This window comes from Rhipicephalus microplus, chromosome 9 (assembly GCF_043290135.1).
Source record: "Rhipicephalus microplus isolate Deutch F79 chromosome 9, USDA_Rmic, whole genome shotgun sequence".
Classification (NCBI taxonomy): Eukaryota; Metazoa; Arthropoda; class Arachnida; order Ixodida; family Ixodidae; genus Rhipicephalus; species Rhipicephalus microplus.
In genome coordinates this window covers 49,242,669-49,314,757 of record NC_134708.1, presented here as the reverse complement: position 1 = coordinate 49,314,757, position 72,089 = coordinate 49,242,669, and the positions used below count along the sequence as shown (strand labels likewise).

The following is a 72,089-nucleotide window of genomic DNA, read 5'->3' as shown; positions in this document are numbered from 1 at the left end:
CTTTTTAACCTCGAACGGCGGACAAGCCACGACAGGTTTGCCTTTCATCGCTACCTGCTTCGCTGGTTAGACTGCGTTAGGCTTGGTGCTGCATCGCACTGCTCGGAGTCTTCGTCCGTTCCCACGTGTCCTATTTTATTGGTGTTGTATTTGTGAGTATGTGATTACACATCGATCAGTGCGACACGGGACGTTGTTGTGTTCCCGGGTGCCGCGGCAATTATGACAGTGGTCCCAAAGTGCGTGTTTTCGCATTCCCCAAGGATGAAGCTCAGAAGAAGTCTTGAATAAAAGCCATTCCGCGAAAGGATTTCACACCAAGCATACACTCCAAGGTGAGAAACTGCTGAAGTTTGTTGTCTTACCGGCTCTATCGCATTACTGGCGTTCTGGCTCTGTTACTGTTGAACGGAGCCAGTATCGTGAGTGGTGATGGTAGTTTTGTCGCGCTTCAGGTAGGGCAGTGTGGTAAAATAGAACAGAAATACTCAGGCTCGTGTCAAAATTCTCATTAGCCCGTTTCGTACGAAAGTAATGAAGTCACTGTTATGCTTGGCGCAGGTCTGTGAACTCCACTTCCTCGAGGCTGACTTCATCACAAAGCTGTCACATTTCGACGCAGTCGGGACGGACATTGACAGTCGACAGCGAGAGGGTGCGCCTAGTGTCAGATGCTATACCATCGGTGTTTCCGAACTGTCCGTCCTACCTGAGCACGAATCACAATCGTCGAGAATCTCCCGTCTCGAAACGAGCTCGAATGGAAGACGAGGCCTTGAGCAAAGCGATTAAGGACTCTATGCGCAAAAAAAAAAGCGAAGAAGAGAGAAATGCTGTGTCCTCTTTCGAACACTTAAGAGGCAAGCTTTCTGCTGTATGCAGTAATGATTTCTGGACCATCAAGGCCAATGATCGTTGTGTGATGTTTCTCTGCATCGAAGATAATCCTTCACTGCACGTGAGGTTTTCCATCACTGTGCTTGCTGATCTCTCACTTGCAGTCTCAGCAGGTATGATCAAGCTGGTTTCATTACCTTGCGGAGGCGCAGTTACAGACGCAGTGCGCGACATCCGGACGTTGTCCTTGTATCGTGTTTAGGCGCGCCTGAGCGAGCGCGCGTGCGCAGGCAGTCTACTGCGCACGCCATCTGTTTCCTTCTCTCCGCCTTGCACTGTATAAAACGTGCGCACAATAAACCAAGGTGATTTTCTTCGCTGGGAGACGGCTGGCATCGGTTCTTGGTAAGCACTAAACTTGGTGTCAGAAGTGGCCACGGCCGAGTCTCGGCATTGAAAGACGCTACCATGGCCACGGCGGAACTGGACGGAAGCGGTATGGAAGTTTTGCTGAAACCGCCCGAGCATCTGCGTCTGAATGGCGATATAGCAAGAATGGGCGCCTGTTCAAGCAAGAGTTTGAGCTGTTTTTGACTGCGTCAGCGCCAGCGGCATCCAAGGAAGCGCCAACGCCGGGTCCCAACAAGCTCGCACTGCTGCTCAGCATAGCCGGCGACGACGCTCTCGAAGTGTACAACTTCTCCTTCGACCAAGGTGAGGACCGGAATGATTACGCCACAGTAATCAAGAAGTTCGATGAGTATTTTGCCGAGCAGCTAAATGAAGTGCATGAGCGCTACGTATTTCGTCAACGCGTTCAAGACGAAGGCGAGCCTACGGAACACTTTCTAAGAGACCTGAGAAAGCTGGCGCAGTCCTGCAACTTTGGCACAATGACGGAATCAATGATTAGGGATCAGCTTGTGTTCAGAACAAAATGTGACAAAGTACGCGAAAAGCTTCTTCGTGACAACAAGCTGACTCTTGCGACAGCAGAACAGCTATGCAAAGCTGCCGAAGTCTCCGCCGCCCGAAATAACATGTGGACCCGAGAGCGACAAGTCGACCCAGTTAAGGCGAGGCCTAGAGGCGCTGAACAACCCGCTGAGTTTAAGTGCCAGAGGTGTGGGCGAATGCATGGTCCTCGGAAATGCCCAGCATTTGGTCGCATATGCAGAAAATGCTGGGGAAAAATCACTTTGCCATCCGTTGCCAACCCAACAAGCAGGTCGCTGAAGTTGAGGACAGCGACGAAGATTTCCAGATTCTGGAAGTATCTGTAGATGCCATTTTGCAGCAAAAAGATTGGATCATTCAAGCCCATGTCGGTCATCACGTACTACACCTAAAGGTCGACACTAACGCCCAAGCAAATCTGCTGCCGTACAGTGTGTATAAAAAATTGCAGCTCAAGTCGCGATTAAGGGACAGCAACTCTGTTCTACGTACGTATGACGGAGGAATCATCAAACACCTGGGTATTGTCACTGTAAAACTGGCGCTCTCCACCAAAGCAACTGACATCGACTTCTTTGTCGTCAAGAAAGGACGTCAAGCGCTGTTAGGACTACAAGCAAGTGAGCTGCTCGGCTTGTTCTCACGCTCGGTGAACGCAGTTTCTACGACTACAAGTGAGCAAGTCGTCAAGCAGTTCCAAGAAGTGTTCAGCGGCACGGGGTGTCTTCAACGGCAATACCGGATGGTGCTGCGGGACGACGCCGTTCCGGTCATCCAGCCAACTCGACGGGTGCCCCTGGCACTACAAGGGCCCCTCAAACAGGAACTCGACCGCATGGAAAAGGCAGGCATCGTGGCCAAGGTACAAGAGCCTATGGACTGGGTGAGTCCTTTGGTAATTACCAGGAAAAGGGATGGTAAATTGAGAGTGTGCATGGACCCCAGAAAAATTAATGAATGCCTAAAGCGAGAACATTTTGAAATGCCACGCCGAGAAGATATTGAGGCTGAGCTTGCGGGCGCAACCATTTTTTCTCGCTTGAATGCAACTACAGGGTTTCATCAAATACCGCTGCACGAAGAGACTTCAAAAATATGCACGTTTGCCACTCCATTTGGGCGTTATCGCTTTCTGCGACTTCCCTTCGGAATAGCCTCGGCGTCGAAAGTTTTTCAAAAAACGGTTAGTCAGATTTTCGAGTCCATACCAGGTGTACGCGTGTACGTCGACGACATTCTTATTTGGGGCGCGACGAGGGACGAACACGATGAAAGGCTTCGGGCTGTCTTGGAAGCAGCGCTAAAAGCGGGGCTAACACTCAATGCCGCAAAGTGCGACATAGGGGTGTCCGAAGTTTGTTTCCTCGGCGATATCATATCCGCAAAAGGAATACAGCCAAGCCCTGAATCCATAAACGTTATGCGGAATATGCCACCACTGACTGACAAGCATGGCATACAACGCATGCTAGGCGTGGTGAATTATTTTTCCAAGTTCGTCCCAGCACTAGCTGAGAAGACTCTGCAAATGCGACAGCTAGTGAAAAAAGATGCCGCGTTCGAATGGAATGCCAATCACGCCAAGGAATGGGAACAACTCTGCGCCTGTTTCGCCAAGAAGCCGGTGCTTGCAATTTTCGATCCTGAGCGAGACACAAAGATAACGTCCGATGCGTTGAAGAATGGCATAGGTTCCGCGCTAATGCAGCGTTATGATAACGCGTGGAAGCCAGTCGCTTATGCCTCGCGCGTGTTGACCGAGGCCCAAAAAAGGTATTCCCAGATCGAAAAGGAGGCGATGGCTGTTGTTTTCGGGTGCGAGAAATTCCATTACTTTGTGTACGGGCGTACCATTGCACTTGAAACGGATCACCGCCCGCTGATTGCTATCGCACAGAAAGCTATCGGCGACATGCCACCGAGATTGCAGCGTTTTTTCTTGCGTTTGTTGAAATACCGCTTCCACCTGCAGTTCGTCCCCGGTAAAGAATTGGTTTTGGCCGACCTGCATGCTGTCGAGGCCTTCCGTTGGACCACCGGACGAGGAGGCGGACGAAGACGTCGAGATTCATGCCGTCACAACTGTGCAGGCACTGATCAGCGAGGCCACGCAAGTACGACTGGCAAGGGAGACTCAAAACGACAAGTACTTGAGAACTGTCCTTGAGTGCCTGCAAAACAGGCAACCCGTGGACGGAGAACTCAAACCCTTCGCCGGAGAACTCTCGGTAGTCAACGGCGTATTGCTCAAAGGATGCAAAGCTGTTATACCGCAAAGCATGCGCCGTGAGATGTTGAACAGGACTCATGATGGGCATATGGGAATAAACAAGTGAAATCCCGAGCCCGCCGTTTAGTTTTCTGGCCAGGACTTTGCGCAGACGTCGAACAGGTTGTCAAGAATTGCGCAACTTGCAGAAAATATTCTTACAAATAAGAAAGTGAGCCTCTCATGATGAGACCCGTGCCAGAGCATGCGTGGTTTAGAGTGGGTGTCGACATTTTTCACTACGCCGGCGAAGCATTCCTTTGTGCGTATGACTCGCTATCCAATTTTCCAAAGGTAGAGCCTCTGTACGACACATTGGCTGCTACAGTTATCGAAAAGCTAAGCGCGATATTTGCACGATACGGAATACCGGCGGAAGTGTGCACCGACAACGGGCCGCAGTTTGCTAGCCGAGAATTTGCAGCATTCTAAAGAAAGTTTGACTTTAAGCATACCACATCGAGTCCCTTGTTTCCGCGATCAAACGGTCTGGCAGAGAAAGGAGTGCAAATAGTGAAGAGAATTCTGAAAAAGACGAAGAAAGGAAACAATGATTTCTGGTTGGGACTTTTGAATTACAGGGCCAGCCCATTGGACGACGGCCGGTCCCCAGGAGAGCTGCTTCAAAGTCGGCGGCTACGCACGCCCCTGCCCGATTTCAACGAGGTCCCACACATGGCCGTACAGAAACACAGCTGTGCACGCCGAACGGGTCATCCACTCAAGCCATTAGCTGAAGGGCAAGTCACCCGCATGCGTGGTAAGAATTGGGACACAAAGGCCAAGGTGGTCAGCATGACGCGACCGAGGTCGTACCACGTCGCCACGTAAGACGGCAACGTTTATCGGCGTAATCGACAGCGCCTGCTCGCAACTACTGAGCCCTACCACCCCTCCGCCGAAGACTTGCCCGATGAGAACGCCGATGCACCGATAGAGCAAGCTCCACCTCTGGTCCCGCGTTCGGAGGAGCCGCAAGTGCCCAGAAGATCGATCCGAGATAGGAGAGCACCTCGTCGACTAGGCTACGATGACAATTTTGTGCGAATTCCATAGTTACGTTCTCTTTTGATGTTTATTTTGTTTTTCCCTTAGAGAAAGGAGGACGTATCGTGTTTAGGCGCGCCTGAGCGAGCGCGCGTGCGCAGGCAGTCTACTGCGCACGCTGTTTCCTTCTCTCCGCCTTGCACTGTATAAAACGTGCGCACAATAAACCAAGGTGATTTTCTTCGCTGGGAGACGGCTGGCATCGGTTCTTGAAAAGCACGAAACAGTCCTCACTGCTTCAGCAGCTGGAAAACCACATGGCTGAGACGCCTGAAGTTGCAAGTCCGTCGAAAACAGCGTCAGTGTTGCAGCATATCGGCTCCTTATTGAATGAACTGTCCCAAGACAGTGACACGACCGAAGAACACAGTGCATTCTTTCGTTTGCTAAATGAGCAAGTAGCTCTCGCACTCGCTGCCCTCATTCGTCGCTACAGTGCTGAAACATTAGTGTTTTCTAGCATCCTGCATTCCATATCTCTGCACGCCTATAACTTTGCCAGGTCAGCGTCGACGTTGACTTTACCCCATCCTTCAACCCGGTGCCGCGTTTGTTCCAAGTATGCGGGCGATCCACTGAAGGAGCAAAACGAAGCGAACTTCCTCTCCTACATTCGAAAAAGAGTGAAGTGCATGCAGCCGCACGAAAAGACGGTGACGCTAATGGTTGATGAAATTCATATCAAGCCATACTTCGATTATAAAGGGGGCAGCATAGTTGGATCTGCAGCCAATTCTCAAGAGGCAGCCACAACCGCTCATGTTTTCATGCTTCAGTCACTCTTGTCATCAAACAAAGATGTGCTTCACATTCTTCCTGTTGCTAAAATGACCGCCGAAATTCTACATGAGTTCTGCAAGAAAGTAATTTTAGAAGTGGAATCTATGGGCCTCAGGGTCATTGCTGTAATTACCGACAACAATTCCCTCAACCGGAAAATGATGTCGTTTTTCTCAGAGAAACAGGAAGTAAGCATTGTATATCCTCATCCAGCCGACACCAATCAGCCTCTGTTTTATGTCGTAGACCCTGTGCACATACTGAAATGCATCAGGAACAACTGGATGAATAAAAAAAACCAAGGAATATGCTTTTACTTTCCTGAAGTGAGCCTGTCAGGAATATTGCCCAACGGGCCTCCCAGAATGAAAGCAGCATCATTTGAAGCCGTACGGCAGCTGTATGCACTGGAGCAGACATCGCTTCTCAAGCTTCGCTACAAGCTAAATTTCAAGGCAATCAATCCAACGCCTATGGAGAGACAAAATGTAAAGTTGGTGTTAAATGTCAATATTCTGTTTGTATCAAGCACACTTGAGACGCGTGGCGATGCCCTTGAAACCACATGTGCCAGTTCAACAGCTCTTTTCATAAACATCATATCGACGTGGTGGAAAATCGTCAACGTGAAGACCCCTTCAAAAGATCGCCGACTGAACGACACCCTTCAAAATCCAGTGAATTCTACGGTAGTCAAGAGCTGGTTTTCCTTAGTGGCATGGTAGACTGGCTGGATGCTTGGAGCAGCGTCAACATGAGCCATGGCTGCTTGACAAGGGAAACACATTCTGCGTTGAGATTCACTTGCTACTCCCTTGTTGACCTGTCGCGGTACTGTTCAGAAGAACTGAAGTTCAAGTGTGTCTTGCTGGGAAAATTTTAAACTGACACTCTTGAAGATCGCTTCGGTCGCTACCGTCAACTTGCTGGTGCACAATATCATGTTTCCGTGAGGCAGCTTCTGGAGTCCGAAAAGAAAATTTGTCTGCAAAAGCTGCTGATGCTTCCGCAGCCAGACATCAGCAGCGAAAGTGACACAGAAGTATCGCAACATAACTTCTCTGTTCACATCTCAAATGATGAAATTTCCAACCCAAAGCATGACATGGAGATCGTTGCTTATATCGCTGGATATTGTTCTCATTCAGCTCTGAAGAAGTTGTCATGTGCATTTTGCAGCAGCGTGCTCGTCCTGGAGAGCAGGAACATAGATGTGGAAGGTAACACAATGATTGACAACTTGTCAAGAGGAAGCTTAAAGTTTCCGCAGCCATGTACTGTGCACATGGTGCTGGTGACAACGCTTGTTGTCGAAAAGCTCACCAAGAGAGAAAATGCAAAGGCGTTCCTCGCGTCGAACAACCAACGTGGCATTGTAAGCTCCATTACCACATCACTGCTAGGAGATGTTGAGCTGGAGACTTGTGAAAATGGCCATACCTCTGAGACTATCGTGCGGCATGTAGTGCGTGTTGCAACAAATGTCGCTCTGAACAACTTTTGTAGACTTCGAAATGACACCATCCAAAGCACCGCACAAAAAAGGCAGCTGACAGAAAAATCAAAACCTTGAACAAGAAATGAGGTAGGATGGTTTTAGCCTGTCGTCCTAATAAAACCACTTCTACAAATGCATTTCTGACTATTATAGTTTGATCACTAAAGTGTAAAGGCAGGCGTAAACGAATGCAGACCGCGCAGGAACAAAAAACAACAACAAAAAAAGAAACATCGGCTTTCAATAAGTGCCCACAGCAGATATAACGAGAACGAGTGGCGACGACGGCCGGGGTGCAGGTGGGCAACTAGCGTGACGTCACGCTCTCCCTGGAGGCGCTTTGTCAATAGTCTAGGTGGCGACGAAAGCGACGGGTATGATGATGTGAGAGGAATATGGAAAGGGGTCATGGTTCCTGGACTGACGTTCGGCAATGCGGTCTTGTGCATGAGATCAGAAGTTCAAGCAAGATTAGAAATTAAGCAACGTGGAATAGGTAGGCTTGCTTTAGGAGCTCACGGGAATACACCAAATCAGGGAGTACAAGGTGATATGGGATGGACATCATTTGAGGGCCGGGAAGCTAGCAGCAAGATAAAATTTGAGAAACGATTGAGAGAAATGGGGGAAGAGCGCTGGGCTAGGAAGGTTTTCAGCTACTTGTACATGAAGAATGTCGATACAAAATGGAGGAAGCGAACCAGGAAGTTGACTGGTAAATACTTAGAAAACAGCAGGTGGCCAAACCAAAAAGAACTATCGGTTAAGAAGAAAGTGAAGGAAACGGAGACTGACATGTGGAGAATGGGCATGATTAAGAAGTCCGCACTAGAGATCTATCGCACTTTTAAGCAGGAAATTGCCAAGGAAAGGATCTATGATAATACTCGGGGTAGTTCTCTACTGTTTGAGGCCAGGACGGGAGTACTGCGAACCAAGACATATCGGGCCAAATACGAAGGGGTAGACACAGTATGCCGTGCGTGTGGAGAGGAAGAAGAAACTGCCGAACACTTGATAATGTTCTGTAAAGGGCTTCACCCTATAGTTCAGGATGATGGCGCAGAGTTTTTCAAAGCACTGGGGTTTAGGGACCGGGAGGGCAAAATAAATTTTAAGCGTGTAGACCTAACCAGAAGGAGGTTATCTGATTGGTGGCTAAAGTCAAGACACGAGTGAAAATTAAACTCTTCACTGCAAAGTACGAATCCTCAAACTCACTTTTAAAGGGAAAAAAATAAATATAGTTTTTGGTTCATTAGGTATTACGGCTTGGTGGTGCTAGCCACCACCCGATCTAAAGGGTACAGCCATATCCATCCATCCATCCAGGTGCCACCACCGTGTCGTCTTAGGAAAGCGTTGGCAACACTTGCCTTTTTGAGCATCGCGTTACACTGTCAGTGTAGCATGATAAACGCTACGGCCCCTGAAAGTGCTTGTGTGTGCCTTCTCTAATATGAAGGCACACATAAAAAACTTCGACGTGTTGTTATGTGCCTCAGATATGCGCAATAATTGCTTTTTAATTGACAATCTCACAAGTACGAACTCTGAAACTTGAGAAATATTGATGGGTGCTGCGAATGGGGTTGGCCGTTTAAGGTATCTTTTGGTCCCGTTAGGAAAAATTGTGACCGCGGACAAACAGACAAATGTACAGACAGACCAAAATTTTGGTGTCGAAGGTTCCCAAGAAAGGCTATCGTCTTTAAAAGCCCTTTTAAACATTTAGAGTAGACCCGCATATCCTTTTCAGAATGTCATCCCAATCAACGATGCCTAAGACGGTGGCGCTACGAGCTGCAGGAGCATCACAATTTTTTCGTTACAATTATTTGTTGTCTCCGGGCCTTTCGGTAATCTCCGGCGTTGTCCTTGACGTCAACATTGACGTCTGGTCATGTCAATGACCAAAAGTAACCCATTTGTCTGCCCGCTGCTACGCCCACTCACCGGTTTTAAAGACGATAGTCTTTTTTGGGGACTTTCAGCGCAAAAATTTTGGTCTGTTTGTCCACCCTTGACGGTACCTTAAACGGCACCAAAGCGGCCAAACAATTTTCCAAACGGTGGATTCCATCCGCAGCGCCCACCAATGTGCTCGAGGTTCAGCATTCATACTTGTGCGATTGTCAATTTAAAAGCAGTTATTGCGCATATCTGAGGCACCATAACAACACGTCAATATTCTGTGTGTGTGTGTTTCTTACTAGAAAAGGCATGCAGAAGTATTTATAAGGGCCGTAGTGTTTATTTCGTTGCGCTGACCAGGCAACGCTTGCACAAAAAGGCAAGTGTTTCCAACGCTTTGCTAAGACGACACGGTGGTGGCACCTACCCGTAGCCTTGCGTTCTACACCTTATCAGCTCCGAGACGGGTGCGCAGGCCACACGCTTCGTTTTCCAAGATAACTGCCAAATAGCGCTCATGACCCACGTGTGGCGTGACTTGATGCGCTCGTTCGCCTCCGCTACACGCTCGAGGCACTCTAACGCAGCGCCTCCACCACACCATTCACCAATTTACTTGCTCAGAACATCAAATAAACGTTTTGTTCACTCTCTCCAGACGCAACGCTACCGTCTTTCGACGAAATTTCCAGTGTAACATGTTGATACGGGGCCAACTTTTTCTCCTCGCATGGTCAGGAGGAACACTTGGCTACCGAAGAGATAAATCGGCAGACGAAGCGCAGCGAAAGAAGGAGTGAAGCGAGTGACGGCCTTTATAAAACTTTTTGTTGGGCTGGTTGGTCGGGTGTTAGGTTTAAGCGAGAAGGATGGAATTAAGGACAGCAAAGAAAGGACGCCTTTTCTGTTGTGTGCTGAATTTTCTTCCTCGATGGCACGCGTATTTTAGGAGCTTGCTCCTTTTGGTGTGGGGTTGTCTCTCGTGACCACTAGAGCACACAAACGTAAGCGGCTAGATTGACAAGTAGATAAATAGATAGATGCGCTCAAAGTCACCGAAGTTCGCTAAGAGATGCCCCGCATTTAAAACTGAGGAGAATGACGTGGTGCAGTGCGTGCGCGGCGCGTGCTCGGCACAGCGCAGCTAGAGAGAGAATTTGCGTTCGAATAATGAACAGGTACCGAGAGCACGTCCTTCTCTCTGTCCTCTACTCTACGAACACGCCCTTCCGAATTTATTGAAGAGACAGAATGCCGAAACAAGCATTTTTTCTTCTGTTCAGCTAACCTGCAATGTAGTGCCCGGACCGGTGCGACCGCATTCCATAAAGCAGCTGACCAAAAAGTAGAGCTGTTCCTCGTGGAAGCCGCGGAAGGTTGGCCGCCATCCGTTTCCAGTCGCCACCTCCCCTGCTTTCTTGAAGAACTGCCGTGCCTCGGGCAGTCTTGTGATGCCGTTGGCAACGTAAGTTGCCAAGCCAGTGCCAAGAAGTTTTCGGTAGTCATTTTCCGTGTAGTGGGCGATAGAGCTGATACTGTGGAGGAGCGAGTCGTAGTCGTGCAGGTCTCGGAGCAATGATACGAGCTGGGCGAAAACCGGATGTGACGGGACGAGCTGCGGTCGTCAGAACAAATTTAAGCACGCTTACTTTTAGGCATAAAAAAGCAAAGAGCACATCTACAGGTATAGCCGTACCGAACTATAGGAGGTAAACGTGTCTGTCTGCTAATAGATCTATCTATCTATCTATCTATCTATCTATCTATCTATCTATCTATCTATCTATCTATCTATCTATCTATCTATCTATCTATCTATCTATCTATCTATCTATCTATCTATCTATCTATCTATCTATCTATCTATCTATCTATCTATCTATCTATCTATCTATCTATCTATCTATCTATCTATTTATCTATCTATCTATCTATCTATCTATCTATCTATCTATCTATCTATCTATCTATCTATCTATCTATCTATCTATCTATCTATCTATCTATCTATCTATCTATTTATCTATCTATCTATCTATTTATCTATTTATCTATCTATTTATCTATCTATCTATCTATTTATCTATCTATTTATCTATCTATCTATCTATCTTGGTTGGAGTGAATAAAAAATACCAAGTCAGTGATTACACATCTTTACCATGGAGGACTGTGCTGCACAGTATAGAGAACTGAAGTGACCAATTTATGTCCATGTACAATGTCAAATGGTGTAATGACATGGCTCCTAAAGTCTATGATGCCTGCTAACGTAGCGCAGTAAGTGCTCGAGTGCCGGCATGGTATATAATAGCGCGATTGTGTTAAGTAGCTCGTTTCGCAGTAATTATGTCCTCGGTGTCCAAATCAACGCCGTTTGTCATCAGCAAAAAATCATCACCTTGTCCTTGCCCGCAAAAGCGAGAAAGAGAAAAACAAAATGAAAATCTCAGAGTATAGGTGAGGATCGAATCCACGCCGTCTGTAACATATCATAATTGTGACGGAAGAGTATAAAACACCTACAAGGACAAACCCTTTATACTAGTCCGCCACTTCAAGATAGGCATTATCGATGTTGGGACCAAGCTTTGTCATCAACTTTTCATGCTAGTTTATGTCACTGTCTTTTTATGTCACTCAATATACATTATATGGGGAACTCTCGGATAACATATGTGAGATAACAAAAAGGGTGTAAGAGTAGACTAATGTCAATCCTAATTGTGACAGAGCCTTAAAAACAATAACAATCAGAAACCCTCTTTACTAGTCAGTGATTTCAACGTAGCCATCATGGACTTTAAAACCTGCAGCTCTGCCCACCCATCATAATTTACTTCTTGGAGATGCGTAGACTTTTTGTGCCTTGTGTTACTACGTTGATGTTTGTTTGTATTTAAATTTATTTAATTATTTCAGTGATAACTCAATAAAATGAAGGCCTTCCATCAATAGTTTCAATAAAATATTTCACTTAAGGTAGGCGTGCTTTTGTTATGAAATTCGCACTTGTGGGTGGCAACTGCGAGCTATCGAAACCGCGGAAATAATTTCGCGACAGCTTTCATTGATGCCCAATGTCATACGCAATCGGACTCTAGGCTAGAGCCATACTAATTAATATTCATGGGCACTGGGCTATAAGAGGGGTGAGACAGAAATATCAAAACATGGCGGCATAATAACGGGAACACTCACCGTGAAGTTTCGGTCGTAGTAAAGAATGAATCGTCCCAGAACAGTCAGCTCTCTGCAGACGACGTTGGCCACCAAGGCCACGAGCACGGGCAACGGGTGCCTCACGTCAAAGAGTGGTGGCGTCCTCAGGTAGTTGGGCACGATCACTTCCCGGGCAACCAGCATTCTGTACAGCCTAAAGGTTGCGAAGCCTGGCGAATGAAGCACGGTCAGAGTGGTCCGGTGCAACGACTTCTTAAGAATGCCGATACTCGTGACGGAGATACGTATGTACATGTCCAAGAATACTGCCGCGCTATCGAAGGGGACGTAAGAGTACACGCTGTCCAATACTTCCCACCTTAGGGTCATGTTCCAGGCGTTGACCCCCACGCGAGACACTACGTTCGTAAAGTACTCCCTGAAAGCATCGCCGTACACCTCTTCCAGGCGATTGACGGACAGCGCTATGAAGCGAAGCATTTTCCAGGTGTACAGCCTGTAGTTGTAGTCCCCATTTTCGACCTCCCACATCACCAGTGGCAGGATGTTCTCAAGCGCCTGCGTGCACCTGTGATGCTGGTATTGCTTAGCGCTTGACTCTAAGCCCATGTCTTCCAACATGCGCGTGGTCAGGTAGCTCGACGCATAGGGCGAAAACAGCCAGACTACGTAGGCGCCGAGGAAAAGCTTGAAGTTCTCGGTGAGATTACTAATGGTGAAGTGGGTCGCGTTCAGCTCGTAGAACAGGTCGGGCTGGAGGCTCACGATCACGTTCTCGGGCCACAATTGCGAGTCGTCCGCCAGGTGACCGTTGAGGGCTCGCCGAAGTTCGGGGTCGTGCAGGTCCATGTACGCGGGAAGGCCCACGGGGTTCCACAAGAGGTGGACCTGTTGGGCCATCAGCGAGTGCGCCGTCGTCACCGAGTGGATCATCATGGAGTACGACTGTCCCGTACCGCCCACAATCTCTGCGCAGCGTCGGAGGTAGGCTCGGTGTTTGCCGAAGTGAATCAGCCTTTGGAACGTCCTTATCCAATCGATGGCCCGCTCGTCCAAGGTCGTGTAAATGATGTTCTCGTTGGGGCGCGACGGATGGCGCCCCACGAAGAAGGCCCAGAATACGTGTATGCCGAAGTGCAGCGATGACTTGACGAGTGTACCGAGGAGCTCCCGTCTCGAGGCCGGCGTCTTCTGGGGCCAGGAGAGGCCCAGCTCTTTCAGAATGTTCTGAAGAGTCCGCAGGCTTTCTCTACCTCTCTACAGCACCGAAATGAGAAGATAAAAAAATGTTAGCCACATTTCACTATATGTGCTTCTTTTGCACACTATATGTACTTCTTTTGCATTAGCAGTGATTGTGTTGAGTTAAGTTAGGCTGTGGATACGAGAAATGTAGAGGCAGTGGTTTCTCACAATAAAAGAAATCTAGGATATTTTACTTTTTGTTCGCTTCCATGTATGTTGTAAGTAAGTTGAAAAATTAACGCTTTTGTTAGCTATGTGGTGTCGTGAAATACTTTTATGCTATTTTTTTGCAATGAAATCCTCGCTGAAATTATCGTTAAAAAGCACAGTAGCTAGATTGCGTTCACTCGACAGGTATCATAGTGAACTTTCTCTGGCACATTGTTGATTTAATCTGATGTATTCAATTTAAATATTCTAATTAGTTGCCTGTTCCCATTTTACTTCCCATGGTTGCCTACTAGATAAGAACGCCTCTTGGATATCTTGGGTCAGAAAGGGTTGTCAAATTCTCCAGTGTCCAATTGTAGCATTTTTTTGCAGTAGACACTCCAAACATTTATACACGTGAATTTCGTCAGGACCAGCATGGCTGCTGTCGCTTCAGGATTCCTTACACTTTTTCAGTTTTGATGGAATGTTATTGAACGGGTATCCGAAATCGCTTAGTGTGTGCTCTGTGTTCAGCAAATCATAGGCAGTTCAGCCACTTGCCATTTTCAAATCAAATATTTATTTCCACCCTTTACAAACTTACAACTTCATGAAAACATCAAATGTGGACTGGACAGCAGGAGAGGCCCGCTATATCGACGTGCTAGGCAATTCTTGATACGAACGAGGTGCTTACAAAGCATATAAATATTTTTTGTTTTCGTATTTTTTTCAATACATCATCCTCTCTCGATCAGACATTACCAATGACAACATTGTAACCTTATTCTGGGTAGATACAAGTAGCTTGGAACCTAAAAATGGTGCAAGAAATGGAGACGAGGACTGAAGAAGAGACGACAGGGAGCACCTGGTCGTATCCTTTTCAACTCTTGTCTTTATTTCTTGCGCTGTTTTCACACCACAAGTATAAACCAACTACTAGCCCAGCTTCCACTTCAAGATGCACATAGATTCAGTCTGCTAAGAACAATAGGAAGTCTTCAGCTGGTGCATTCTTTCATTTTTTTGAAGTAGGAGCTTGATTTTGGCAATGCTTGCAATGATAAGATTTTAAGAGAAAGAAAAAGAGTGTGTTATCGGGTGCGTAATATAACATAGCACGATGCACTTAAAAGATCACTAACCACGTTTTATCTGTTAGGGCAAAGAGTGAATCTCTAATATTGAGGTAGGTTTTAATAATTGTAGAAAGTGAAAGCAACAACTGGCAGTCGGCATCAGTACGAAAATCGCAAAATATCTTCATTCAATAAGGCCACCATAGGACGCCATGACGTCCGACGTCACTACAATTTACGATCTCTTTATGACGCCACATGTGACATGACGCCGACATAGTATCTTGGTCAAAAATGGGCTGATACAGGTTGTACTGCAAAACCATATGATATACAGAGGCAGCTGTGCGTGTGTGTGTGTGTGTGTGTGTGTGTGCGTGCGTGTGCGTGTGCGCGTGTGTGTGTGTGTGAGAGAGAGAGAGAGAGAGAGAGAGGGAGAGGGAGGGAGGGAGATAAGTACTATCGACAGAAATGAAACAGACGATCGAGCAGAAGTACATGCTTGGGCGTGTTGGTACGAAATCACGGAAACAAAACAGTGCAAAGGACGGAGGACGAGAAAAAGGAGGGACGCAAGCAACAGCGTTGACTTGAACACATATTTCGAATGCACACACCTACTGTACTGCACTACAAAAAATTGCGCCTGTAAAGCCAACACATTTTGACCACCAGCGTGTCCGTAATAGACACTGGGTTTTGATGCGCAGGAAACGAGTAGAACTCTCCTATAACACAATTCTACATTGCTCGCTGCATAGTCCTCAATTTCAGCTGAATCTTCTTTGTAAGTCTCCAGATTTCTGCTCCGTAGCTAAGTACTGGCAAGATGCAGCTGTTCTATACCTTCCTCTTGATGGAGTATGACAATTTACCTGTCATGACTTGATAGGGCTTGTGAAATGTGCTCCACACCATTTTTATTCTTCTACTCACTTCAGTCTCGTGGTTCGGCTCTGCGGTTATTACCTGTCCTAAGTAAACATAGTCTTTTGCTACTTCAAGTGCACTATTACCTATATCGAAGCGCTGTTCTGTTCCGAGGTTGTTGTACATTACTTTTATTTTCTGCATATTACTACTAAAACCTACTTTTTTGCTTTCCTTGTCTAACTTCGTATTCATGAGTTGCAATTCTTAAATTGAGGACGACGCAGCGAGTAATGGAAAGGAAAATGCTAGGTGTAACCTGAAGAGACAAGAAGAGAGCAGAGTGGATTAGGGAACAAACCGAGGTTAAGGATACCATAGTTGAAATCAAGAAGAGGAAATGGACATGGGCTGGGCATATAAGACAGACAGGATGAGCGCTGGTCATTAGGGGTTACTAACTAGATTCCTAGAGAAGGCAATTGGGTTAGGGGGAGATAGAAGGTTAGGTGGACAGATGAGATAGAGAAGTTTGCAGGTATAAATTGGCAGCAGCAAGCACAAGACCGAGTTGACTGGTGGAACATGGGAGAGGCCTTTGTCCTGCAGTGGACGTAGTCAGGCTTATGATCATGATGATGATTATAACACAATTTTTAAGTTGCTCCTGTAAACCACTCTAGTTTGGTGTGTAGCTGTTTGTAGAAGTTTCGCGCAGGTGTGAAGCACAGTGAGATTGATTGATTGATTGATTGATTGATTGATTGATTGATTGATTGATTGATTGATTTGTGGGGTTTAACGTCCCAAAACCACTATATGATTATGAGATACACCGTAGTGGAGGGCTCCGGAAATTTAGACCACCTGGGGTTCTTTAACGTGCACCGAAATCTGAGCACACGGGCCTACAACATTTCCGCCTCCATCGGAAATGCAGCCGCCGCAGCCGGGATTTGAACCTGCGACCTGAAAGCGCGTAATGTATACATGCGACTATTTCACCACAAACGTCAACCCTCGTGATCGTAAGTGAAAAACTTGGATGAAGAATTCTCGCTCACCCGGCTGAGACACTTGAGCAGCAGCGCCGATGCCTTGTCTCGCGCCCTCACCGGGTTCTTTGGAATCTGACGCAAGAGGTGATGCTTGATGGCCTGGCCCTGCATCAGGTGTTTGTACTTCTGCACCGGTGACCAGTAGCCTCGAGAAAAGTGCTGGTCCCAGTGGCCGCACACGTGCCTACGAAGAGTGAACGACGAGCAGAGGTTTCTTCAGTACGCAGTTTATTTCCGAAATGCTGACAAAGGTTCGAACAATACGTACCAACGTGATAGAAATGCAACCTAGAATAGTTTAGTTTCTAAATTTGTAGCTGTGCACGTGATCCACGGTTCGTTGGCCTAATCTTATTGCCAGCCTACCCGTGCTGCGCTGCACGGATCCACAAGACTCGCAACTGCATGCTAAGCTGGGCTAATGTTTTATTCCTCATCGACAAAATGCAAGTATCAAGCTAGGCCTAGTTCTACTATGATCCCAGTAAAGCCGAGTTACTCATGCGTGAAATACGAAGGTTGTGGGTTTGGGCCCCACAAACATGAAGAATATTTTTTTCGCCCCCATTATTTCATTTCATTTTTGAAAATAATTTTCTCATTACCTTACTTCAGTTGAAAACAACTAAGAACATCCCTTATGGTTTTCTCGACCTAACTGTTTGTTAGACCCAATCGGCCATGTCAAATAAGAAACTAGCTCATACGATGATTTCCTCTCTTTTGTGCTTTCGCCCCTTGAATTTACTATCAAATTTTATCACTCATTTTGAGGGGTCTCTCGAAATGCCCCAGTGAAACTTTTATTGTGATGGAAGTTATATGGACAGACAGGCTCGGCTAGTGTTCTGCTGCCGCCGCCAATAACGTATATATATATATATATATATATATATATATATATATATATATATATATATATATATATATATATATATATATATATATATATATATATATATATATATATATATATATATATATATATGAGATATAACAGACAGTAATGCCAAGGAATGTACTGGGGAAGTTATTAGAACCAATGGAACGTAAATAAGAAGAAAGAAAAGTGGATGAAAAAATAACCAGCCGTGAGCTGGTTATTTTTTCATCCACTTTTCTTTTTTCTTATTTACGTTCCATTGGTTCTAATAACTTCCCCTGTACATTCCTCGGCATTACTGTCTGTCCGATCTCTTTAGTATTGTGTTAAAGCACGGAAAATTGAGCCCTTAGGTATACACTTCTTTCCCTTATATATATATATATATATATATATATATATATATATATATATATATATATATATATATATATATATATATATATATATATATATATATATATATATATTCTTTCCGGCCACGGTCGTCCGCACGCGTACTTATCTCGTGAGCGAAAAGAGGGGGGAGGAGGGAGCGCTTATGGTTGCCGCGGCAATGATGAGCGCGCGCCTTGTGCCTCTGAAGCAGGCGGGAGCTTCTACGGACTGCGCTTTCAACACGAAAAAAAAAACGGTGTCAAGAGTGTACCTTGAGCAGCCATGTCACACGAGCGTTTTGTAAAGTTACGTGAAAACAGATTTCAACGAGTTGACTGCCAGCCTCACTTCGTATATCAACGCCGTCACTAAGCACGAGCATTGTTGTGGTTATCGGACCACGCCGCAGGAAACTTGGTTACTTAGCAAGCGCATGTTTACTACAAGTAATATGGCTCCTAAACACAAGTCTCGTTTCGTAAAACATTCCGATATGTTGCTATATCGCATCTATTGCTTTGGCTGTGAAGCAAAACTGTGACCTTTTCATTATGAATTCTCGAGCTGTAACTCGGCGTCTAGGAAGAGTCTGAAGAAAACAATTTTGCGAATTGATTGATGTTTGGTCATGCTCCATTCAACAGGAGGTTGACTTCAATGTCGATGTGGGCGCTCACTCTTTCTCTTCATCGGCTGGCTACCGAGAGTGCTTAATACTCCGAACTTCTGGTAACACTTGGAGGCGATTGAGGGGATAGTGGTGACGTGACAATCTCCTTCTTATTCGTCTTGCAGACGCTAATGTGTATGCCGACGCTACATATAGCTAGACAAGTAACTCCACGAAGGAAAGTCTCCTGGTGCGCGCGTTAGAAAAGTTAGGCCAGCATGCAGGCCTGATCGTTTTCGACTTGCGCTTGTTGATTTCGCTTGCGGGTGAGGCAGCATTATGTACGCTATCGTATTGAAAAACATCACTAAGTGGTCAGTGATATGTGTGAATCTGATTAGTTACGCAAAATAAAAACATGCATTTGATTGTTAATGATTTGACAACTACCAATGTGTACGAAACACACCATTTAGAGACGGCACAGATACACGCCTGATAGACCTCACAGGCGAGTTGAATGATACGTATACCATCTCTCAGTCGTGTTTTGTAAATGAAACTGGAGATTCGCCAATTCATCTTTCACTAGGTCAGAAATTAACCTGGCGTAAGACAGAAAATAAGTACAATGTAGCAGCAAACGTCAGCACTAGTTAGAATATTCATGTCGGAATGCATGACGGATGCAATTTTCCCAGCCTTTCTACCGCGTATATTCTTTGAAACTGAATCCATGTGCAAAATATATTGTACATTACGTCATTATTCGAGTTTGTTGACCACACTACTCATTAAAAAGTAGATCACAGAACTGACAGACTGAATCAGCAGTACAACAAGCCTTTAATATTGAGCAGGAAGGCGTCCCTGACAGACTAGTCGATTGACGAATGAATCCGTTAGCTCGAAAAAGTACACCGCTTGCCTTTCGTCGCTAAGGCAACCGCACTAAGAGGCAGTCTGGCGCACTCACTGGTAAAAGTCGTCGCATGGATGCACGCCGTAGTTGCGCGACCGCTGCAGGTCTTCGTCCAGCGTGAACTGGTCCCGCTTCCAGGGGTCCAGTTGCGTCAGGAGCAGCGCCGGCGTGGCTAGCAGCGTGGTCGTCGTGACGAGGACGGCGGGCAGCACGAAGCAGGAGTAGCGCGGGCAGGACGAAGCACTGGACGTGTCCCTGAGGACAGGACTGCAGGGCACGAGTGAGGGAGGTACCTGCGCCGATCGCGGATGGGGTCGAGGCAGCGGAGTCAGCCTCACGGAGCTCCTGCGACGTCGCATGCCGCTGTCCTTGGACTGGCCCACAGTTCCGGAAGTAAGGGGTCGAGGTGAACGTGTGCCTGAGGTTGCAGTGCGTCCAGGTGATTCGAAACGCGGGAGCTCGGGCAGGACTTCGAACAAGGCCACCACGTCCGGTTGTCGTCGTCTTCTTCTGCTCGGGCAGACATGGCGCGTGCGCACGCTGGGACGTACGATGGCGATGGTGCTTTTTCCGGTGTCATATGCACGACAAACATCCTGCCGCCCGGTTCTTGGCCGATCCCCTTATGTGGGTGTGCGCCAAAATAACGAGGATCATTATCATCATCATCACATCATCAGACCAGGCGTCCACGAGTGAAACAAGATGCGCTTCTCTCTGTGCTGGGTTCGTATTCATACTCATTATTATTTATTGAATTTAATCATTTTTATCAACAAGTTGGGGGGTCCTTCAGTTGAAAAGTGGTTGAAAAAAATACCTAAAAATGCCTGAGGGCACGCACACATGGCAGCAATTTGGTAATACAAGCTTTTCCATTTATAGAAGAAAAAAGTAGCGAAAAAATTCGAAGAATATTATACAAATAGAGCAGTGGTACAAACACACATATATCGAAGTAAGTAACTGAATATTCACCCATGAACAATACTCATTACCAATACTCATGAACGTGGTATAAATTGTAATACTATGACACAAAGTGCAAATACGCCAGCTGAATGATTTCATTCCAGTGACGTATTATACATACTAAAAACACACTACAAAGGGGGCCATGCAAGGGGGACGAAAAATTCACGCATTTCTCTTTTTGAAAACACAAGAAAGTTAGAGTCACTACACTCGTATTTACTAAGTAACCAGGGTAATGTGTATCTAAGGGAGTGTAGGAAATAGTTTGAGGGAGAACGAGGAACTAGCCATCTGTCCGCACTTCGGGTCCGTGAATGCGTGTGTTGTAATCTTATGTTTGACAAATCTTTCATAAATGTTTTAAATTGTTTCTTTGCAAAGAAGTAGTTACAGATTAGTCAAATGTTTACATATGTTGCATACTGATTATTTTACAGCGGTGGAACAGAGAATCTGCAGACATACTGCGTGTTACAATTGCAATATGGCGCGAAGCTCGTTTTTGCAATAAATTAATTGTTTTTATGTTGCCCAAGGTCGCGGTGCCCCAGACAAGTAGGCCGTAATTTATGTGCGATGAAAACAGAGCATGGTACATCTGCACCTTATCTTTTTCCGGAAGGAAATGCCGACATTGTCACAGAATACCAGCAGCACGCGATAATGATTTAGTCAATGGTTCAACATGACATGAACATGTCATATGAACGGAAAAGATCACGCCTAAAACTTTATGTTTCTCCGCAATTTTCACAGGTATTCCGTCAAGCGTTAACGATTTGTGAAGATTAATTTCTGTATTTATAGATCTGAAAAAGAGACCTTTTGATTTTTTTTCGCATTTATTCGCAGGCCATTAGCAGTAGACCACCGCACCTGATTTAATAGCACGTTCTGGTCTCTGTCAATAATTTCAGATAATTCTCTTCCGAAAACAGAAAGACTGGTGTCATCTGCGTACAGTAGAATTGTGGGGTCGTTGTTTATGGGGACAATATCATTCATGTAGATATTGAATAGCATTGGCTCTAAGATGCTTCCTTGAGGCACGCCGCAAGAGATTGTCTTGTAGGAAGAGAAACTGTAAGTGAGCGAAACACACTGCTTTGTCTGTGACAAATACGAATAAAATAATCGATTAGCTGCACCAGGTACCCCGTTAGTGTCTAACTTCTTGAGTAAAATAAGACGATTTAGGGTATCGAAGGCTTTGTTGTAGTCAATAAAAACACCCAGCGTAAGAATTTTTTTCGATGTTTTTAATGATGACTTCTTTTTGGGTTGTCTGTGTAGATTTGCAGGGCTGGAAATCATGCCTATTTTCTGTATTTGTCATGTTTCTTATGAAAGCTACTCAAGCGATAGAAAATGTAAAGTTTTTTATTAATTGAGCCATGCGATATTGTGGGACGTGCTGTGATTTGGCATTCAGATCGTTTATCGAAGTGACTAGTCATTTTGAGTAGTTATATTTTTTGTTTCCTAGATACGACGGTACGACCATCGTCGTTGTTTGCAGAAACTCTAATGTTGAGCTGCGAAGCTTTTGTATGGTCGAGTTCTCGGCACGGAGGAAGAAAAGCAGTTAGAGAATTATGCATTGCGATAGATAGATAACAAGCAAGCAAGCAAGCAAGCAAAAAAGAAAGAAGGAAGGAAAGAAAGAAATAAATAAATGTAGAAACAGGGAAGGAACAACGCGTGTGTGCGAAGCTGTGCTTGCCCCCATTGCCCATAATCCGAAGGCTGCTGATGTGTTCCGTGCCAGGGGCAAGTTGTGTTTTTTAATGCAAAGCGTTTGCATGCTGCAGGCACTCTGAATATCTATCTATCTATCTATCTATCTATCTATCTATCTATCTATCTATCTATCTATCTATCTATCTATCTATCTATCTATCTATCTATCTATCTATCTATCTATCTATCTATCTATCTATCTATCTATCTATCTATCTATCTATCTATCTATCTATCTATCTATCTATCTATCTATCTATCTATCTATCTATCTATCTGTCTGTCTGTCTGTCTGTCTGTCTGTCTGTCTGTCTGTCTGTCTGTCTGTCTGTCTGTCTGTCTGTCTGTCTGTCTGTCTGTCTGTCTGTCTGTCTGTCTGTCTGTCTGTCTGTCTGTCTGTCTGTCTATCTATCTATCTATCTATCTATCTATCTATCTATCTATCTATCTATCTATCTATCTATCTATCTATCTATCTATCTATCTATCTATCTATCTATCTATCTATCTATCTATCTATCTATCTATCTATCTATCTATCTATCTATCTATCTATCTATCTGTCTGTCTGTCTGTCTGTCTGTCTGTCTGTCTGTCTGTCTGTCTGTCTGTCTGTCTGTCTGTCTGTCTGTCTGTCTGTCTGTCTGTCTGTCTGTCTGTCTGTCTGTCTGTCTGTCTGTCTGTCTGTCTGTCTGTCTGTCTGTCTGTCTATCTATCTATCTATCTATCTATCTATCTATCTATCTATCTATCTATCTATCTATCTATCTATCTATCTATCTATCTATCTATCTATCTATCTATCTATCTATCTATCTATCTATCTATCTATCTATCTATCTATCTATCTATCTATCTATCTATCTGTGCCGATTTCGATCTACACAAAGCTGAGCAGATGCGATCCCGCGACCTGCTGGTTAGCAGTTGAGCACCTCAAGCACTAGACCACCCTGGTGAGTGTGCTGTAAACTGTCCAGAGCTGCCTATTATAAATGCAGTTGCTGCTACTAAGCACTGGCAAATAGCTGCTACGAAGCGCTCGACTTATTTGAAAGCAATGAATTAAATGGTAATGAATGTAATTCAATGCAATGTAACCTAATAGAATGAATGGTAAAACACGGCACATTTTGATAAACACTGCAATTTATTTAGGCTGGCGGGTTTTCCCATTTTCCCAAAAGAGAACTCCGAGGGCTTTCCCGGGGGATATGTGGTGTCACCTGTTCCGAAGAAAGCAATGAGAATGACGAAGAAGTGAAGAAAGGCAAATAGAAAAGGAAGAATCTTGCGCTTTATTATATCACTCCGGTGGTGGTAATGAGCCCTAAGAGCTACAAACAACAATCATCCCTGGGAAACAAACAAACAAGTATATCACTCTCTATTAGGCACACAAGTACTAAAAAACGTCAAAAGGTTTACTGAGGCGGATCTCGAGACCGTATATATAGGTACACTCGGGGCAATGCAAGTCAGTTCTGGGAACTCATTTTGATCTCTTTTTTATGTAACCCGACAACAGCATGACATATGACTACTAGGAAAGTAGACATACTGGCAGCACGGGGCGAATGAACCGACACACACCCCATGCGCTTCGATTTGTTGATTCATTCACGCAGCGCTGAGAACTGCCAGCTTCCTCGTATCTCAATCGGTAGAGAAACCGTTCGAAAATTCGTTAATCCCGGAATCAAACTCATGATAAAGGCAAAGCTTTTGGACAATGAGAAGGTTCCTTTCTGAAAAATTTGTATGAATTTCTTTGTGCTTTTGTTCTACATAGGAGCACTTGCCAGCTTTTGCTCTTTGAACCCCACCGCTACCTTGAGAGTTTGCGCAGAACTGATCTGCAATACCTGCAAATGAGTGGCGATGCTCTGCTGTTGCTGTTGAGTGCTACGCTTTCGCACGTCTTTTAGTGTGCCTGGCCGTCTGGAGGTTCTTGAGTTCGTGCTCGGTGCCAGCAGCACTGAGCTTGGACTCTGTCAGCTCCTTTTTGGTCCCCACGCTCACCTGGGGTGCGTCCACGGGCTGCTCGGGATAGGCCACTGGAAAAGCAGTCTGATCATATGCATATGACTTGCTCATAGAATTAAACAGAAGGTGGGCGCATTCTCGCCTTCTTCTCTAATGCCTGCCGATTTTTCAATGCTCACGCGCATCAGTGTCAAGCGCCTCAATTGAAGGCACGGGCATAGGCAAAAAATTTTTTATGGGGGAAAGGGGGGCACTTATTTGAACTAACCATTTTCCGCTCTGTATGCCATGGTGAACAAAATTTCAGGGAAGGAAAGGGGGGGGGGGGAGGCGCTGGGAGCTTGGGCCTGGTGTGCCACCCCCTGACTACGCCACAGGTAGAAGGGCGTTGGGAAGAGGGTGACGGACACTGTGGAGAATTTTCTCCCAGTGCGCTAAGCCCACTTCGCGGGGCTAAGAAAATTGCCTTGGGTATGAACATTTCTTGCAGTAAGTATATTTAGGAAAAAAAACGTTTGTTGAGTCGATCAATATACAGGGATGGGTGTCGAGGGTATTGTCCAGAATCAAGGCAATGGCTATAGGAGGTACTTGAACTGTATAGCCCATTACGGTAAAGAAGAAATGGCCATGCAAACCAACACAAGAAGAGCATACCGCTGTGTCGGTCTGCTCGATTATTCTTTACCGTAATGCTGTACGTTCAAGTATTGCGAACCAACTGGCCCAAACTTCAACACTCCTGACTGGGTGGGGGACTCCACTGCGCCGTCATGGCGTAGTGGGAAAAGCGGCACATACTTATCATGGCGTCGGTAAAGCCGTTGCGCATGCGTTCTCGACTCGGCGGCATACTCACGGTTATCGTACTCCGCTGGGAACTCGTGCCTCCTCCTGTGACCCGAGTGTTGCTTTCTCGTGACTGCAAACGAGGACGATACGTGGCGCTGTGATCACAGCCTCTTCTAGCCTCTCGAAGATGTTGAACCCTTCACCGTTACTTTGGTCACGCATTCCCCCTTGATTCCCGCATGCTCGAGTAATGTCTACATAAACTTTGTGCCCAGTATAGCAGGCTATAGTAGTCAGGGTTGCAATTATGTGGACTTAAATAGACGCCAGAATTCGAGACAAATGCTGCAAAGTAGCCAAGTCGCTTTATATTATCACCCGCTTTGTAGCCAAATAAAACAGGGACAGTTATATCACCAGGGTATTTACTATTAATGAATGAATAAAACCACTTTGAATATTTTCACGTGCGTCCCGCGAGAAAGACGAAAGCGACAGTGCGTACGCGCATCTGCACGCTTTTATTCAGAACGCAAGAACGAGAAAGATGAGGAACTCTCTGGTGAGGAACTATCTAAAATAAGATACCTGAAGGCAGCCAGAAAATAGACAAGGTGCCAACTGGCGATTTTCGTCGCCAAATGGGTGGAAAAGCAGCCAGTTTCGTGCAGAGTAGCCACCAACAGTAACGCTGATGCTGGAGATAAGGTGGAAGCTTTATTATATAACATTAGTTTGGGCTGTTTTGTAATTTTAACACCGCCTGAAGCTTTTCCCTTTGCGTAATTTTGTAATGATATAGCCGAGAATGCAAAATTCAATATTATCTTCAAAAACCTGGCAGCCAAAATTGCTCCGCCCTCGTGTCAATGGGTCGTCGGCAATATGTATAATCGTAGAAGAACGTGGATTATTAAGTTCAGCATATTTAGTGAAATGATTTGAAAGAACGAAATAGGCTAGAACAAGAATACGAGATCACACAGACTAGGCTCTGGCTAATGAAAAAAAGATGACCATTTAATGGAGCTGCACAACGAAATTCGATCAATGCGCAGTTTTGAACCGGCAGCGAGAACGCCTCCTTTATTTCTTTCAATGTCAGTCCAAACGCGCGCTTCTCAACAGGAGCCATCGGTCCACCCCAGTTCAGGGAGTGGTAGTGATGCGACGCTACATGATGGGTAGCGCTGCTTGCGTCACACGTGCTTCCGAGCCCTTTCCCCCGGAGATGCGACGGACGAGTTTCTCACTGCAATATAATACGTCGGATTCGCTCGCAGGATTTCAAGCTGAACGGTTGTGCCCTCGCGATCTCCGACGTCAGCGTAGCTCCCGCCGACTGGTTCGCCCTCCGCGGTCTCCTGACACCGTGCAGCTCTCGCATTGTGGCACCCCGCCCTTGGACTGCTTCGACCGGATCCCCACTTTCCTATCTCCTTCTTTTTTCCGTCGCTTGCCTGTCTACTTCTTCGTCTATTTTTCTTCTATTCTTTTTTCCCTCCTTCCCCCCACCCCTATAAGGCACTGCGCCGTGTCACCTGAAGGCAGACAGAAATTAGGTGCATTTTTCCTTTTCCTTACAACCACTACCACCACCACCTAATACGTCTGCCAAGATTTGTTTCATCGTGCTCCTTCTTTGTGGCTCGAAACAATACTGCCGCCGCGTCACAGCGCATCGCATGCAGAAGCATTGCAGGGACGCTTCCCCATTGGCTGCCCGCATAGCGTCACAAACGGCGACGCGCTATCCCAAGACGCCAAATCTTTTAGAGAGCCAGCGTGATGGCCAAAATTGTGAACACGAGGAATGTAAAACGCCGCCCCACGGATCTGCACACAGCTGAACAAAAATTACTTCATGAGGCAATGAATGAGGGGTTCTCTCTCCCATGACCAGAAAGTACGCGTGAAAGCTAGGTGATGGGCGAGAGCAAGAAAGGGCGGAAAACGGTGGGATCGGGCGCATCTAAAGCCCCTAATATAGAGAAAGTAGCGACACTCTCTCCATATCCTCTCCGAAGTGTCCAACCCTCCTCTCCCAAGTGTCTAGACCTAATCTATATCCTCTCCCAAACAGCCACCGTGCGAGCACCGGTCCTATAACCCGGCTCGTGCCACTTTCCTATCAAGAATGCTATGTCACGCTGATAACACGCGCTATGCTCGTCGCGGCCCGAGAGGCGAGAGGCGGGAGAGGGGTATGCGTGGCGTGGCGGCTTGGTTAAAAGATAGACGCCACTTGCCTAAAAATATCCAGGTACTTTAGGCGCATCCAGTGATGTCTGCCAATATTTCTGTTCAGTTCGCAAAAGGCAAGGTTAAAGGGAGGCAAAGTTCTACTAAAACGTACCACGTCACTGCTTCTGCTTGCACACGGATACGACGTCTAATAGCAATGCGATGGGAAAAAATAATAGTAGTGCATGCTAAATGGAACTCACTCTTAGGGACAACGACGGTGACGACGAGAAGGAGGGCGAAGACGGCGAGTACGAGCGTGCCACCCACCATGAGAACCGTGAGGATGTTGTCCGTCGTGAACACGCCCTTGCGCCTCGGTGGAGCTTGGATGAGGCTGACGCAGGGAAGGAGCACCAGTGTTTGAGGCAAAGCCCGTACTTCAGCTGTTCATTACAGAATCATCTTGCGTATACGACTAAACTGTTGCCTCGCGAAGTTTCTGCCACAGCAAATGTTCACATAGTCGAAGTATACATTGTGAAGTCCTGGCAGAAAACTCGCACACCCTGTCTCATTCCACAAGGGCAACCACTGTCACAGGTCCCGTTAATTCGTGAGGCGATCGCCGGGCTAATTCTAAGGGCCGAAGTATCGGTCCCCGAACCGCACCACGAAAGCGTGGACAATTTAGAAGTGGTCCTATTTGGCGCGCCAGCAGACGCCAGCTGTGGCCCAAAGAACAAGTCAGAGCCGAGAGTTGACAAACAAAACAAAATTATATTCTCAATAATGGCAGATAAAAACGATACACAAGTATGCAAACTCGACAATAGTTGAATACAATGAGTCACCAATCAAACAATGTACTACACAGTACAATCAGCCACACTCGAAACAACGGACACAGACAACAATACGCACTACAATGCAGTCGCATGCATCGATTAACCAAGACACTTAAAGACTAAAGAGTTAGGGAACTTATTCAGTCCAAAGTCCTTGGAACAAAAGTCTGAATGATACTCTTTCGAGAATCACTCACTCAAAGTCCAGTGTTGTCGTTCCGCTGCTCCCGAAGTTTCTCTTCCAGGAAACCTCGCGTCTTCAATTGGCCGCTCTTCAAGCTCCAAACTTCTTCGCCGGAAACACCGTGGTTTCACACACGCAGCTGTTGCCACGCGTCTTCGCTCGATAGCGGTAGACACACACTCTTGCCTGTAGCTCGAGCCTTCACCCCTCAGGTGGAAATCCTCTGCTTCTCCTCCTTTGTCACGGAAGACAAAAGGCTTCGCCCACAAGTCGGTACACCCTACGCTCTCTGGCGCATACTTTCTTCTTCTCCTGCTTTGTCACTACGGACAAAACCTTCACCGACAGACGCGGCGGGATACCCTACGCACTCTGGCGTTAACTTCCTTCTTCTCCGTATCTCCCATCTCGGCTGCTCGAGTTAATACCTTCCGCGCGAGATTCCAGAAAGTTCTCATCATTTCGTCGGTGCGATGCGCAGCGAAGGCTTGGGGAAAGGGCGAGACGATACGGGGGCCGTCCGCGACGGATGACTCAACCCGGCATCACCACGCCCATTTCCATCGAGAAAATTCCAGGGCTTGCTCGGCCGCCGACGCGAGGAGGGTTCGTCGGCGAACCTACGCTTCCGACGGAGAGAGTCGCGCGCCCGGGGAGTCTTTGGATGTTTGTTTTCTTTTTTTTAATCGTTGACCTAGCGGCGTCACTGTGGCGTTTCGTCGTGAGAATTTGGCGGTGCGCCCTTTTTGAGGGCTCGTTTTGTGACACTGCCCCCCATTTTAAGAATATTATCTCATAATATTCAAAACCACACAAACGAGCGCGAACAGTCCCCACACTCTCAGAGACTGTAACATAGTCCGTCGCTCATGACAAGTGAAATTCACAATAGATCACTCAATACAATTGTACATTACAATTCAATCTCACAACACATAGAATATAGACACAAGTACATGAATACAATACTCCATCACATCCTTCAGACAATACAAATGTACAAAGTTCTCTCATTACATCAATTGTACAATCCTATACATCACGTCACAGCACAAACACTTCGACACTTGTGACGCAGGATAACAACCACATTAACTTAACATATAGCACTGTCCAAAACATTCTGAATCGACCTCGACACCTATCCTGTGCATTTCGAGCGGTGCTTGCGCCCTTTCTTGCGGTGCTTTCTCGATCTCTTCTTATTGTTTTTCCTCGTTTTGTTCCGGCGAGCTTCTTCCAACGACGGTATCTGAGGCGGCGTCTCAGCCATCAATGTCACTTCCGACATTGTTAACGGGTCAGAACATTCAACCGATCCTGTCTCCCGCTTGTTCATGTCACGACATAGGGCCTGGCTGGCTGACTCCGTCATCTTTACATTGTCGGTCAGTTGAGGTCGAGCCGACGTAAGTCCAGCTGCCCAGCACGTGAACTCATTCAACACGATCATCTTCTCATTCACTGTCTTTTGCACCACGGCCTCACCGTGGGCTCGAGTGAGATCCTTCACGGGGGTTTTCTCCATTGTACCTCGCGGTTTCTGGGTCGGCGGGGGCTCCATCTTCGGGTATTCCCCCAAACGTTCTGGATCATTCGGCCCTCGCGCCCCGTCGGTGTTTCCGATGACGAGGTCGTACAGGGGGGTCGTCATGCATAGAGCTGTAACCTTCCCGCTGAAGTACGGGGTTTCAACCTCAATCTCTGCTTCGGGAAGCATCGGAACCGTACTGTCAATTAGGCAAACCGGTTTCGTTTTGCCTGTTAACTCACTTTCCCGCACCAAATTTCTTCGCACGATGACAGTGGAGCTACCGGTATCTCTTGACACCGTAACCTTTTTGCCCGCAACTTTTCCAGGCAGCGTTGGCATCCCCTTCGTAATACCGGTTGGCTGTTTTGTCATTACAGCACCCACAATAGGAAGTTTCTCCCCAGTTTTCAACTCTACGAATCCGTCGGTGACGGCATTATCATCGGATTTCGGTGCTGCTAGCACACAGGATACCTGGTGAGTTTGACTCGCTCCGTTACGACATGCGTCTGCTTTGTGCCCAGTCTGACCACATTTGAAACATTTTAATACCGTAGGACACGTAAAGATCGTTCGACAGTTGTTCGCGCGATGACCCACTCGGTTACACAGAAAACATCGCGGAACACTCTCCGGTGCACGCTTCTTTTTTTCGGGTGCCGAGTTTCTCGAATCTTCGGGACACTCCTTCTTGACCTTGGCCAAATTAGTTCCACCTTGCGCTTCCAAGAATTGATCAGCCAATTCAAGCATGCCTTCAAGTGACTCAGCCTTCCTTTCTTTCAAGTACAGCGACAGGCTTGGGTGGCAACTAGTAAGAAATTGTTCTCTAATTAGGAGCTCTCTAAGCTAATCGTACTCCTGCGCTGTCCCTGAAAGTTCAATCCATCTGTCGAAATAATGGCTAAGTCGGGCGGCGTACTGCATAGCCGTCTCACTATCAGCTGGCTTTCCTGTCCGAAAGCTGTCCCGGAAACCTTCCAAAGTAAATCTAAATCGCTTCAGCAAAGCACTTTTCACCTTTGCATAGTTGGCTGCATCGGTCGGCGTCAGCCTACCGTACACACTGAGCGCTTCACCACTCAAGCAAGTATGTAAAGCAGTTGCCCATTGATTTTCCGGCCAATCCTGGCTCCTTGCAATCGTCTCAAACCTGTGGAGGTACGCGTCAAGGTCGTCCTTCCTTTCATCAAACGCTACGAGCAGCTTGCTTGGGTTCAAGTGGAAGCCGTGGTCCTCCCGTTCGCTGCTTTCAACTCTAGCTTGGACTGGAGTTTCACTTCGCTGTTGCAAACGGAGCCGCTCGAGTTCCATCTCGTGCTGCCGCTGCCATTCCCTTTCAGCCATCTCCGCTTCTCTTTCTTCTTTCAGCTGTCGCTCCTTTGCCTCTCTTTCTTCTCTCGCCCTTTCAGCGGCCAACTTTTCTCTCTCCAGCTCCAACTTCAATTGCTGCTCTCTTTCTTCTTTCGCTCTCTCAGCTGCCAACCTCTCTCGTTCCAACTAAGGTGCTTTTTCTTCCTTGGGTCTCTCAGCTGCCAACCTTTCTCTCTTCACCGCCTCTTTCTTCTTCCGGCTTACCCATTTCCGTAGTTCGGCGCCAGAAAGACCCATCTTCTCACCAAGAGCTACTAACGTTTCGAGATTCATTGTGTCTCGCAAATAAAACCTTGCCGCGTGCAAAAAATATCTGCCTAAATCAGTATATCGGAACACTCTCCTGCACTCGTTAACGAGAACACTGAGCAACACACAAAATCGTTCCGATAGCACTATCAACAACTCGAGGCTCTTTCTCACTACTTTGGACACACTGTGCACCAAAAGGTCCTCGTCGCGGCTGCCAGTATAATTCTCACAGGTCCCGTTAATTCGGGAGGCGATCGCCGGGCTAATTCCAAGGGTCGAAGTATCGGCCCCCCCGAACCGCACCACGAAAGCGTGGACAATTTAGAAGTGGTCCTATTTGGCGCGCCAGCGGACGCCGGCTGTGGCCCAAAGAACAAGTCAGAGCTGAGAGTTGATAAACAAAACAAAATTATATTCTCAATAATGGCAGATAAAAACGATACACAAGTATGCACAATCGACAATAGTTGAATACAATATGTCGCCAATCAAACAATATACTACACAGTACAATCAGCCACACTCGAAACAACGGACACAGACAACAATACACACTACAATGCAGTCGCATGCATCGATTAACCAAGACACTTAAAGACTAAAGAGTTAGGGAACTTATTCAGTCCAAAGTCCTTGGAACAAAAGTCTGAATGATACTCTCCCGAGAATCACTCACTCAAAGTCCAGTGTTGTTGTCGTTCCGCTGCCCCCGAAGTTTCTCTTCCAGGAAACCTCGCGTCTTCAATTGGCCGCTCTCCAAACTCCAAACTTCTTCGCCGGAAACACGTCGGCTTCACACATGCAGCTGTTGCCACGCGTCTTCGCTCGATAGCGGTAGACACACACTCTTGCCTGTAGCTCGAGCCTTCACCCCTCAGGTGGAAATCCTGTTCTCCTCCTCCTTTGTCACGGAAGACAAAAGGCTTCGCCCACAAGGCGGTACACCCTACGCTCTCTGGCGCATACTTTCTTCTCCTGCTTTGTCACTACGGACAAAACCTTCACCGACAGACGCGGCGGGATACCCTACGCACTCTGGCGTTAACTTTCTTCTGCTCCTGATCTCCCATCTCGGCTGCTCGATTAAATACCTTTCGCGCGAGATTCCAGAAAGTTCTCATCATTTCGTCGGCGCGATGCGCAGCGAAGGCTGGGGGAAAGGGCGAGACGATATGGGGGCCGTCCGCGACGGATGACTCAACCCGGCATCACCACGCCCATTTCCATTAAGCAAATTCCAAGGCTTGCTCTGCCGCCGACGCGAGGAGGTTTCGTCGGCGAACCTACGCTTCCGAGGGAGAGAGTCGCGCGCCCGGGGAGTCTTTGGATGTTTGTTTTCTTTTTTTTTATTGTTGACTTCGCGGCGTCACTCCGGCATTTCGTCGCGAGGATTTTGCGGCGCGCCCTTTTGAGCGCTCGTTTTGTGACAACCACTGAAGCAAGTTGGTACAGATGCATAATGGGAACTCAAACAGCTCCATAAAAGAGAACCAGAATGCATGCAGAACAAATCGTGCCCACGTTTTCTTTTTTTTGTCCTTGCTGTTTGATTTTTCATCTCTCTCATTTCGTCGCTGCATGCACAATATACATAGTGTAAGTGGCAAAAGAAAGATGCGCCGCCCGAGATGTCTTGTCAACCGTCGCGAATTGGCGCAATTTTCTTCTGTTTTGAAAGTATTCGCAGTTTCTGGTTCTCGAGCGCGCTGGACGGGTACTTCTACATCCTGGATGGATGGATGAATCCGGCTGTGCCCTTTAGATCGGGCGGTGGCTCACGCCACCTAGCCATAAAGTACTATCACTATGTGTACAGATTGAATTTCATTTGCGCCTCGATTGTAGCCCCCTATCAGTTAGCCTACTCCTGGTTATTTCTACCCGTTTAAAGCCTATTTTGCCTTCACTGTCCCTAAACCCCAGTCCTTTGAAAAATTCGGCACCAGCATCTTCGAATATAGGGCGGAATCCTTTACAGAACATTATCAAATGTTAAGCCGTTTTCTCCTCCACACGCACTACATATTGTGCCTGTGCCTTCGTATTTGGATCGGTACGTTCTGGTCCACAATACTCCTGTTCTAGCCTCGAAGAGCAGAGAACTACCCCGAGAATTATTGCAGATATTTTCCCTTGCAATTCTCTGCTTAAAAGTTTGGTAGGTTTCCAGTGATGATTTCGTAAGCACTCCTATCTTTCACACGTCCCTCTCTCTTTCATTCATCTTCTTCTTAACCAACGTTTCCTTTTGGCTTGGTATTCTGCTTTTGTCTAAATACTTGCTTGACAATTTTCATGTTCGCTTCCTCCATTTTGTATCAACATTCTTCATGTACAAGTAGCTGAAAACTTTCCTAGCCCAACGCTCCTCTCCCATTTTTCTCAATTGCTCCTCAAATTCTATCTTGCGGCTAGCTTCCCTGCACTCAAATGATGTCACCCTGTACCCCCTGACTTGGGGTATTCCCAAGTGCTCCCTTTGTTAGCTTTGCAGATATCCTTTAGAAGATTTGTTAGTCCATCTTCCACATCCAGTGTGTCCAGTATTCCCCTAGAGTCTTCTTGAATCACACTATCGTAAGCTTCCTTGATGTCAAGAAATGCAAGCCAGAAGGGCATGTGTTCTTTTTCCGCTATTTCAATACACTGCACTAAAAAATGAAAACAGATTGTCGTCCAACCTCCCTCATTTACGGAACCCATTTTGTAGTTCTCCCAGCGCCCCCTCATTTTGCAACCATGTCTGTAGTCTTTCATTTACTATCTGCATCACCAGCCTGTAAACTACTGATGTCACTGTTATAGGACGGTATAGTTGTTTATACCGGCTTTGTCCCCCTTTCCTTCCTAGATCATGCTCATCCTGCTTAGTTTCCACCCATTGGGGGCTTCGCCATTTATTATTATTTATTCACTGCCTCTTTTAATCTTTGCTTAGAGTTTGGTCCTAGTGCTTTATGAGCATGATTGGGATGCCGTCAGGGCCTGTTGATGTGCTATTAAGAACTCTTTTCTCTGCCCTTTGACACTCTCGTTGTCTCAGTGGAGCCAATGAGCTAATTGGTACGTGCTCCTCTCGTACGGTGCATGCAGCGCTTTCTTGGTGTTTACATTTTCCCGTCATCGTTGTTTTTATCTATTCCGTTGCCTCATCCCCTTCTAGTCTGACCCCTTGAACTGTAGGTATTAACATCTGTTTCATGCTTGTCTCATTACTCAGAGAATTGATATGGTTCCAAAATTTTGCAGCTTCCTTTCTATATTTTTGTTTACTTCAACCATTCATTGGGCCTCCTTTGTCCTAATCTTTTCACTGATCAAATCGGACGCCTCCCTTCTGCAGCTCAAAAGTTATCCAATTTTTAATCATCATCTTCCGGTTCCCCCCTCTGTTTAGCATACCTGTGTTCCCTGGAGGCATCCTGACATCTTACTATGGCTCTCTTAACTTCCTCATCCCACCAGCTCTTGGGTTTGTGTCTGCTTTTCTTGGTTGATTTGACTCGTACATTAGCAAGCTCTAACTCAAACAATCGAGTTAGATTTATGTACGTCCACTCTGTTTTAGTATCCTCGGTGATTATTTTCTCAATCTCTTTAGTTGCTGTTTCTATTTGCTTTCCTTAACAAATATTATGGTGTGGTTGCTCGTAATGCCACCTTTGCGATATCATTTCTCTTCCAAACTCAGCTTGATACGTTTGTGATTAGTGCCTAAGCTTGTGGACGCATATTCATCTATGTTCAGCACCTAGCCGATCAAACATCCTATGCGACGTTATTGCATAATCTATGGTCGACTGCAGCCTTCCCACCTCCCATGTTATCTGCCCTTCGTATTTCTCGCGATGCTGTTGCAAATATTTAAATCATGCCTTTCACATACATCAATTAGAATTCTGCCTGTTGGGTCAGTATATCCATCCATATCTTCTATGTGCGCGTTCATATATCCTAATATAGTTACATCGCACTCTTATCCTGGTTCGTCAATGTCATTTTCTATGCACAGCACCATTTGTTGGTTTTCCTCTCTGGCTTTTGCTCCTGTCCAAAAGTATACAAAACCCAGGAGCGTCACGTGCCCTGCCACTTTCTCTTTTAGCCATAAATATACCTTGCACTACTGCTTGACCCTTCGCCAGTCTGTACTTTTATGAATTAATGCCTGAATACCGCCCCCTTTCTGCTACATTCTGTTCTATTAGGTTATTCCTACGCGTAGTCCGGATTGTTAGGTGGTGTTTCCATGTCCTTAATATGTGTTTCTACAAAACCATATACCATCAGCTTCTCCTACCTTAGCTGTTCTACTATCTCTTTATACTTCAGCCTGTTCCTGCCACCCTGCATGTTGATGTACCCTACGTCTGAATAGGCTCGGCCCTTGTGGCTACGTCGATTTCTGTTCCAGGCACTACGTGTCTTAAATATAGGTGCCACTTGGGAATCGTATCTGTCTATACTACGTCTCAAAGAATCCCCGTGGTTTTTCCTCATTACTGGCTATCCTGGACCCCGGAGGGCCCACGTGCCCCCCCAAAAAAGCTGCCACGCGTACCGCAAGACGCCAACCCACCTCAAGTTCTAGCCTTCCATCGAAGTGAATTCTGTCTCGTTGAAAACCACCCCACCTATACACCTCTCTGTTTATTTCCACTACCTCAAAGCCTTTTTCTCGACTCATCTGCCGCATATCTTTGTTTGCGTTGACAACCACTCTTTGCACGTTGCCGTCACGCTCCGGTACCACCGGTATCGTGCATACCACTATCTGTACCTGAGGAGAAGTGGCGCGCATGTCATCGACCCCTTTCGCCAGTGTGGTCGATAGTCTTGCAGATCTTCAATTGGGACATTGTTTAAACCACCTGCAATTATCATGAGGTTTCGCCCATCAGCTGTAGCTTTGAGTTTTGTGCTCGTTTGCCTCATGACTGCTTCCAGCTTACGTTTTGGGAACGTCCCTACTGCAACCCTCTTGTCACCTCTCACCCTCTCTTTGATTGCTTCTCTGCATCTATTTAAGTTCATGAACCCGGCGATTTTCACGTGCTGTGACTTTTTAGCTGGAGCATCCTGCGTTTGGGGGTTACTTGCACCCTTGACGCCGGTGGCTTTTCCCCTCCCAACCCCTCCACTACTTCGCTGAAGCTGGGTCTTGCGACCATTGAACTGGCTGAACCTGTTTTTTTCCGAAGTTGCTTGCTCTTGCTGCTCCGTCGTTCTGGGTGCTGGTGCCCTACCGTTCTCTCCGTCGGCCGCTCATTTGTTCACCTTCGCCAGTGCCTCCTCGGAGGACCTGAGCCTTTCTCCCATAGCCCTAGTTTTTTTCTTGCTCTGTCACCGACGCAGTCTTAAGCTCGGTGATTCCCATCAGCAGTTCACTCTGGGCAACCATCATTTTCCCATTTTTTCACTACCTAATACTGCGTACACTTGGCGTCAGCTTTTTCTGCATTCGCGTCTGCACTTGCGTTCAATTTAAAACCCACCCTGCATCCAGAACATTTTACTGTTTTTTATGTATGCGTTTTTGAGACACATTTTTCCTTATGAATTGTCGCACTGGATAATTACAAAACATGGCGTAAGACGAACCCTGCGATAAGAAAAAAGTCTACGCTCTACTACAAAAATTTGCGTGTTCGGTGTGCGTGCACCTCCACCACGGGTTGGCAGGAGAAAAAAAACACACACACACACACACCAAAACAAGTAAATACTTGATGACTGGCCCTCGAAAAGGCCGTACAATGTAATAAGTGCTCTAAAGGTTTACAATGCTGCCTTAATAGTTATAGAAGCAAGGTCAAAACATGCAAAAACACTTATCTGCGCAGTCGATCGGGAGCGCTAAAAAACACGTCCATCCATCATGCCAGTCCAAACTCAACCTAGAGAGCGTAACAGCAAGACCTCCGGTGGCCATCACAGCATGAAGAGTCACGTTCCTTCAGCAGAAAGGTTCCGTATAACGTCATTCGGAATAGTGAGAACCACAGAGCGGTATGTATAAGTTGTAGGTCCCTGTACGCTGGGTGACTCGGGCTAACTGATGGCCAAGGAAAAATAGCGATACTTACTTGACGACGGCCGGAGCCTTTCCCTTTTATTAAAATTTGGTGGTAGCATAGCGTAATTTGTGACGCTTCGGGTCTAGTCACATGACTCTTCCGCTTGTGACGCCGATTGGAAGGTATGATGTCACGCTTTTTTGGACTAGGGAAACACTCGCCTTTGATGCTGTTACGTGGTGGCACTAAGTGTATAATGACGACACACACACGTCATGGCACGTCGCTTCCAAAAGCTGCATGATGGCACTTCAAAGCCGAGAACACACAATATGCTCAAGAAGAATTGCACCAGACGATCTTTACAAACTCGCCCATGTATCTGTTCCCCCAAAGACTTTTCATTATTAGTCACTAGTGCGCTCACAATATTGCCGGCTTGCTCGCTTGCTGGGTAGTATGTCCCGCTTACTGCATCGTAGAGACGTCATTATGAAAAAAAAAAAACCTAGGTTTGGTACCTCTGAAGCAAATAAGCGCATGTCATACTGTGCGGAGCTCAATCATACTTGGCCCACATGTTCAAAGCGGCCTTCACCCCCAAGTCGCTATGTCTGATGAATGAATGAATAGATAGATAGATAGATAGATAGATAGATAGATAGATAGATGATAGAAAGTACGCGTTAGCAGGTATAATAAGCAAAACGTGGACTCACTATTGCCTCTGTGGCGCCTGGAGACCGTACATATAGCTTGCGTACGCCGGATCGTACGGGGTCATTGCTGAAACAGGGGTCAGCTTTGTCAAAGAGCCGCTGCGTTGGTCGTTACGGTTTTCGTAGCAGCAGCGTTGCTGCTACGGGACAACACAATTTTTTTGGCGGCAATCTGCGAAATTTACATATCTACCAGACAAATATGTTGCTCGATCGGCAGAAGAATGTCTACGTACTACATGAAAGAGAATTGACACGCTGGTTACACCATAGATGGCGCCCCGCGATGTTTTTTCTTTGCCAGTGTGAACGTAACCTAAAGGGCACCTTAAACAACCCATGAAAAGAAGAAGAACGAGCGCGGTATACTTTCTCGGCAATTCCAGTCATCGCAGTACAATTCGTGTAGTCAGCAGTTTTTATGCGTGACGTTTGGTTTAAATAAGCCCTCCATTGGTTGGTATACGAGAGATGTATGTTGTTAATGTACCTGCTTTGCTATGCAGTCCTACGCCCGCACTGCCTTGTCTGGCGTGGCTATCGTGTGCGAAAAACTGCTTTCACTCCATTTTCAGCGTGTGCGACTGCGCAAGCGAAGATAGCATAGTCGAAAAGCGCGAAGTCCTGAAAGGCTCAACGCTTATAGCACTGATATTCCATGTGCTTTATGTAGAAAAACATACAAGGAGAGCAGGAGGGAGCGCTCGCAGAAGGAGTAGTGAATGCGAGAAGGAGTAGGAAAGGAGTAGGAGTGGGAGAACTACTGTATTTTGTGCCTGCAGCCACAGTCTCGGAAGCCAGGTTTAATGAGGCGCGTGGCTCTAAATTCGTCGCGCATGGTACCGCAGTTTTCAGGGCTGCTCAAAACAAAACCGTGCGGTCTTTCAAATAATTCATTGAATTGACATTCATTAGGTATGTTGTCAGTTTTTGGCTCAAATCTTACGCAAACTTATGATCTTACGCAAACTTATACAGAATTTTATACAAATTTTACGCGAACCTATACAGAATTTTGCTGAAATGCAGTCTCAGTTCAACTGTTTTCAACGAGCCATGAGCCATGGCTGCGACCTGTTCTTAAACGGTTGTGCCCCGCTATGTTCCCTGTTTGATCATTAGATGACCGTGAACCCATAAATATAGACCTTCATCTTGGTCTTCAATGAACTGTAACGATACCAAATTTGTAGTTTCTCGCACTGCTGAAGTCGTGTCAGCAACTCTTGCGGTATGATGTTTGTTCCTTCCTATAGCACGTACCTACCTTGCGCCCACAGATTACGTTTTGTAAAATAGCATACAGCGCATCTGCGACACTTACGTGACATGGCTGGCTGAGCGTACGAAACGGCGGCGTACGGCTGCGGGCCGTACATCAGGGGCGACGCCAGGCCTGGCTGGGAAGGGCTGTACACGGGGCCCATGTATGGTGCCGCTGCTTGCGGCGGCGCGTAGGTACCGCCAGGCGAGTAGACCCCGCCCCCTGGCGACGCATTCGGGTCCTGCTGGGCGTACTGTACGGGCACAGAATGTGCGATGGATGCGTGAGGCATAGTAACATGGAAATGTACCCACAGCTCTCAATACAAGCGACTACTAAAGAGGTCTCCTGAGTTACCTTCCCAAAAAATCTGGTATATGTCGCAAGTGACTATGTTGTAACTACTTCTAGAGAAGTCAAAGCCAATTAGCGGAGTTGCAAATATCACGTGAGCAGGGAATTCCTGATAGACGATTATCTCCATGCCAATAGCACGTGGCATTATCAAGGAAGATTGTGATAAAAAGCGAGTAATATTAAAGAAGCCATACTTCGAGGTGAATGCGAGTGTGTGTGCAGCAGTGCATATATGCTGGCATCAAGTGACAACCCGTTTTCTCGTTGTCCTTCTCACATATTTCTGCGTTCCGATAGCAGTAATATGAACACCCTCGGCGGGTTTCGGCCGTTTCCATCACTGTTATGCTTTGTATAAGTACGAATAGAAAACATCACCCCGCGCATTTCATGTTCTGCGCGCTAGTAAAGAGCATGGAAGCGCTGGAGACGAGCGCGGCTAATTATGTATGAAAAGAGCTGGCTGTCTTCGCCCACGAAGGGCGCAGGCGATAATACTGCCCAGCGTGCGAGGCTTGCCGTGGATGCCTCGTCAAGCAGTGAGAAACCACCCCGCCAGTCTTTCAGAGGGTAAAAGAGCGTCGCCGCTGAGGAGGGCCATGGGGGGCTGCATCGCTGGTGGAGCGGCGGCAAACTTTGAACATTGGTTGCATTCGTAAGTGCTATCTCGATATATATCGTTAGCCGGCCCGTATATGTGGTGTACTCTCAGCGCTTACATCGCATTGGGATAACAGACAGCAAGAATACCGATTCGGTCCTCATAGAGACCACATTCGCTTTTAACCACCACCGTTTTTTTAGAGCTACGCGAGATCAGATTAAATAAGTTAGCTGCTTGCCTTACTTCGTATAACATTACAGCTTGTTTCTATCAGATTAATCATTGCTTCGCCATTTGAGGCGAAACGATTTTCATTTTGCAAATCAGATTTTATTAACAACGAGGAGGGAGGTTATTTTGTCGATAAGATTAATTTGCGCCAGCTGTTTGACATATCGCTGACAAGCAATGCAGTTGGCGTAGCACCGCGTGCTGTACCCGAATTTCTTTACTGTGTAACCATAAATTAAGATACAGCCCTCTAGAGCAACGTCAAAGAGAACACAGAAACTCTGTACGTAGCATACAGCTAGCAGGGCAACAGCGCATGCGCTTCAAACGCGGTGAAATGCGCATATTCTAGAAGCGTGGGAGTCTGGGCTAATGGGTGTATAAAAGAAAAGACGAAATAGCGTGATGATGAAGACATTTTATTTAAATGCATAGAAAATGTGGAGCGGTTTCTGTTTCGGGGCATATATGACAACCTCGGTGATCTACAACCCAGGCCCGCTGAACGAGGGCACGACAGACGTCAGGAACGCCGTCGTGAAGGGTGCCTACCCAGTGCTCTGGTGTACGGGTGGACTTAAAGATTTGTGGGAAGGAAGGGAACAATGGAGCGGTGCGCTGTATACGGTGACCTGAAACATTGTGGGGATAGCGCCACATGCTGCACTGGCATTGGAATAACGAGTCGGGTATATGTTATGCTTGAAGCGCTGATTCGAGAAACATTGGGTCTGTAGCCGGTGAAGTGTGACAGTCTCCTCTCGCGTAAAGGACGGTCGTTGGTGCGCGAAAAACAAGAAAAAAAAAGGTTCTTGCAATAATAAATCTGAGGGGTTTTACGTCCTAGAACCACGATTTTATAATGAGGTACACGTAAGCAAAGTGAGGTATTAGGCTAGTTTGTTTTTCATGATTAAAAAAAAACTACGCTACAGTTACTGAGAAATACGAAGTTAAGGAGCGTATCGACAGCGTATATCATAATGAATCATTATGAGATACGCTGTAGTGGAGGGATCGCGAAATTTCGACCCTCCGGTGTTCTTCACGCGCGTTCACATCTCACAGTACATGGGCCTCTATCCTATCGGCTCCATCGAAAATGCGGCGCGGCAAAGATTTAATCCCGTGACTTTTGCGCCAATAGTCGAGCATCGATCATGACCAAAAACGTAGCTTTTGTGTTTTATGTCTTTAAAACGGCTCTTGCGTTGTACGGATCTGTGACTAACAATTTGTCTCGTGCACATGGCGCTGTTTTAAGGCTCCCCGATAATAATTTAATCGCCGTTAACGATATAGAGCGACGTTTAAAGCGACTGTTTATGAGGCAGCGGGAGACGCATTGTAGTAGAACAAGGTGTGTGGAACCACGGGCTCTCTCCCTCGACCTTGGTGGTGAATGGGGGTGAGCCACTGCCTGTACCATAAGATATGTGGGGTTTAACGTCCCAAAACCACCATATGATTATGAAAGACGCCGTAGTGAAGGGCTCCGGATATTTCGACCACCCGGGGTTCTTTAACGAGCGTCCAAATCTGAGCGCACGGGCCTACAACATTTCCGCCTCCATCGGAAAGGCAAGGCCTGTCTGTACGGTGCTTTGTCACACACGAAAATAGTAGTTTTGGTAGTAGAAACAAAGTCACTCACCATCGAAAAGCAACGAATGGCCGGCTGATGCTGATGCTGATGACCTTTGATGGATGGCGCTTACCCACAAAGGGGGATGGGCCAAGAACCGGGCGGCAGGATACTTAAATGAAACTAAACTGAAAATGAAGCCAATCTGAAAAAGTAGCTTAAAATACTACTACCAAAAAAAACAAAAATGTGTGCTGAGCAAGCGGTCAAACCATCTTTTGTTTTTGAAAGACATAACTACGAATCATAAACTAAAGATCTTAAAAGGTAGTGGTTCACTAGCATGGTAATCTTTTAGTTGCGTTGATGTAATCAAACACAGCGGAGCATACATCCCTGTGGCAGTAACTAAGTGAAGTTCCGCCAAGTGATAAAATTACTGGTAAATTCACTTGTATTCCGAGCTTTTGTAATGGGGCTACTAAAAATCTTTTTCTCTGATAAGAATAACGATGACAGAATAAGAAGAAATGTTCAATTGTTTCAATTTCGTTGCACCAAATGCATAGCGGTGACGCCTTGAGCTGAGCTTTATTAAGGTAATAATTTAGTTGTGGAACTGCACAGCGCAATCTGGTATAAGTGACCTCTAACTGGCGAGATACACACCACTGTTTATTCCAGCAATAGCTCAAATGCTCGAAATCTTTAAATTTATCCAAATTACCTTTTCCCCATTGCAGGCAAGCATTTCGGAACCTTAGCGCGGTTACGTAAGCCGTATCTGGCAAAACTGGGATGGTGGGCCCACCCAGGGATACTGCTGCTAAAGAGTCCGCCATTTCGTTCAAATATAATCCGCGGTGGCCTGGTACCCATAGCAAATGCATGGGATAGCTGCACGTCACGCGCTGCACTTCGTCGTCTGTGGCAGGAAGCCTGAAACTGTTATCGAAGCTTGAATTCCACGTAATTGGCTCACACCCACTTTGGGGAATCGACCAAAGAAACTGATTGTCCAAAAAAAGTGTAGGGTAATTGTATCACTTTTGAAAATAAATGTTCGACCTAATTTGCGTAAGTTCAAGAATTGTAACTACAAAATTTTGGTGATAACCGTCTTGATTTAATAAAAAAGTTCAAAAAATTTAAAGGACGCCTCAAACGAGACACTTAATACAGAAGTATGTATTGGGAAAACCTAAGTGAATAATTGTTCTTGATATCTTTTTGTAAGTTGGCCAAACGATAAGAGTAGAAAATGTACCACGGATTCAAGCAAGTTACAAGAGGAGAAATAACGGCATGACACGTTTATATAAAAATAAGTGATTGAATTCGGCTGCTAACTTTTTCCAACGGCAGCAACTGATTTCCATGAAGGACATTAGTCTTTCAGGTGACCTCCAAAGGATGTTAGCATGAACGAAGTCACATAAATTATTGAGGAGATATTTTCCATCACATTGAAATGTTGCGAATATTGTTACGAAGCCGCAGTGACATAAAGTGAAGTGGGTGAATAACAAAGCCACCCATGGTAATTCCATCATGTGAATAAGCCCTTTCGTCTATGTATCACCTGCGGGGTCCGCGGTATTCAATGCAAGCCAACTTGGAGGAAGTTTCGAAAAGTGCCAACGCATAAGATTATCCAAGGATTGTGTTTAGAAATGCCATTTTTGAGCGCTAAGAATACGCACACGAGGTTGCATGCATTAAACTATGATCATTGTCCTCATCTAAGACAAACAACTTCTGCTATATCAACCTTGATAAGTGTAGGAGGCCTTAATAAGCAGTCAATCGCAATGTGTCGACATAGCTGAAATCACTGACCACGCAGTATTTAAAAACTCTTTAAATGAGGCGTTTTTATAAAGGTACATCTTAGCCTATAAGTATTAGCGATTATTCTTAACACGAAAAACGTGTATCCTAGTCAAGTTGTCGCGATGCCTGTATAAGCAAGACAAACAATGTGCGTATAACCCTTGTATAACGAAAGAAATGCTGTACGTTGATGTCAATTGATGAGAGGTGTACTGCCAGGAATTCCTATTTTTGCTTCACTGTTTTTTTCTTACCTTATTTGGTTTCTTTTGCACTTTACATGAAATCTCATGCTCCCCCTTATGTAATGCCCACGTACGTTGGGCCCTTAGGGTAAAAAAAATGGAAAAAAAATATATCAAGGTGAAAATCTTTGATGGCTACTCAAACGTGAAAATTTACCCTCAGTGGTGGCTGTAGTTTGCGGCGATGTTAGTGACGAGTGATGCACTAAATCACAGCATCACTACGGAGTGGATGATGATGAGTGGGCGAAGCTCCTAAGTTACGAAGGTACATCGGTAAATCATGAATCTTCAGTAAATCTTGCCCAGTTCATTATCATGTAAAGACGGCGGAGTGCGTGCTGCCCTCTCCTTGTATTCGTCGCTCATACTCTAAGCAAACAGATTGCCGGCTAATGAGGAAGCGCGCGAAGAGCGAACTTATTTGGACGCAATTGAAAAAGTGGTCTCTAACCACATGAGAGCATGCATCGGAGTAAAGCGAGCACCGCAGCACCATCTAGTGAGCAATCCGAGTACTTGCAATGTCCCTACTATAGGGACCGAGGTTCGGTCCTCTATAACCATGCGTGTGGCGGTGAGAGAAAGCGGAAAGAACCTGTTCAGGCCGACGGCAGGAGCAGAACTGAGCTTCATTTTCTTTCAACCGTGGACCACGCCACGCGAGGAACAAAAAGCGCAGGGGCGTGCACATGCGCCCGAGCGCGCCAAAATTAATAGGCGGCCGATGATGATGATGGTGGCTAGACCGACAAAAAACTAAAGGAGTGCCATTCGTGTTGATGTTCAGCTTCCCCCTTTCCCTCGTGCTTCGTAGTCTTGGTTGTGCATGCACCATTCTGCCTGTCTTCGGTCGCATGTTTTCTTTTGCTTCCACGAGAACACCGGCGAGACGGAGGCTCTGCACCAGTATTGCTCGAGCTGCTGAGAAAGCAGCTCCAGCAATACTGGTACAGAGCCTCTCGCTCTGCAGCACACGGTGTCAATTGCCACGAAAACGCACGCCCTTCAACGTTCAAGCAGAAAGCTGAATGTTTATAAACATCCCTTAGCGCTGGCGGAATATTATGTCGGGGCAAATATCAGCGTATTCTCAACATTAACAGTGAAATGATGCAAAGGGCGTGTTCGATGCCCCTCTCGTCACGACGCGTGCTCACGTGCCCATTTTCCACGCGTACTTGATCACGTGGATGGTAGACGCCTGCAGGTGCGCACTAGCACTTATCTCGCGGTGGAGGAGCATTGTACGTCTTGGGCTTTCACCGCACGATTGTGTTGTAGTTCGCAGGCAAGTTTGCAAGCGTATGAAGCTCACTTCACTGGCTGCAGTGTGGCCATTGGCCAAAACAGAATGCTTTTCAGACACAACTACGACACAGTTCGCGCTCGTCAGTCCTGTGCGAAGATTTCTTCCGTCCTTTTTGTTTGAGCAGCGTGTCAAGCGTCGAGATGTGAACGTTATTTCACTATCGTCCTGAGGGTGTTGATTTCGTGCGTCATTTGTGCGTGAACGTGCGCTGAACGTTTTGACCTGCTTCCCATTCTTCGCGTAACAGTCCAAATTTTCTTATCTCATGCTTCGTTCCTGCGGCCAAACTATCACTTTTAACTTTGAATCAAGGTTCTAGCTATTTTGCCAGCATCGACACTGCCACATCCAGAGACGACAGCGACATGCCGCCCTGCAAGTGACGCCATACGTGACGTCCTTGCTAGGGTCACGTGATTGAAGCATTTCACGGCGGTCACAGTTCCTCTTTTTGTGCTCTCCAGGATATGTCCACGCGTGGCTGTGCCAGCAGGGCTGAATGCTAGGTCGGTGACTTTCCTTCTTTTTTATCGGTACGTAGTACGTAGGCTAGATTGTTCATAGAGAAAATCTCATAGTTACCCGGCCAGGTCTTCGTGACGTTGAAGCAGGTTGCTCATAGGAGTGAATATGCTAGATTAGTACCAATGCACAAAGAATTCGCATTTCTTGCGTCACCAGATAACTATTCGTACATATCCTATTTTAGGCGAACGCGTATACTTTGTTGTTTCTTGAGCTCTTATCACCCCGCATTGAGATATGACCTTGAATTACACGTTAAAAAGGAGTTTGATTGTGTTGTGTTTTCAAAGTGCCTATAAATGCCTAATTTGGAGTTTTTGTCTAAATGGTTATCAGGGCCCACAAATGCCCATTTTTGAAATCAGTACATATGTGAACACTATTCAGCCTCAGTTCTTGCTTCCAAGTGCAGTTTGAGCCCTCTATTTATGGAACCGGCCAACGGTGACTGTTTCTGACTCTATTGAATTGATTCTAGTCCTCAAGTTCAATGAACTCCCAGAAAGCGGCCGCTAACGCAGTGAAGTGGGACGCGCTGGTCAGCATGAGCCCCCACTCTTACATGACACGGGTGGTTGGCGATGTGAGACTGTGTAGAGTAGACCCGACTAAGGAAGGGTGAATGAAGAGCAAAAAAATAAAACAAAGTGCGATGGGCACTTAGCCTTTTCATTTGTATTCCACAGTTTATGGTGCTCACTGTAAGGAGATGCATAGGACCCATAGGATGAACTGATCTCTTGAGGTAGTTAGGTGGTCTGTCTATATGTTCCTGCTCTGACCCTCTCAGTCATGCAGAAAAGCAAGCAATCCAAGAAGCTCTTGATTCGACAATGGACATTCGACTCTCCATGCTACAGAATAAACGGTGTGGCTGTGTTCAGCAAATCGCACTAGGCCAAGGACAATTGGTGGTCTATGCTCTTCTTCTGGCTCTTTAACAATAAAAAAGCAACCGCCTTTCTGGATTTTCTGTCGTAAGCACTGGTGAGGCACGTATTTGCTTGAAATTATTTGCGTTTATGCGAAAGTTCTGTGTGCTTATATTTACAATTTCGGGAGTCCAAAACGTCATTTCAGGCCATTTTTGGCGACTAAAGCGCGTTTTATTCAATGCCGGAACATTCGGCCTCTAGTTATCAGTGTTACCCCTAGCATGGACAACATGATACATCAAAGCGACAATCTGCAAGACCAGCTTTAGAATGCGCGTGCACATGAAACAATATCAAGGGCAGACGTTTTTTTTTAATTCAGGAGGGAAAGCTCTTGATCTTTTCCTTAGGCGGAGCTGCATGGATAACACGTGAATGAAACTTCTGCTTTCCTTTTTTTTTTTAGTTTCATCGCTTGCTGGAAACAGCAAGGCCGCTAATGAAAGCAGATGCTTTGGTGGAATACTGTCCTAATAAAAAATATTGTAGGGCACTCCGGATGGGTTCAGCCTTTTGGGGTATCCTCTGGTGCCTGTTATGGTACTGCTAAGGGCGGGCAAACAGACAAATGCACAAATAGACAGACAGACCAAATTTTTTGCCTCGAAGGTCCCCAAGAAAGACTATTGTCTTCAGAAAAAGAACTCAGCTTGCACCATAATTTCAAATTACAGTATTGTGGGTCGTCTGCATACGAGACAGATAAACTTCGTCAGTATATCACTATCTTAAGAGCGCGCATGAGTTATTCCCAGGTCGCTCTTGTTTTCCAGCTTATCTGTTCAGGGATACCTACCTTGTCACCATGGTGAGCGTGCATCATCCGGAAAGCAACAGGACAGCGACTAAAACTGCGTGTGCGACCCCCCCATCCCCCACCCTGAAACCAAGGTGAGCATATGTTGAGCTCTTCGCACAAATCTGCTGCAGTCCGTCCTGACAATGTTTTGCAGGTACCGATGATCTTCGTGTTGCTCAGACTGATATAGGTAATTATCTGATATTCTAGTTAATTCAAGTTAATATCTAGTTAATTAGAATATCTGGTTAATTATCTGATATTGCTGGGTCGTTATGTGCCAGAACCACGGTATGCTTAAGGCAGGGAACCAGTACGTGCAGCGTAACAGCGGTGGATAAGGCTGGACTTGTATTCAAATGACGGGCACGTCTAAAACATTTCTAGCCACTGTAAAGCAGCTAAAAAACAAAGAAAAAACACCTGGATGCAGCAACAAGAAGCATGTGCGCTTCCAGCACCGATACTGTGTTGTTTTTTTGCTGGGTCTGCGTGTTTTTTTTTTCGCTATTCTACCATGCGTTATACTAATTGATTTGCGGAGTTTAACGTCCCAAAATCACGATATAATTATGAGAGACGCCATAGTGGAAAGCTCCGGAAATTTAGACCACCTGGGGTCCTTTAAGATGCACCCAAATCTGAGCACACGGGCCTACAACATTTCTGCCTCCATAGGAAATGGAGCTGTCGCAGCCGGGATTCGATTCCGCGACCTGTGGGTATGCGTTATACTAGATCGGCTTTCTGTACTACTACGTTGTAGCCACTTTGACTAGGAAATTGGGTCAGTTGTTCTTTAGTGCAATGTGATTAACGATGTACCGAATTTTAACACGAGACCACGTGAGCATGTAAAACATCTTCGAAGTCAGCTCGTTATTTCACACACACAAAAAATGCTCTTGGTCGTTTTGATTGAAGGTCTCTTGGGAATACTTTGGTGGCACTTACGTTCAAACAACTTGACTTAATTGCCAGTTGTAAGCGAGAATGCCCGCTAAAGCGTTTTGTGGTAAATCTTACGAGAAGCGTTTGTTGGCCTAACATAAGAACAGGTCAAAGTTAGTCTGCGGTGCTTATGTTTGGGACGCTGCAAAAGCTCATGGTGACTGCTCGGAACTTGCGTAGCTTGCACTCAAAATGTTTATTCCAAAAGCAACCACATTCAGTGATACTAATGATGTTTGGCTCCAAAAAATAGCGCGTACATTGTTGGACTGCAGATGCATTGTCGTCATGTTGTTCTGAGGGATAAGAACCATTCTTCGTTGTGTTTTTTCAGGCTATTTTGATAGCACCGACAGTACACAGGCTCAAACTTCCCGAACGTACTTACCAACTTCCTTCGACGGTCTTTGCGCGGTAGTAACAGTGCACTATTACAAACATTTCTATGTGACACATTAAAAAAAACTGTACCCTGTTCTATGAAAGAGTAAACAACAATGCTGAGGTGATTAAACGTGAAAAGGTCCCAGCGAAAAGCGCGCAATAGTTTTATGATCTGCTGCAGCGTCTAAGAACAGCGAAAACATGCACTAAAAATAACGTTAACAGAATTCTATTGATGAAAGAATCATCGTAGACGTCCTAAATAGAGAGGAATTATGCACTAAGTATATTTTTTCAAGCATGTCCAAAACCGATGTAAGCGTGAGGATGTTTGATGAAGAGTATTACAAACATTTAGATGCGGCATCAGTGAACAGCTATGTATTGCATTAAAAAATCAATGAAGAAAACTACAGAAGAAAGGGTCAACGGCAGACAATCGTTGTTTTTAACTTGCTTCCTAAACTAGAAACAGCGCCCGCAGAGAACCATTTCTTCAAATCGCGCGTTACGTTGTGTGGTCCATTATCTAAATAGGTGCTTACTGTCTTCGTCAGAGAAGAAACAACGTAAATGGGCCGCCGAACTGATCGTCTAAGACCATTTACGGCTCTCTAACACGTAATTTCTTAAGAGTAAGACATGACGGTTGCTGCTTTTGTGTGGCCTCATATACGTCGTGGGATGTATCCTGAACGGGCTTGTCACGAGGCCCCACTGGAAATTTCGATTGCACGTTAGAAGGCAATGTTAATAGGATTTCGTCAAAATACCAGACAAGCTAAGATAAAATGAGCAATTTATGGTGAGACTATAAGTGTTATAAGAGCCGGAATGAAGGGTAATCTTTCTTCACTCCTGCCGTCGAACGACTCATACCGCTCAGACACACTGCAGCAACAGGTCCAGCAGACACATTGGAAATATGCGCCTTGGCTATTAACGTCCTAAAAGACGGGATTCATAGTCTGTATAAACGCTCTCTCCCTATGCGTCAGTAGTTCGCAACCGAGAAGAACTATAACAGCTGTAGTGAGCACTTCATCATAACGTGACAAGCACAGCCTTCCCTCTTCTTTTCTCTAATTTGCCTCGTGAAACACACGTGTTCGGGTCTTGTATTGGCCGAAGAAGATGATTCGCGCGTCGTGGCCAATGAAGTTACAAATAACGCCTGTGATGAAAGCAATATCTTCTATAACCAAGAGCGTCTCCCGTGAGAAAGGACACATCAACATCAGTTTCAAATTCCGACCTATTTTCCGCCACGAAAGCGCGTCGTACTCTGCAGATAACCACCAACGACCACCACCGATAACTACCGAATGATCTTCATGCCAGGCTAGTTCCTTTGTAACATTCAAACCCTTTAGGTTCGCACTTCGAAACTGTGGGTGATTTCTGTCTTTCGACTCGCCAAGTCATGTTATGGTAACCATATCGATGCACGTTTTGACGACCAGCAAGAGCGCCTTCATGCTCTTAGTCACTTCATCGTCCAGCACTTGCTGCGATGTCTGGACATTGAACGTCGAACGGCAAGGCTCCGGCGTTTCTCGCCATCGCGTAGAACGCCGAAGTTGTGTCCGACAGCAGCGTCTTCACCGGCCCGTACTCCAGAACGGTACCCTCCGACATCACAAGAATTCTGCAGCGACAAAAAACAAACAAACAAAAAAAACATGTGCTTTCAATCACGGACCTTGTTGCTTTGAATTGAATGATTCAACAAGAGCAAGTGCAGTAAATGTCGACGTGCTGTCGTGTTATCTTCGTTACACTCGAGTAACAAAAAGTGTGGAAAGCCCCGACTGTACGATTTTTAGCAAGTAGCTTGCCATGCCAGTAAAAATATATATGTACTCCAAAATGTGTCACGCACTGGGATGCTGCCGTGCCCACTCATTTGCTCATTATTTTTCATTATGCGAACGTTACGTCGTCTGGTGGTCATGCATCAATTTGCGACTGGCGACCAAGAAAGCAACCGATGTTCGCACCTGTGTGTGACTGAAACCCGTCGCCACGCAGAATTCAAGTATGCTCAAATGCCGCGCGCATTTTCATTTCCCTGCTAAAACAAGCTGACGTCCTGTTCCTGTCTCCCGATTCATTCAGACGTTCGAAAGTGTAGTGGCGTGATGGAAGAATCGAGCAGCGTGCGAATGAGCCAAAACAGTTGTTTTGCGGTTAAAAAAAATGCCCCCTCGTGACCAACGACAAACCGCTTTGTGGCTAGCTGAATTGGTCGCACGATCGGTGCTACTCCAAGGTGTGAACCAGTCTTTACCATAGGGCTTCCTAAAATAAACTAAAGGGAACGCTGGCGCTGCGATCGTTCAGCGACCATGGGAATGATGGGTAGTACACAGATTTGCCTAGTCTTCGTACTTGCGGGTGGCGAACCCCACTTGCGGCTTCGTTTATTGCTGATTTTGGTTTTGTTGAAAAAAAAAACGAAATATTTTTAATCTTGTGGCCTAATTTGTAATGGTAAGCCTAAAAAGAAGGTGGCGAAGCGCTACTGCTGAACATTTGTTGATTTTTGTTTCCTGAGAAGACAGTTCTGAGCCACACGAACACACACGGAGCCAGAAGCAGGCCAGAAGTACGATGATTAGACAAATCTGTGTACTACCCATTATTCTCATGCACGCTGAATCCCCGGGCGTTGCATCTCCCATAGACACTAGCGCCAGAGTTCCCTCTAGTGTATATTAAGAAACTCTATGATCTTAACGTGCGTTATCGCTCGGCGAAGCTTGTTTGCATATCTTAAAAGCACAGTAGCGAAACTCCCGGTCACTGTTAGAAGGGGGACAACCACGTGACCTGAGCAGAGACGTCGTGTATGACGTCACTGGTTGAGCGGCATGTCGCTGGGGCTCTTCTTCTGATCGCAGTGATCCTGGCAAAATATTTAGAATCATGAAGAGGCATGGCGTAGGAATACCTTTTTTTTAATCTGCAAACTATTGGGTGTATATTGCTGGTTCACTGCTTGTATAACAAAACAGGGTTGCTTCTCCAGTCCATATCTTTGCTTTTCCATTTATGCCTAAGGCGATTGGAAAGATTTACTAAAAATCACCGAGTACCTTATGCATTCACTTCAGACGACTTCAAAAGGAAAGCCGTATTTTTCTTGTCCGTCGGTGCATTGATACTGCCCTGGCACCTTTCGAAAGATTCCTGCTCCTAACGAGGTTTCGCATTGCTTCCGAGATAGGTAGCAGCTGCTCAGGTTCTCATAGCCTCCGTGATCGGACCACCTTTGACTAAACTATGGTGTCGTGTGACGACGATGAGACGTTATTTCATGTCGCAGTGACGTAACGATGATTTTATAATTACGCCACAGATTTGTGCAAATGTGACGTGATAATGACGCCTCGTGATGACGCCGTCGTGTGACATTACCTCAGTCACAGAGACGTAACAATGATTTTATAGTGATGTCGCAAATTCGTCGAACTGTGACGTCATCATGACGTCTTGTGATGACGTGATCGAGTGATGATGATACCTATTCGTTCCCCACCCCCGACACTGTGGAAAGCTGACGGTGAAATTTCGCGTTTGATGAGGCATCGAAGGTGTTTTTGCTTTAATCAAATCACCTAATAGTCAAAAAAGCAAGGGAAAGAGCAACACTTTAAAAATTGGCAGATCCCACGTACAGTGGGAATCAATGATATGTGAAGCAGGAACAAGAAATGTTCATAAGTCACTTTAAAATTAGCACAACGTTACGACGTGGAAGTAAATGATGCCGTACATGACTTCCGTGTCATGTATATTACGTTTGGATGTGTCGCTCACTTTCATCATCTAATCACGCCACGTCATACCAAGTTTAGTATATGTTGAGCAAGCGAAACGTCCGCGAGCACACTACGAAGGAGGTATGTTGTCATATTCTTACATGACACATGTGTCTCAGGATTATCATGTTTGCACCAGTCATATATTTCGTCATCTATTGACGTCACTTAACACCAAATTTGATATATGCGGAGCTGGCAAAACATGGGCGAGTGCATCATGAATGGCCCAATATACTCTTGTGAAGCGTTGACGCGCGCGCACGCTGGGCACCGCGACGCTACGTTAGCAAAACGCGAGCACTCTATACTCTCACGCGAGGCGCGACCAGCGTCTGTCGGCGTGGCCCGACGGAAACCGGCGCGACATACTGCATTTCGCGCCGAAGCGTTAGCCAGACAACACTGCGTCTCCCTCTTTTCGTGATGGAGAAACGCCGGCCGCGCTGAAACGCGCATGCGTCAAAACAACGCAGCGCGGCGCGCGCCTGCGAGTAAATGGCATGACCGGCGCCTGGCATGGCAACGCCGACGTGACGCGACGAAATGAACGCCGGCGAGCACGTGCACCGCGTTACATCAAAATGTATTGGTGCCTTGAGTGTGGCATGTAGTCATGTTATCACATGACACGCATCCGATATTTATCATGTTTGCACCAGTCACATATCTTCGTCATCCATTGGCGTAAAGTAATACCAAATTTGTTATATGTGAACCTAGCGAAACGGCCGCGAGCGAATCATGAGTGTGGCATGTAGTCATGTTGTTTCATGACACGCATGTCATGATTATCATGTTTGCATGTGACATTTACATATGTCGTCTGTTCGCGTCGTGTAATACGAAGTTTGGTACACGTGAAACTATAGTGAAACGGTCGCGAGCGCATCATGAGAGTAGCAAGTAGTCATGTTGTTACATGACACGCAGCTCATGATTATGATGTTTCCACCAGTCACAAAGCTTCGTCATCCATTCACGTACCATAATACCAAATTTGATATATGTGACGCCAGCAAAGCGGCCGTGAGCGCATCATGAGCGTGGCATGTTACATGACACGCTTGTCACGATTTTCATGTTACGAGTCTGTCGCTTGTGTTCACCCGACAATCATATCATAACATACCAGTTTTGCAACATGCCATGTGAACGAAACCACCGCAAGGGCTTCAGCACCATGGCATGCAATTCATGACATTCATGACATATTGACACGTGCGGTTCTTTTGGTTTACGAAGGAAGACGCTATCACTTTCTGTTAAGCGCAACGCAGGCCGCGTTTATCTTGTATGCCACTTTGGAACGCGTTACGACGCGTGTATAAAAAGCCGGCGCAGTGCGCCACTGGGGGTCTTTTCTTTTTTTTCCGTCGGCCGACGACTGTTCACGCCGCTGTTGCTATGAGTTGTGTTTGGCCCCGTTTTGCTGGGCACAAGTTCGCCCAATAAACAGTTCGCCTGACACCGCCCTGACTCCTGCGTGCTTCCTCTCAAGTGCTGCGTGTTTCACAACCTCGTGACATCTGGTGGAGGTGCTTCTCGGTCCATGTACCGTACGCCCCCGTCCAGCCGTGAGCCAAGCCCAAGCCGGCAAGAGGACGACGCCGACCCGGTCGTTCGAGTGAGCCGAAGACAACAAAGACTACCGCCCGAATACCTGCCGCTCCCCGACAAGGACAAGAAAACAAAGGCTGCTACGAAGCCGGCATCCACGATGATGGAAGCTAGTTCTTCGGCAACCGTGGTCGTCAACCAGCCCAAAGAGCCGCCTACCTTCCGCGGATCGACCTACGAAGACCCGGAAAGCTGGCTTGACATTTACGACCGCGTCGCAGCCCTCAATAAGTGGGACCCGGACGACAAGCTGCGTCATGTGTATTTTTACCTGGAAGACGCCGCAAGGACTTGGTTCGAGAACCGCGAGTCAACGCTTCGAACCTGGGACGACTTCCGCGTTGCTTTCCTGCGCACCTTTGCAAGCGTCGTGCGAAAGGAAAGAGCCGCAGCACTGCTTGAAACTCGGGTGCAGCTCCCCAACGAAAACGTAACGATCTTTACGGAGGAGATGACGCGACTTTTCCGCCACGCCGACGCCGACATGTCCGAGGACAAGAAAGTTCGCCTGCTTATGCGAGGAGTGAAGCAGGAGCTCTTCGCCGGACTGATCAGAACCCCGCCAAAGACGGTACAAGAGTTCCTCTCCGAGGCTACCACCATCGAGAAGACTCTTGAAATGCGGACCAGCCAATACGATCGGCGCATGTCGCCAGACGTCGCAGAAGTCCGAGGACTCTGCCCCGACGACCTGCGCGAGACCATACGTGCTATTGTTCGTGAAGAACTGCGCCGCATGTTGCCATCGTCTCAGCCCCAAGTCGCCTCTCTCGAAGACGTAGTCCGCGAGGAACTACAGCGCTCACTGAGCGTTCCTGAACGGCCACAGCCCCAACCGGAGGCGATGACCTACGCCGCTACTGCACGACGACCTGTCGCCGCTCCTCGCCACCACCAGGACCCAACGTCTCCGCAGTTTCGTCGCCAGCCACCGCCGCCACCCCCGACGCCTTCCCGCTCGCCAGTAATCCAGCGCTCGCCGAGGAAAACTGACGTTTGGCGCACCCCGAACCACCGCCCACTATGCTACCACTGCGGCGAAGCCGGGCACACCTACCGCTACTGCCAGTACCGTGAGATGGGACTGCGTGGCTTCGACGTGAACGCGCCGCGTCCGCGCCCAGGTGAGCGTCCTCGCGACATCGCCGACTACATCGCCGGATCGCAGTGGCAACAACGACGACCATCCCGTTCACCTTCGCCTGGCCGCTACGTCTCCCCGGATCGCCGCCAGTACACCGGCCCTAACCGGGGCCGATCCCCAAGCCCCTACCCGGGAAACTAAAGGCAGCAACCGATGGAGGTGCGGTTGCTGCACGACGCAATGCCGAAGATCCTCCTCCGCCGCCGCCGCCGCTGCCGATGACGACGACCACGACGCACGAACTTTCCCGACGTAGTCGCAGTACGCCGCCTGAGCAGAGTCTTTACGACAAAGCCTCGCCACCTACGCGACATAGCAGCACCGGACCAAGCCGACGCAGCCGTGATCCGACGCCCCGACCTAACCGGAACGCCAGACGACGAACCACCGACCTCGACGTGATCATCGACGGCCACAGCGTCACCGCCCTAGTTGATACCGGCGCCGACTACTCTATCATCAGTGGTCTCTTCGCCGCTAAGCTCAAGAAGGTAAAGACTGCATGGGAAGGACCGGATATCCGAACAGCAGGGGGCCACCTTATAACACCGACTGGAACCTGCACGGCAAGAGTCACGATTCACAGCCAGACGTATTCTGTGAATTTTGTGGTCCTGCAGCAATGCTCGCGAGACGTCATTTTAGGCATGGATTTCCTGGACCAGCAAGGCGCAGTAATCGACCTAAGATCCAGGTCAATCACGCTGTCCACGGATAATGCAACGGCGTCAGACTGCAACGTCGCTCACAATGCCTTGAATGTGACAGAAGAGCAGGTAACCATCCCGCCACTGTCGAGCGTCATCATTTCCGTTGGCACCAAAGCGTCTACCAACTTACAAGGTGTCATCGAAGGCGACCAGCACCTGCTCCTAAACCGTCAGATGTGCGTCGCAAGAGGCATAGCCAAGCTTCATAACGGCGAAGCCAAGGTAATGGTGACGAACTTCAGCAACGAATATAGGCACTTAAATAGGGGCACGACGGTAGCACATCTAAGCGAATTTGTGGAAGCGAGCAATGCCTTCGCCCTCACTGATTCTCGGGGAGCCGCAACGTCGACAGCAGTGTCCGCGCCCGCCTTCGACGTCAATCAAAGCCTTTCCAGGCAGCAACAAAAGGAGCTCAAAGCCTTACTCCACCAATACAAGGACTGCTTCTCGTCGTCGTCGAGGCTTCGTCAGACCCCTCTCGCGAAACATCGCGTCATAACCGACGAATATGCCCGTCCGCTCCGTCAGAGCCCCTACCGAGTTTCTGCACGGGAACGCGAGGCCATCAAGCAACAAGTCGACGAAATGCTGCGTGACGACATCATTCAGCCGTCTACGAGTCCGTGGGCATCACCCGTGGTGTTGGTGAAGAAGAAGGACGGAACCCTACGTTTTTGCGTCGATTATCGTCGCCTGAACAACATCACGAAGAAAGACGTGTATCCCCTCCCACGGATAGACGATGCTCTGGACAGACTCTACAACGCCAAGTATTTTTCGTCGATGGATCTCAAAACAGGCTACTGGCAAATCGAAGTAGACGAGAGAGACCGAGAGAAGACTGCCTTCATAACACCAGACGGCCTATTCGAGTTTAAGGTCATGCCCTTTGGTCTTTGCTCGGCGCCTGCGACGTTCCAACGGGTTATGGACACAGTACTCGCAGGCTTGAAGTGGCAGACTTGCCTCGTCTACTTGGACGACGTAGTCGTATTTTCTTCCAACTTCGACGAGCACCTCCGGCGCCTTGAAGCTGTTCTTCGGGTAATCAAAGCCTCGGGACTTACCCTGAAGCCAGAAAAGTGCCGCTTCGCCTGCGAGGAACTATTGTTCCTTGGCCACGTTATCAGCAAGTCGGGAGTGCTCCCTGATCCACAGAAAACAGCTGCGATAACCGACTTTCCTGCACCCACCGACAAGAAAGCAGTACGCCGATTTCTTGGCCTCTGCGCTTATTACAGGCGCTTCGTGAAGAACTTTTCGCGGATCGCCGAGCCACTGACGTACCTCACGAAGGCCGACGTCGACTTCAAATGGGAAACGCCGCAAGTCGAGGCATTTCAAGAATTAAAGCGACGCCTGCAAACGCCGCCAATACTGGCGCACTTCGACGAAGAAGCTGACACCGAAATTCACACGGACGCAAGCAGCACAGGGCTCGGCGCCGTGATCGTGCAGAGGACCGACGGACTTGAAAGGGTCATCAGTTACGCTAGCCGGTCACTTTCGAAGGCAGAAGCCAATTATTCCACGACAGAAAAGGAATGCCTTGCCATCATCTGGGCTACATCAAAGTTCCGCCCCTACCTGTACGGCAGGCCTTTCAAAGTCGTGAGTGACCACCACGCCTTGTGTTGGCTAGCTAACTTGAAGAATCCATCAGGGCGCCTCGCACGGTGGAGTCTCAGACTACAAGAATTTGACATCACCGTCGTCTACAAGAGCGGACGAAAGCACTCCGACGCCGACTGCTTGTCTCGCGCCCCTGTCGATCCGCCGCCCCAGGATGACCAGGACAACGACTCTTTCCTGGGACCCATAAGTACCGACGACTACGCGGAACGCCAACGAGCTGACCCGGAGCTCAAGATCCTCATGGACTACCTGCAAGGCAAGACCGCCGACGTGCCGAAAGTATTCCGCCAAGGACTGGCTTCGTTTTTCCTGCGAAACAACGTCCTCCTGAAGAAAAACTTCTCGCCGCTCCGCGCCGACCACCTCCTCGTGGTACCTTCAGCGTTACGTTCAGAGGTTCTGGAAGCATTACACGACGACCCGACAGCCGGACATCTTGGTGTTTCCCGCACACTGTCACGAATACAAGAGAAGTACTATTGGCCTCGCCTCGCTGCCGACGTCGCCCACTACGTAAAAACATGCAGAGACTGTCAGCGACGCAAGACGCCGACAACTAGGCCAGCCGGACTTCTGCAACCCGTCGAACCACCTACACGGCCATTCCAACAAATCGGCATGGACTTACTGGGGCCGTTCCCGAAGTCAACTTCTGGCAACAAATGGATTGTCGTAGCGACTGACTACCTCACCCGCTATGCCGAAACAAGGGCCTTGCCCAAGGGCACTGCCACCGAGGTCGCCATGTTCTTCATTGAGAACATCGTCCTCCGCCACGGAGCCCCCGAAGTCCTCATCACCGACAGAGGTACGGCCTTTACGGCTGACGTAACGCAAGCGATCTTGAGGTACTGTCAGACAAGCCACCGCCGAACCACCGCGTACCACCCACAGACGAATGGCCTCACCGAGCGTCTAAATAAGACCATCGCCGACATGCTGGCCATGTACGTGGACGTCGAGCACAAGACGTGGGACGCCATACTCCCGTATGTAACCTTCGCGTACAACACGGCCGTGCAGGAAACGACGCAGTTTGCTCCATACAAGCTCGTCTACGGACGGAGCCCAACAACGACGCTTGACGCCATGCTACCGGTCGGCACCGACGAAGAAGACCTCGACGTCGCCAGCTACCTGGATCGCGCTGAAGAAGCTCGACAGCTAGCCCACCTGCGTATCAAGAGCCAACAGACGGTCGACAGGCGCCACTACAACCTTCGACGACACCACACCGAATACCAACCAGGTGACCTTGTCTGGGTCTGGACGCCGATACGACGACGGGGATTGTCTGAGAAGCTCCTGCGACGCTACTTTGGACCCTACAAGGTAGTCCGACGTCGTGGTGAACTGGACTATGAGGTCGTGCCCGATGGCTTAACGTCATCCCAACGACGCCGTGCACGACCCGAAGTCGTACACGTGGTGCGACTTAAACCTTATTACGCGCGCTGATTAGCTGTGACGCATTGTTAATGTAATTTATTGCATGTACTCTCTCTTATGTTCTGTCTTTAGCATCGGGACGATGCTTTTTCAGAGGGGGGTAGTGACACGTGCGGTTCTTTTGGTTTACGAAGGAAGACGCTATCACTTTCTGTTAAGCGCAACGCAGGCCGCGTTTATCTTGTATGCCACTCTGGAACGCGTTACGACGCGTGTATAAAAAACTGACACGTGCGGTTCTTTTCGTTTGCGAAGGAAGACGCTATCACTTTCTGTTAAGCGCAACGCAGGCCGCGTTTATCTTGTATGCCACTCTGGAACGCGTTACGACGCGTGTATAAAAAGCCGGCGCAGTGCGCCACTGGGGGTCTTTTCTTTTTTTTCCGTCGGCCGACGACTGTTCACGCCGCTGTTGCTATGAGTTGTGTTTGGCCCCGTTTTGCTGGGCACAAGTTCGCCCAATAAACAGTTCGCCTGACACCGCCCTGACTCCTGCGTGCTTCCTCTCAAGTGCTGCGTGTTTCACAACCTCGTAACAATATATATGACAATTTTCATGTTGTGACTAGTTAAATATGTTCCTCATACAGTCCTGTTATGCCGTACTAAGTGTGGTATCGATAACATTATCGAAACGGTCAGGAGAGCTAAAAATCGTAGGCGGGTCGGTCGGTCGGTCGGTCGGTCGGTCGGTCGGTCGGTCGGTCGATCGATCGATCGATCGATCGATCTATCGATCGATCGATAGATAGATACGCTCAAAGTCACCGAAGCTCGCTAAGAAATGCTTCGCATTTAAAAAAGGTATATTACAACTTCTGCTTCCATTGTGAACTGCTACCATAGTGCTTCATAAAGAAAGCAACAGAATACCAATCAAGAAGGGTGTAAGGCAGGGGGACACAATCTCCCCAATGCTAATTACCGCGTGCTTACAGGAGGTTTTCAGAAACCTAGAATGGGAACAGTTAGGGATAAGAGTTAATGGAGAATACCTTAGTAACCTGCGCTTCGCCGATGACATTGCATTGCTGAGTAACTCAGGGGACGAATTGCAACTCATGATTACGGAGTTAGACAAGGAGAGCAGAAAGGTGGGTCTTAAAATTATTCTGCAGAAAACGAAAGTAATGTACAACCTCGAAAAAGAGCAGCGCTTCGAGATAGGTAATAGTGCACTTCAAGTTGTACAATACTATGTCTACTTAGGGCAGGTAATAACCGCAGAACCGAACCACGAGATTGAAGTAACTAGAAGAATAAGAATGGGGTGGAGCACATTCGGCAAGCACTCTCAAATTATGACAGGTAGATTGCCACTATCCCTCAAGAGGAAGGTATATAACAGCTGTATCTTGCCGGTACTTAGCTATGGAGCAGAAACCTGGAGACTTACAAAGAGGGTTCAGCTTAAATTGAGGGCGACGCAGCGAGCAATGGAAAGAAAAATGGTGTGATAACCTTAAGAGACAAGAAGAGATCAGAGTGGATTAGTGGACAAACGGGGGTTAAGGATATCATAGTTGAAATAAAGAAGAGGAAATGGACATGGGCGGGGCATGTAGCGCGTAGACAGGATAACCGCTGGTCATTGAGGGTAACTAACTGGATTCCCAGAGAAGGGAAGTGGGTTAGGGGGAGACAGAAGGTTAGGTGGGCAGATGAGATTAAGAAGTTTGTGGGTATAAATTGGCGGGAGAGAGCACAGGACCGGGTTAACTGGCGGAACATGGGAGAGGCCTTTGTCCGGCAGTGGACGTAGTCAGGCTGATGATGATGATGATGGTGATGATGATATTACAATTTCGCGCCGCGAAGCGTAAATGCGCAGCATCTCTTCTAATTGCGACGTCATACCTCATTTTTATTTCTGCTTGTTGTAGTCTTTACTATACATAAATAGTGACGGTGACAAAGACCTGCAAACTTCTTGACACGTTAAGCAGAGCCATTGACGGTAACTGGAAGTCCGATCTAGCTTTAATGAACAAAGAAGAAGGACATCACTTAGAAGTAAACAACTGGATGAAATAAAATGAGGGGGGTCACGATTAGACAGAATGAAACGGGCAACAGCTTCGCTGCCCGACTGCCTTCAGGGCGTGAAACAGGCTAGACCTTTCGTATTCCACTCAGTGCATTACTAATAATTGGTGTGCCGTGCCTTCACATGGCGTTCTATTGCATTCGTGTGGCGAGAAAATAAAACTGGCGGAAGCTCGGTCGGTTAATTATAAATTTATTGTGGATTCTCACTGCCTTCTAATAAATTCTCACACACACACTCTCTCTCTATTGTGGATCACTCACTTGTCGTAGTCGAACACTGTGTGGATGCGGTGAGCGATGGCGATCACTGCGCACTCGGCGAAGGCGTCCCTCAGCGTGGCTTGAATTAAGTGGTCAGTGTCACCGTCCATCTGCGACGTCGCCTCGTCCAGAACGAGGATCTTGGGCCCACGAAGCAGAGCGCGAGCCAGACAGACCAGCGGTCGTTGACCGACGCTGCACAGAACATGTGACTGCTTAGTAGCACTCAGGTGCGCGAGACATTTCGACGAGTAGAAAACTGAACCGGGGCAAGTGGCGTAATGCATAGGATAGTTAACAGGTGGTCAGTGAGAGCGTAGAAGTGGATTCCAAGGGATGGAAAACGTAACAGGAGAGGACAAATGCTTATGTGAGGGAAAAAATGAAGTAATCCGCAGACAAAACACACAGTCACCTCGCGCAGGACAGGATCGGTTGGATGTCTATGGAAGATCTCTTCGTTCGCAGGGGACATAAAATAGACAGGAGATAGATCAGTCATAAAATTTAAGCTATTTGTGTGACGTAACAATTTGGCCCGTTAAACTCTATTCTGTTCCACTTTATCATGAAGGTGCTAACGATTGACTTGTACGTACAGACAAAACCCGCACTGCCGGAACAGATGAGGCATATCATCATTAGGCACTCCTCAGATTTTATTTATACCGACCTTTATGCTGACTGCAACGATCCTTCATATGCTCAGAAGTTTCTGAACCATTTAAGGTGGTAGAAGGGATGGCAGATAGGAGGTACTACTTATTTTTTTCTTTACGTCAACTCGGACCAATGTATGAATTAGTGAAATAAACTTCATGCAAGGAATAGTCTTGCTATTACTAGTCTTGCTGGCGTAATATTTTCTACTGCCACGCAGCTCATTGTTAGCTTGTTATTCTTCGCGACGCGTCCGCCTGCAGCTAAGCCGTCACACTTCTATTTTGACAGCGGAATAAAAACAATCAAGGCATGCTTCGAGTGATGTTTGTCAGCCATGCGTCAAGCAGTAGATATCAGTTTGAACGAAGGGCGCTGACTGATAACAGTTGTAATAATATACAGCAGTCATGGGGGCCACGAATTGTTTCGCCTTAGAAAAAGAATATTTGGGCCCATGTGAGGTCGTTTGTGGAAAAAGGAATGCGCCTTGGGCGTAGCGCTGCTGTCAACCGGCCTTTCCATAGCGCTACTGTCGCGCAGAAACAGGTGGGCGCGCACTCGCTTGATCCGAATCCTGGACGGTAGACTTTGCATAAACTGATATTCTCGCGCCCCAAAACCGATGCAATGCCAGTCTGGATGTCAAGACAGAATGGAGACGTTTATTCAACACAAATTCACAACATCAATGTAGATTACAGAGAGGTTGGAGTTACGACAGCTCGAGAGAGTGTGAATGCAGGGACAGTTCTACTCCGCCTATATACGGGTTATTTTCTGGTGTACTCGGTTGATTTGAAATAATGTATGCATAGCTGTTTAGATACCAGATAAAAAGTGGTGATGAATTCAATTGTGCTTTGACTTTTCTGAATGCGCACAACCATAGACTCTTATACGCAAGCAAGATAGGCCGTAAACTCTGCAGTAGTACCACGAAATGCTCATCGCTATGAACGGTATCGGCATTGATGCAAACGGTGCTTGAAGAAGGCTTAAATGGTTCCGACACTGCACCTGAAATTAGAGCCTCCGTCTCCTGTCTCGAGAAGCAGCCCCTCCTGTCGGCCAGCGACTACGTCGGACAGGTGCGCCTGCCGCGGCGCTGTCCAGAGCTGCGCGTCCGAGTGACTTCGGGTAGGGTCCAGGTTGTCCCAAAGACTGCCACGCACCAGACTGGGGTCCTTTGAATTCATCAAAACGAAAGACAGTCATTGGACTGCTAATTACGTGACATATAATGAAGACAAGAGATATATTTAAATAAAGTGAAATGGTCGAGTTTTTTAGCGGGCCGTGGGAATGGTTGGCATCCTCAGTCCAGGACCCTATGAGCCGCGGCCGCCCTGCGCGCTCTCACCAATATATTTAGCTGGACCCCGGAGTTGATGGTTCCCTTTGTTATATGGTTGGGTGTGTTCTATAAGTCCGACACTCATGATCAGAAACACTTCAAGGGGCACAGTAGGACGTTGCTAAGGCAACAGGCAGTTATATTTGGTGTCCACAGCAGCTTTGCATACGAAAGTGACCTTTAAAATGGTTCTCGAGCTTCCTGCCTACGTGTGGCTGCAGTGGACGTCTAACTAAAATGGTTTATCATGAAAGCATGGATTCAAAGCTGGACAAAGAACAGACGAACAGGACAAGCACTACACGTACGTTGTAGACCCTAACCTGCGCATCGGTATTCTTTCTATGTCCTGTATCGAATCCTCGCTATCCAGCTTTCAGGATTAAGAACCAACTAGCCAAGTAACAATTTTAGGAAGTCTCTGTTCTGTAATAAAGCCTATGACAATGTACTATGCGGGGCATATCACGCTGCAGCTTGTTGTCTTGTATGTATGTTACAATTGAGCGATTGAAGTAGAACTATGATGAGTCTCACACACGCGTGGGCTTCCTGTCTGGCGGGTGCGTAATCACTGCGCTGCAAAACGTTTTCTTGCACGATGGTAGCATTAGAAGAAAAATTCCGCAGCAAGTAGTTTATCCCTTGAATGTTCTTGCTCGCGGGTCTGGGGCGCCGCCTTTACAACTAAGTTGTCTGTCTTCTGCCGTGGTCGTCATCGTAGTGATAGTAGTAGAAATAGAATGGGTAGACGCCACGCAGCTCACGTGACTAATGATGAGGAAGTGAAAAAACTAAAAATAAACCAAGACGTTGACGATGTTCCAGATGATGGAGCGATGGTATTCGTTTTAACTATGATGACTGATGCTTATGACAAATGACGTTGATGACGACGGCGATGTTTGAAATGGATCGAAGCTGTCTTATTCTACCCTTGTATCACTTGCACGCTTACATCTTTGCCATCGTACAGTTTTTGTGGCGCGAAACAGGCAGACCTTTCTTCACTCTTTCTCACCTGTGGAATAACGGTGATGGCGGAGCGAAGTTTTCTCAGAGGAACTGTGGACACGTCCACGCTGTCGATGAGGATGCGGCCTCGCGACGCCCTCAGGACGCTTAGCAAGGCCAGAACCAGTGACGACTTGCCGGCACCCGTACGTCCAACGACACCCACCTGCGTGGTACAGAATATACGCATAGCAGATGGCCGGTCTAAAAGCGCAAGGACTCCTGAGGAGACATAGAAGTGCAAGAGTTGTTGACGCCAAGGAATCACTGATGAGAATCACGCAGTTGCAAAGCTTGCTGTTATGAACTTTCGTAATAGCGGGAGACGGTTTCGCTGTGCCAATCAGCGTCCAATTAGTGTAGAACCAAAGCATAGACGTGTGCAGACTTTTAAGAGGGGAGGGGGAGTATGGCAGACACTTCAACCCCCCCATCCCCCGTGATAGAGCCAAGCAGAAAACGAGCCCTACAGTTTGACGCAGAAATGAAAAAATGGCAGCATATCCACGGAGTGAATGATGGAGAGTGGGGCAAAGAATCCGTCCGTCCATTCGTTCTTGCTTCCGTCCGTCCATGCGTGCGTGTGTACGTGCGTCCGCACGTCCATCTCTGTGTCCGTCCTTGCGTTCGTCCATGCATCTGCTCCTGTGTCCGTCCATGCGTCCATCCGTCCATGCAGCATCCGTGCGTCCGTCTATGCACCTGTCTGCGTGTCCATTCGTCCACCTTTTCAACACTCCAAGTACCACCATCTCGCATCTTCTGATCATATATTCCTCACATACAAGCACCGTGATCCAGTGGACATTCCAAGGACTAATAGAGAGGTGGCACACGCACACTTTCTTACGGCTCGCGCTTCGTGTCTACTTCCCGCCTTTAGCCACCCCGAGTTCATGGTATACCCTAGTTCACTGTATTCATGGCACTGCAGCCCAACGCTCACTAACCCTTTTTAAAACCAAAAGGGTTACGCCCAGCGAGTATAACGCAGCAACTCTTTCTTGTCAGATAGTGCTCAATGTACATGCCAATGGCTGCTAAGGGGTAATGAGAGACAGGAGAATTCGGCTTTTATTTAACGCCCACGCTGCGAATTTTTTATTGTTCAACAACGCACAGAAGAAATCTCCCACCGGCACCACCTTGGGGGTCAAAATGTAAGACTGGTTACACACTACTACAACGGCTACGAGGGACAAACGGGTGCCGCTATAACAAGCTTCGCCCCTAAAAAATGTGTCTCTTGTTTACCTTGAAGTATTTTTGTGGTTGTGTTTGTGTGAACCATCTAAGGTACATGTTATTTTAACGTTATCTCATATCCACGTTCATGTAAGTGACGTCTGTTTTGTCACTATCGTTAGAGTATGGCTAAGAAGGAAATGTTTTGTTGAGTGTTATTGACGTCTCTGGAAATAAATTTTTTCTAAACAAAAAATAGCAAAAGCGTAAGGAAGACTCGTGTAAAAGCGTCGCAGAGCTGTGGGGGCATCGCGTTAATGTTGCGTAATAAGGTATGGTCTCAGATTGCTGAATTGTTATTTCTTTTTTACTATCTTCATTGAATTAAAGAGAAGCGTTGCTTTCAACGAGTGGTGGGACGCTGATGTTGGGCTGCGCGCCACTACTCGTTGAAAGTACTGTTGTTTCCATCACATGTACACTAGTCAAGCAAAGCGTCAAGTCAAGCGACAGTCAAGTAAAGACGCCCTTGACTGAATTAAGATCGCGTGCTCTGCCACTTATATACAATCCGCCGGCGTTACAGGGAGACGAGGCGAGGCACGAGACGAGCCAAGCATGCGCAGTGGCGGGGTTGACGGTGCTGACATCGAAGCGCGACATCGTGCGACAACGAAATGAACCGCATTAAAAAAAGCGATTACGCGCGTCTAACAGCGACCCGCCTTTAGTCCCCAGCTTTCTACAATGATGAGGGTAAGATAAAGGTGGACAGCAAATAGTTCTTGTAATGCTACATCAGGGGTAATAGGCCGCCATGATCTACCAAACTTTGCACCACCGTGACATTGCACCAAAAATCACACCATATTCACGGAGTGAATGATAATGAGTGAGGCAAAGCATCCGTCCGTCCGCGTCTCTGTTACTTATGGTGATGAAACTTATGATGATGAAACTTATGATGAAAACTTATGATGAAAACCCTAGGAACTATCACGCTAGGTGATGTATCTGGCATGGTTGAGTAGCACTAAAACACGAAGTAGAAGAAAGCACACAGGATGAGCGCTGTCTCGACAGTCAAATATTGATTTACAAAAAAAGGAAAGAAAAAACATACCGGGAACCAAGTTTGAGTTTGGCAGACATACACAAAAATGAGAAATTGAAACAAGTCGCTTTACACCACAAGTGCGCATAGTTAACAATCATGCAAGATCTCCAACGAGCCCAACTTTTAATTCTGCTGGTGGCTGGCTATGTCCTTGCTTAACAAAGTCTACTTGGAGCATAGAGTTCTTCCTAGACATGTTTGAAATCACAGAGGGTAACGTGGTAGGGCTTTCCCACTAAATAGCTAGAAACTTGAGCACGTGAGCTCTTCCTGCCAAAACCCATACCTGGTCTGTTCCATTGTGACTGAACTGTTTTACAAACCACGAGATCTTATGATATACAACTTATGTTGAATTCCAATGGCAGACTTGGAGCAGCCTATGGAATTGGCGAACGAGCACTCCACTGTGGTGTATACAGCAACGTAGACACGCAACAAGGCCACGCAATGTTGATCTCACCTTTTCATGGGGTTCGACGACGAACGTGACACCTTTGAGTACGTCGGGCAGTGTTCCTGGACGATATGAAGCCGAGTACTTCTCGAATTCCACGAGGCCTTTACTGGGCCACGAGTCATCGAGTGCTGCTGGCGCAACGAGAAGACTGTCACCGGAGTCGCCTTGATCGGCCGCCCTTTTCTCAACGTCAACCTGTGTCGATAGATGGATGGAGAGAACTTTATTGAACATCCGGCAAGGTTTAACGCGACTCTGACAACGAACACTCCACTGTGGTATATACAGCAACGTAGACATGCAACAAGGCCACGCAATGTTGATCTCACCTTTTCATGGGGTTTGACGACGAACGTGACACCTTTGAGTACGTCGGGAAGTGTTCCTGGACGATATGAAGCCGAGTACTTCTCGAATTTCACGAGGCCTTTACTGGGCCACGAGTCATCGAGTGCTGCTGGCGCAACGAGAAGACTGTCACCGGAGTCGCCTTGATCGGCCGCCCTTTTCTCAACGTCAACCTGTGTCGATGGATGGATGGAGAGAACTTTATTGAACATCCGGCAAGGTTTAACGCGACTCTGACTTCGGTCTCCCACGGGGAAACATCAAAGGCTTGCCACTACACCACCTCACGGGCTTGCTGGACCACCCGCGTTTTCAATGTCTAGGTTCGAGCTGCGCGCAGTGGCGGCCCACCTCACTGACAAGGTCTCCAGTGTAACTGTCACCATTATGACAATTAATTACCCACCCACAACATGTGTTCTAGTGTTGCTGATCCTTCCTGACATATTGGTACGTGCTGTCTTAATCTTTGTCCAGATATATTCGTTTTAGGTGGACTGGGTCAGTAAAGGTGTTCCCTCCATCGAACAAATGGTGGTGTGAGGGTCTCGATATATCACGCAAAATGCACATGCATATAATGCCTTGGCTTTGCACGACACGCGGTGTTTCGACCTGTGCCACGTGTAACTGACGAACGACATGTGTAATGTTTTTGATTGTACGGCTATCGCCGAGGGTGCTCAGAATATCTTTTGCTGTATTATGAGGGGCTCTGCCTGTTGAGTGAACCTCCTGGGCTTGCTGGTTCTGTTTTTACGTTTAATCGTACGCAAACGCAATCTGAATTTCATGACCACAAAATAGTATTTTTTACTAGGTCGAGCTCGTCTAATTCTCCGTTTTTGTAGGGAGTGCCGGCAAACAGCGCATCAAATGGCTGTAAATCACAGTTATATTTTGGCGTCAACATGCAAATACGCTGACACGCAAGTTATTGTGAATACACTGTCCATTGGGGCAGTGGATATCGGTTAGCTGATTCACATTTGAGAACAACCACAACCAAACAACGAACAACCAAACTTGCCTTGAGTAAAGTTATTGAGACAGAGAGGCAGGCAAGTATTGGCTTTCTCAAGAATTTTGTTGTACTTTTTAAAGGGCTCTCTATCGGCACCGTCAAAAATGCCCCATGGAAGCCTGTGCAGACAGGGGCTATTCTCAGTACGCTCTCTGTACTTGAGCTGCAGGAGTATTTCCTATCATTTTACAAATTCCGCTTTCTGTTCCTTAGCAGATTTTGTCAAGATGCGCTGGAAAATTTCTTCTCTACTCTTAGAGCTAAGCATCCGATTCCCCGGTTATATGAATTTAGGTGCGCGTTGCGTTCCGCAACGTTAGCACAGTTTCTACACGCTAGTGCTGATGGCAGCTACACTAAGGACGGTGGCTTTTTACTTGCAGGTTTGAGCTCTGTCACAAACGACTCCAGTTTTCGGAGCATCCGCGGGCTCGACCTTCCAAGGAAGGGCGCTTTTGTGTTGGGGGGACGACATCCGGCGACTATAACGACCCAGCGTGGCGCCGGCTCGTCTTCCCTGCACCGGTACCGGAAGGGGCACCAGCGATCTAAACAAGGAAAATTACTCCCAGATGAGACGGGAACACGTGTACGCCCCTGAGGCGGTTTGAACTGCATCGGAAGAGCAGTTGACGTACAGCCAGCAACAAGTGCGGTCGTCGGTGTCGCGAGTCTCGCGTAGGCGGCGAGCATGAAGTGACCCGTGCAACGTATTGAGACGGCTGCAATTCCGGGCACCCTCGTCGTCTACCAAGCCGGCGAGATCTCCAGCGGCACCCGTCAACTCCCCTACGTGTACCAAGAGCTGGCCTGGTCCGTATGGAACTTTTATTGTGACTTTTTTTTAAACTGTTAAATTATTTTAACCAGCCTGTTTTTTAAATATTTGTAGGGTGCGCTGCGTCGCACGTTGAAATTCAAAAGCGCCACCATGAGCATTTTGTAATTATTTCCTTGTAACCCTCTTTTACGATTTCCATCTTGTTGTTATTTTATTAATGTTCCGCATATTTGCCTTTAGCCTGTATCTTTTGTAGTGTTTTTAGCCCATTTTGTTATATAGCTGTTCTTTCCATCGCGCGTATCAGTTTTCCTCATTTGTTATTTTTGTAATCTCCTGCCTTTGCCCCTGTTTTAATTAAATGCTTGTTTATGTGTAATCAAACTCCGTGTCTGCTCTATGAGTGCGTCGGTCAGGCCCACACACCACCACACGTGCAACCCCGCACGGGTCGACCAACCCGCAAATAAATTCGAAATGTGCCACTTCGAGGCCTTTCAGGCGTCGCAGGCCGAAGCGTAAAGTGGAAGCCTGCGAGTCTGCCGCACGTCGATGTTGGATCGGCGGGGCCTCACCCGAAGTGTGTGACAAGCTCAGACAATGACACACCAAAGAAACAGTTTTAATTCCTGCTGACATTCATGACATGAATATGTTAGAGCACGAGTCATTTTTGTACTTCACAGGGTATGTTGTTCACAGTGCTAAGAAGTTAGTAAAAAACTGTGATGCTTGTGTAAGTGTCATGACAGGGAACAAAGACGTTCCGCGACTCACACAGCTGAAATCGCACAAAGAAAAGTTAGCGTTGTGTGTAGCTTTTGAAGCAGTTGTAGAAGTTCTAAAGGTAGCGGAGTCTCACTTTCAAAAAAATAAAGAGCAGCATATCCATAATCATGTTCCTGTATCAGCCACCAAAATTGCTGTTAAAAGTGCGATATCGTGTAATACCTTGTTTCCACACTGTCATAATGTATTGGAGGCTATTCTTTCCGTGTTCTTCTCCGCAAGGATGCACATACAAGTAAGGAAAGAGACATTGGCTCGAAGCGTGCAAATCGACAATAAATGTGGAAGTAAAAGTGTAGGAATGAGAGCTGCTGTGGCCAACCTTCCTTAAGAAATAGCAGTGTAGAAAGCGCCCTTGCAGCCAATGTGGCGTGCGTGCCAGGAGAGCTCATTGGAGAACGCATTTTTATTCTATCTAGCTGTCTGCGCACCTTCAATAGCCTTGTCAAAATCTTTCCATCTTGCACGTCGTGCGTGGTTAAGAAACTGAAGTACCAAGAGCCATACTGTCCGAGTTCCTTAATGCTGCCATTGTCAACTTGTTGACAACATCCTGACTAGATTTACATTCCTTAAAAAATTTTGTGCAGCCTAGGTTCACAGCACTACCCCACGTGTACCATGCCATTCAAGTAAGCGGAAGTATAAGGACCAAAGCACAACCTGTTTTGGTATGTGATTGCTGTATTTTTCATCGTTTTAGATCATGCTTCCTGCACGGGACAACTCTTAAGGTATCTTTTAGTAGTTTACAATGTAACATGACAGCAAGTCACATAGATGAGCGCGATAGAAATAACCTGTACCTTTCCATCTTCTGCCATGGATGCAGTCATGTACAATGCGAAAATTTTTCGTGCAATGTTTTCATGTACTCATTGCATCCTCTTCAAAACACGCATATACACACAATGCCAATTTACCTTCCTATAAGCTCGCACGACAAATGAACGATAGGCACCTTAGGAACATCTCTTTACACAAGGTAATGTTTCATTTCATTTACACCATGAAGGCATTACTATCACTTGTGCAAATTGTAAGTACAAAATGTCCATTGAATACTTGTTCAAACAGTCTAGTTACTCCTCCAAGCAATGATGAACATGCCTGTCTCTTATCTGTTATGTAACGTACGACCAAGGTTTTGCGGTAATGTGTGAATATATAAACTGCACTGGTACGTCTATGCCACAGGGCACTTGTATAGCTAGTGGAAACGGTAGCTAACTGTTACAATGCAACTTCCCGTCACTTTGGATATATCAGTTTTTTTCCAAACGTCACTTGACCATACTGTCCTCTAGGCATACGCACAACGTGGCAACAACTTATCTGCAGTT

At 47.0% G+C, this 72,089-nt stretch overlaps 2 protein-coding genes across 2 annotated transcripts; both read right to left on the bottom strand.

Moving 5' to 3' along the window:
- Positions 1–24,272: 24,272 nt before the first annotated feature.
- On the bottom strand, positions 24,273–39,847 carry LOC142772258 (uncharacterized). Its single transcript, XM_075874453.1, has 5 exons — positions 39,616–39,847; positions 38,292–38,358; positions 27,627–27,760; positions 25,247–25,309; positions 24,273–24,458 (listed from the first exon to the last, which is right to left on the bottom strand). Exons 1-5 carry the CDS (start codon positions 39,845–39,847, stop codon positions 24,307–24,309), a joined length of 648 nt encoding a protein of 215 aa, XP_075730568.1. The 3' UTR covers positions 24,273–24,306.
- A 10,674-nt stretch (positions 39,848–50,521) lies between these two features.
- Positions 50,522–68,538, bottom strand: LOC142772257 (ATP-binding cassette sub-family C member 2-like). Its single transcript, XM_075874452.1, has 7 exons — positions 68,509–68,538; positions 68,134–68,325; positions 67,808–67,999; positions 65,050–65,208; positions 63,692–63,858; positions 62,012–62,206; positions 50,522–50,964 (listed from the first exon to the last, which is right to left on the bottom strand). Exons 1-7 carry the CDS (start codon positions 68,536–68,538, stop codon positions 50,808–50,810), a joined length of 1,092 nt encoding a protein of 363 aa, XP_075730567.1. The 3' UTR covers positions 50,522–50,807.
- Between the last annotated feature and the right edge of the window lie 3,551 nt (positions 68,539–72,089).

Coding starts and splice junctions, on each gene's coding strand:
- LOC142772258 (XM_075874453.1), bottom strand. CDS start 39,847: ATGCCTCACGCATCCATCGCACATTCTGTGCCCGTACAGTACGCCCAG. Junction 38,359..39,615: donor CGCTCAGCCAGCCATGTCAC/GTAAGTGTCGCA, acceptor CCCCTGTTTCAG/CAATGACCCCGTACGATCCG. Junction 25,310..27,626: donor CACCGTCGTTGTCCCTAAGA/GTGAGTTCCATT, acceptor CCTCGTTTGCAG/TCACGAGAAAGCAACACTCG.
- LOC142772257 (XM_075874452.1), bottom strand. CDS start 68,538: ATGGTGACAGTTACACTGGAGACCTTGTCA. Junction 68,000..68,133: donor TCGTCAAACCCCATGAAAAG/GTGAGATCAACA, acceptor CTATCGACACAG/GTTGACGTTGAGAAAAGGGC. Junction 63,859..65,049: donor CCATCACCGTTATTCCACAG/GTGAGAAAGAGT, acceptor ATGAATTCAAAG/GACCCCAGTCTGGTGCGTGG.